Source organism: Thalia democratica, chromosome 4 (assembly GCF_965202585.1).
Source record: "Thalia democratica chromosome 4, ktThaDemo2.hap1.1, whole genome shotgun sequence".
Taxonomy (NCBI): Eukaryota; Metazoa; Chordata; class Thaliacea; order Salpida; family Salpidae; genus Thalia; species Thalia democratica.
Genome location: NC_139168.1, coordinates 32,097,705 through 32,169,793, shown reverse-complemented (window position 1 = coordinate 32,169,793; position 72,089 = coordinate 32,097,705). Strand labels below are relative to the sequence as shown.

Genomic DNA, 72,089 nt, shown 5'->3' with positions numbered 1-72,089 from the left:
TTGTAATAAATTTATGTTTTTAAGTTCAAAAGTGTTTTTATTATAAGTTTGATTCTAAATTTAGGACATAAAAACTGTATATGTTTTAATTTCGATTTTATAATCTAGTTGAAAAAACGCTAACAAAGTTATTTAGATATATCTTACATATGTATTTAAATTTCAAAAGAAAATTGTAACTGCTTAAAAAACACATACTACGTCCTATAAAGCATACTAAAAACAGTCTGAGTAATTTTATTATTAACTCGCTGAAACATTGCAATTTTAGTTTTCGTTAAAGGTATACAGCTAATGTACAATCAGACAGAAAGCTAACTGAGTAACTAAACTTTTCATGAACGTAAGAAAATGTCTTTAACATTATGTTTTTATTGTAAAGATACTTCAACGTACAACGAAAGAATGCGGAACATACATCTTGATTTAACCTTATAAAGCAAAAATTTAAACTATAAATAAACTGACCACTGTAAAAGTTTTCTCCTGTAGATTCTTAAAAGTTTTTACTGCCAAACTTACTAAAAAGCAGTGAGAAAGAAAAGCTAGAAATATTAATGTTGGCAAGCGACCAAAACAAAACCTAATTAAGATTTTGGATTCTGAACTAGCAAGAGAAAATAGTTTTCTTACACAAACATTCTGCTTACAAAATTACATTTGCAAAACAAACTTAAACTTTTAAAATGTAAAAAAAAAGTTAAAGCATTTTTAATAAACGCAAATAAAAAAACACAGTTTCAAATTTGGTAAGTGCTTAAAATTCTCTAAATATTTCTGTTGCTAATTCAAGGCCGATCAAAAAGATCTCTAATTAGTGACAATTACTTTTCCACATCAAGCAGAATAGTTGGCGTAGTGCATTGTCACACTTGGAAAAGTAAGCTTAAGTAGCTTGTCGGAAACTATCGAGTGAAATGCGTTTTGTCCTGTTAAGTTCGTCTCAGAAAACCTTAGAGAAAGGAATACTTCGAGCGTTTTGTTAGCGCCGACTAGTGCATACATTTAATTTGCTTGTAAATATTTGATTTTGTTTGTTGTTAAAAAAAATCGTAGTGTATCTTTAACACTTGTTTAAGTAATTTATGTAGATTGATATAAACTTAACAAGACCACTACTGCAGATTATTTTAAAACTATTGTTTAATTTTTCTAAAAAGAAAAACCGCTTAAGCAGGTTTCAAATACCAGCTACTTTAATTAATTAAATTTTGTCATGTGTGTTTTTTTTTCAAATGATTTTTTTCCCATAATTTTTATTGTCTTATGAAAACTTTGTACAGCTACAAGCTTTTGGTTTAAAAATATAGATAGTTTCGAAACAACTTTAGCTCGTAAATACTCGTAAGACTTTACTAAAAACTTTAGAAATATCTAAGATAACAACTTTTGTATCAATAAAAACTTTTGATCAAAAGTGATTTCCAAAGATATGTTTAAAAAAAAAAAAGAACATTTTAACGATTAAGAAAATATATTTTTCAATCAATCGGATCTAGTCATTAAAGAAAAAGCATAGTATTTTTAATAAAATTTTTACTAATTTTTGTGCAGCTTTTATTTAAAGCAAAAAAATATAATAAATCTAAAATACGTAGTCGGGTTTTATTTAATAAACCTTCCCATGTTTTTAAGGTACACTCTTGTAAATCTCAACTTATTTTTAGTTGAAATTTTATAAAAAAAATTCAATCAAAAACTTTTAAAATTAATAATTCGGTAACCAAATTATAAAAAAATTAAGAAAAAGCTATAAGCTTATATGTAAACGCAACTACATAAGTTTTATTTGAATATGTTTACCGGTCTAAAATTTCTAAATTGTTGTAAAATTAATTTCAGAACTATAGTTAAAATAACAGTTAACAACAATTATAAGGTTTAACATTAACACATAAGTTAAATTTTATTAAAAATGTTGTTTATTAATTATTTAAAATGCCTATTTTTTAGTAAATAAATAAGAAAAAGTTTGAAAAACAAGTCATCAATTTACAACGTAGTTCGAGTGTAACTAAAGGTTTAATGTTTAAAAATAAGTTACAAATACAATAAGCTATTGACAATATAAACAAGCATTTTTAAATACATAATAAATTTTGTTTTATTAATTTTTCTTAAACTTATAGGAGTTCTGATACTATAAATTACTAAAGGCTGTTACAAATGATTTAAAAAACTCTATTTTCACATAAAAAACCTTAGAAAGTTTATTCAGATATGTTACAGACGATTAAGTTAGAATTTTTCGTTTCTTAGGTAATAAATCTAGATCTTTTAAAATTTGTACATATGTTTTGAACTTTTTAATTTTATATACTGTTTTTATTTAAATAAAAGTATATTCACATAATAAATTGAACACTTTAACTTATAAAAACTGTTAGATATAAACAACAATAACTAATATAAAAACCCCGCTATCAGCCGGGATCGGCTATGCGTAAATGTGCATAGAGAATAAAAATTAATTAGAATAATAGATTTAGAAAACACAGTGATGCAATGAATAGAACAGATAATAAATATAACTACAAATAGATAAAAATAAATAGAATTCATTCTGCTTCTCGTTTCTTCATCTTCTTCGGTTTCTTAAAGTATTCTTTTTCCCTTTCTTTCTTGTTCACAGTAGATTTCTATTTGGCGCGGTCATTTGCAAGCAAATCTAACTCATCAGTTCTTATATTCAAGCTTTTTAAATCGCGCTTGCATACGTCCTTAAACCGTATTTTTGGACGACATCGGTTGCGTTTACCAACGACCAACTCGCCATACAACAGAGATTTCGGGATTCGCCAAACAGGATTGGACTTATCACCGCTCACTGTCGGAAACCGTGTTGTGCTTCGCAAAAACCCTGCGAAATTGTAGTGAACCTCTCCAAGCACAAAGCAAGGGTTTAAACATTGAGATTCCAGCTGTTGCCCACGCAGCAAGATCTCACTCTTCACAATGAGAAGGGCTCAGTGGAACAGCAAAACTGATACAGCCAAGATTCATCATTGTCGCAGGAGCTGCCGGAATGACACTGGATACAGAGTCAGACCGCCTACGCGGCTCCTACTACGGCTTGTTGATCAGAGTTTTGTATGTACTAGAAGGATTGAATTACAGATCTACAGAGTTCCCTCTACACTAGTGTTTAAGAATTAACCTTGTATTATTTTACCTCAGAGTTTACTCCCGAAGCATTAGCTTAACCAAAAACATCCACAAGGCAGTGGAGTTAAGCAAAGGTTTTACAGAGCTGGTGCCAAATCAACTCCAAACCCAAGGTGAAGATTGATGTAAATACTACTTTTAAAAACAGGTAAACCAACTAAAGTTTTAAATTGTTTTATACATTTTGCAAGTACATTTTTTTACTGCTATCTAAATAAAATATTTCATCTTTGATTTTGTTCAATTAAGTTGCATCATATAGTATCCTTGTCTGTTTGTAAGTAGCATACATTTATTTTAATTTCTTTATTTATGCAATAAAAAGTTAATTTTTAAGTTATGATATTACATTAAAAAAACATTTAGTTTACTAAGCACAGTTGTATAGTTGATATTTAACGGTGAGGTAATTGATGAACCAATTCTAACAAAAAAGCCACAACATCTAGTAATAATAATACAAAAGTAGTAACTTAAGTAATAGTTTTTTTAACTTCGTACATTTATTTTAGAGCACAATATTTTATCATTCTAACATCGATTTTTCTTGTCATTATATTATTTTTCAATTCAAATGTTCGCCTTTAAAATAATATTATAAACAAACATTTTTTCAGATAAACAATAACATTTGCTACAAGACAACGAATGTTGAAGAGTAATCTGTTTTATTCTTTTAACAATTTATATTCTGTATCCATACCTAGTTACTTTCAAAAAAATAAATATAATATTTTTTACTACTTATAAGGCGTTAAACTAAGTTCATTAAATAAGGAATGTTTTTGTTTCTGTAATATATATTTTAAAACTATAGAATTAGTGTTTGTGTAGTGAATAAAAACGAACAGTATTTGTTTAGGCGTCGATGAATTCGGTACTAGTATATATTTTCCTTGCTTGAATAGCAAATTATAAAATTCTTCTTTAAATTAGATTAAAGCGAATTAAATAATTGCAAGCAAACCTAGTGTTTAAAAAAAGAATAATTTAGCTATACCTTACAATTAAATGTTAGGTTTTTCAACCAGTGATACTTTTAGCTTTAGATCAAAACAAATAAAAATTTGTTTTATACTATGTTAGTAATTTCAGAAATTAATAGCTTGTTTTAGAAAATTTTTCTGTAACTAAGACTGATTGGAATTAAAACGTTAACCTAACTTGTGTTCATGGTAAAATAGTTAAACAAACTTTTTTTAGAATTTAGGTAATGCATCTTAATTCAACTATATCGGAAAAACTTAACTGTTTATAAACTTTATTTTGAGATGTTAACACCTATGTTATCAATTTTTAATTAGATTGTCAAAAAAATCAATATATAAACCAATAGCTGATTTTATACTATCTAAAAAGTTTTCAATTATTAGCCCGAAAATATCGTTAAACCATGCAAAAACTTCGTAAGCCGAGGACTAGAAAAATCTCACAACTTTAAAGGGGCCCCACAACAAAAGTCAAACCCCAATTCGTTGGAAATTATTGTGAAAAGCAGGCAAAAGAACGTTATTTAGAATTAAAAAAGGTTCCAAGTTAGCATTAAATAATTTGAAAATAATTGGTTTTAAAGTTTGGTTAAAAAAAAAATTACAAAAAAAGCCTTTGAAACAAAGTTCACGCTCGTATCCCGAGGTTAACTAAGTATATTTATGACGAAGCTAAAACAAATAGGTATTCAAATTAAGTGTAGTTCAAACGAGACGTTATTAGATTTTTAGAATGCTCTTTTTACTTAGTGCAATCATCTATCTCTTATATACTTTTTATCAAAAAAAAACGTTGTGTTTAAAGTGCAAAAACTACTTTTAAACATAACTTTAAAAAACTATATTACTAACTAAGTATTAATGGAGTATTTTTTTTTGTTTATAGTTATTTATGAATTTATTTTTTCAAGAATTTATTTTAATTTTATTTTAATTTAATTGTTTTAATGCTATTTTCCATGACTGTCGCATATCTTTGTAGATTTATTTAAGCACTGACGAGGTCTTTGACCGAAACTTAGTTTTTAAAATAAATTCGTGAAAAAAAAAATCATTATTTCTCCTCCAGTAAATGAGATCTCTCTGTTTGTTTTCTTAAAACCAAAACATATAACATTATAGTTATTCATTTAAATATAACTAAGCAAAAAATCAAAAAGAAAACAGTCAAAAGTACTAATAAAAATGAGGTATATAAATTAAAAACAAAGAAAAGTGAAGTTGACATCTAAAGTCTCATGCTTAAAGATATATTTAAAATGATTAAAAACCCTTAACAGAACTTACACATTAAAAGAAAAAATAAATAAATTTGCATAATTACATTTTGATGAATTTCAACATTTTTTTTTTTGGGATTTTATGTCTTTTCAAAAAAATATTGATTATAGCATATTAAAATTAGTAATTTTGTAAAAATTCCGATCATGATTTCTGAGTTCGCACTTTTGGGTTTTGTTCAAAGTGCGAACTCAAGAGGAAGGTGACTGTATTTCACATTAAGATGTAATTTTTAAACACAACAAAGTATAAAAAGATTCCCAGCCATTACTTATTAAAATTATCAACTTCAAGATTTAAAGAAGCTGAATTTGAATCATATCATCGATAACAGCTTTATCAGCATTAAAGCTTATAAGTTAAGGGGTGGAAAATACCCATGTAAATAGTTGGATTGCTTTTAAGATACTCAGATGGATTTTTATTAAGTTTTTTTTTGAGAATTTTTTACGCTTAGCAAAAAATCATCAATTTAAACGAACCTATCTTTAATCGATGATGGGTTGTTTGTTGAAAACAAAAAATAAACTTAATAATGAACAAGAAGTTTTTTTGTGAGATTATAAAAAAAATTGTTGATTTTTAAAGAACTGTTATAAGGGTGTTAGTTGTACAACAAGAATTTTAATTTAAACTTTTATTATAAAAACTGTAGTGATCAACCGGATGTACAAAATAGGATCCGGATCGTTTTTAAAATTTATCTTAGAACCGATGACCCCTACCTACAAACTTTGTACTTTAAACTTAAAACTAACATTAAGTAATTAAATACACAAAGCTTTTATTTTCACAAAAATTAAATAGGTAAATTTAAATTACTAATAGTTTTGTACAGAAATATTTTCTATTGAAATTTGTAAACTAATTAGTATTTACTCTTATTTTATATAGATTTTTACAAAAAACCTATAAACATAAAAATATGGTTTTTAAGAGTAGAAACAAACACAATTAAATATTTTAAAAGCAGTATACAAATATAAGTCTGAAAAAAATGTTATACAAATTACATGAAACAAAAACACTCATTTACAAAAAAAAAACCAAAAAACTTTTCTTATAACTTAGATAAATATAAACTTAAATACTTTGTAATATTTTAGTACGGTGATAAATGGAAGTTTTCAAGTCTTGTAGCGTTTCTTTTACATGTTAAATATGATAAATGTAAATTTTTTTATAGTTTGCAAATTCGTGCCAAAAAAAAAAACTTTTAGTCAGAGAAAAGCATCTTTTTCGGTCATTGGGCTTAATTTATCAGAAACAATTAAAAATAAAAACAAATTTACTAATAAAATCATATTTCATGGGTTAAACTTGTTACTGACCCTAAAACACCTGGTGTACGTTTCAAACCTCGAACAATTTATTTTATGCTCTCGATATGGATTTTAAAATACTTAGTGCAAATTTCAAAAATCTTACGTGCTTGCGTTTAAAATTTAAAAAACAGCTTTGAACTTTTTATGTTTTTTATTCTACAGGTCGTGCGTCACCAATCCCTTCTTTAAGTAGAACATCTTTAAATAATTTAGATTAAATCAAAAAGATACTAATATTTGTTAAAATTTATTTATTCAAAATATTTTACGGTTTTGAAAAGTATTGGTAACTGATTTTTTTAAGTTTTTTTTTTGTAAAAACCTTAATAAATAACTAGATTTTTTTTTCTTTTCTGTGAATCTTTAAGTAACGCTTAGTTCTATATATTAAGCATTCTTTTATTTGAGTTGTTATAGTTTTTAAAAATTTTTTGTTATGTGTTTGTAACGTTTGCTTTAATGTCAAACATAAAGTTTCATTGCTTTATCAAAATTACATAAACGTTAGCTCTTTCTAAGTTGAATAATGTTCATCATTATGTTTAGACTTTTATCAAGCATTTAAATTCAGTTTATAGTTTAAATAGAACAGTAATTATTTTTAAAGTATTAATTTTTTATCTGCTATATCTTTGGTTAAGCTATAAAGTGCGTTGCTTAAAAACGAATAAACAATTTTTTTTAATATTATAAACCAGAAAAAAGTGAATGTAAATATAACATATAAAGCTAAAATACCAAAGATCAGTATTTTCTTATCTAAACAAGTAAAATACATGCTTGTAAAGAGCAAGCAAAACATAAGTCTCTAGCTTTTTAATTAGAACTTTTGTAAACTTTATGGCAACTAAAAACGATTTTTAAATGCTTGTTAACCTACATAATCACAAGCTGTAAAAATACTATTATTAGCTAATTGTTTTTGCTTGGTGATTAATCTTTTTTTTTCAGCGTTTATGCAAAATGGCAACGGGTCAAATATGCACGAAGACATTTTTGCACGAAGGGTCTAATGTGCACGAAAGGATATTTTTGCTCGAAGACACTTTTGCACGGAGGACCGTTTTTGCACTAGAGTAACAAAAAATAAGAACATATAAAAAACAACAAAAAAGAAACAAAAAGTTACCGAACCAAGGTAAGGGTTATGAGTAACAGTGATAGTAAAAACAATATGATGATATATATATAAACTATAAATAAGAAATACATGAACTAAAAAAAAATACTCAACGAGGGTAAGGGTTAGGGGTAACAGTGATAGAAAAAAAACCTAATAAAGACTATCAATTAAAATAATAAAATTAATTGAAATTAATTATAAAAAAACAAAAACAAATACCGACCAAGGGTAAACGTTAGCGGTAAAAAAAATAGTAAAAATAAATAATTTGAAATCTTTTCAACCAAAGCAAAAGTGTCTTCGTACTTTTTTGATCCTTCGTGCATTTTAGACTTCTTCCCCACTAAGATACGGATTTTTTTAAATAAGATCTCAGCCGAATCCGGATCTAAACAAAAACGACAAGATTTTGTAGATCACTACGGTAGATAAAGCATGTAATTCGTTTTTCATAATTGGGATTATATCAAAATACTTTGAATCAAATACTGAGAGTATTTCAACTAGGCGGGTGTCACTTTTGCACGAGGGAACACTTTTGCACAGCGTCACTTTTGCACGAGCGTCACTTTTGCACGGCGTCTTTTTTACACGAGCGTCACCTTTGTACGAGTGGAAAATTTTGTACGGGGACTCTTTTGAACGGCGTGTTTTTTGCACGGAGCGTCAATTTTGCACGAAGACACTTTTGGACGTGTTGAAAAAAAAAAAATGTTTGACTTTAACTTTGATTTCCTTTTTTTGTTACACATATTACCCCTAATCCTTACCCTCAATCGGTAAACTTGTTGTTCTATTTTTGGTTTTTTATGATGTTTTTTTTAATTTTCCTATTTTATTTGATTAATAATCTTATTAAGTGAAAATATATATATACTTCTATCCCCTAACCTTTACTCTCAGTCGGTAACTTTTTATTTACTTATTATTTTCCGGTTTTTTTTATCACTGTTAGCACTAAACTTTACCCTCGGTCGGTAACTTTTTTTTAAATGTTATTATTATATATATTTTTTTCACTCTCGAGACACAATGACTTTTCGTGCAAAAGTGACGCTTGTGCAAAAGTGACCCGTTCCCATTTCAACTAGTTAACTTGGTTTTATATTTTCCATTTTAACCTTAACATAAGTACTTTACTTGAATTAGATTATTATTATTGTTTGCATTAATTTCAAAAAACTTTATTTTTTAGCATTTCTTTTTATAATATTGATTAGGATTTTTAGTACAATTAAGAAAAAAAATTAGCTTTCTACACACTATTAGTATCTTAATTCATAAATTTAGTATTATTATAAAACATATAAAAGTTGTAGAAATTAGTTGACCATTGATAATCTAGTAGTTACATAAACAATTTTTTAATCAGTAGTGGAAAGGCGGGTCAGTTTTGCGCATAGGATCATTTTTGCACGAGGGGTCACTTTTGAAAGAATCAATTTTGACCGTAGAGACAATTTAGCATGAGTGACAACTTTGCACCAAATTTCAAAAACACTGACCAAGGTTAACGAGTAAGAGTGATAGTATAATGATAAATATATATAGAAATTAAATGAAGAAACAAAAGAAATATTAGTAAGAAAACATAAACTGACAAAGGGTAAGGGTACCAGCAATATTAAAAAAAAAACGAATTAATAAATGAGAAAAATAAACCAAAAAAAAATTCAACCCGTGAAAAAGTGTCTTCTTACAAAAGTGACCCCTGCGTGAAAAATTTTTCTTTTGTTTTTTTTCGACAATTATCCCAGTAGTGGAGAGTTAAATAACTTGTTTATTTTAGAGATTTAACTTTAGTCAAGACAGACGTAGACTTGTTTTTGGCAACCCTTTTAAATATATGCTAACTAATTCAAACACACTCCCGTTTTCCCTTACGCACATATCTCAGATGGCTAAGTTCATTTCGAGGTTAGCAGCCTAACAGTTGGCCGTTGAACCCAGTTTAAACCTTGCAACATAAGTATTAAGCCCCGAAGGCAACCAGGAACAGCCGGCTGTTTATATTAGTTTAGGTAAACTTTCAAATCTTTTTAAAGAGCATAATTTTTGCTCTGATCATAAGTAATATATCAAAAATTTTACAATAGATTGTGGACATTAAAAGCGTTTATATTTATATATATATATAGGCGTCGGCTAACGTTAACTAAATTCAACCGTTAAATTTGCTTACAAATGCCCAGTACATTAAATCTTAAAACGATATACAGTTATTTAAATTAACGTATTTTGTTGACTTATGCGATCGTAGCTACTCTAAAAACAAAGTCTAGCTCATTAAAAAAAGGTTAAATAATATTAGCATTATTTTACTGATTAAAAACTTGAAAAACATACCGTCTATACGGTTTTTTGTGTTGAATCAAAAACGTTTTTGTTTAAATTTGTTTTATTAGAGGCCAGCATCTTAGAACTATAAACTACTTATATTTTATTGTTTTGCTTCAATAGTAATACTTAGTAATTTCTATATTAAAAAGTTTATTGTTTACACATGCTACACAAAAAATTAACTAGAATTTATTAACGACCAAAGGCAAACCGTTTTAAAAACCAGGAGGAAATTCAAGTTCACAATTGAACATCTCAAATGCGCAGTTGCCCAGATCATAAGCCCAGCGGATGAGATCACCACGGTGAGGCAGGTCTTCGCAAAGAAGCGTTTCGAAGAAGCTCACCAAATTGAACATCTCGCTCAGCCTCGTGCACACGCGCTCTTCGAAATCAGTCACGTCATTCTTTCCGTTTTCAACCATGAGCGCGATTTCGGACAAGGATTTGCACAGGCCCTGCAGTAAAGTACTCATTGCTCCAGAAGTGGTTGCAAAGTTTTCGGCCAGCTTTCTTTTTTCTTCCGAATTAACAGAAAAGGGGAGGTTAATGAAAAGATTCGTCAACAAAAGGCTACTGCTTTCATAAAAAACATCCATTTTTCCCGACGTTGCCACTTCTGCCGCGAGCTTGAGTTTAGTGAGGTGAGATGAAATTGCGATGTAGAAGAAATCAAATACTTTCGGATTACAACTTTTGTAATTGACCGTGCTAAAGTCTAAAGACAAGAAATCGAATTTTGTCTTGAAAAGAAGAAAACGATCGGAAAATTCGCGGCAAAAGCGAGCAAAGTTGTGGAGCTTTTTGCAATCATGAATGCCTTCGAAATCTATCTCAAAACTAACCATAGAAGGCCCTTCACTATTTTCGGAGTTCTCTGAATCTTTTTCTCCTAAACTCTTTGATTCTTCACAACTCTCAGCATCTACTGAATTTTTTTGTTCTCCTGAACTTTCAGGATTTTCTAAACTTTCAGATTTTTCAGATTGTACTGAACATTCTGAACCTAATCTTTCTTCGGTGCAGTAAAACGTTCCTAGTGGTACATCAGGAAAATTTTTTCGAAGATCTAAACCTTTCATCGGAAATCTTAACTTCTTGAGACTGCAAACACTGCTCTTGTTTGGTGCGACGATGTTTTCAGCATTTTCCTGTTCTATTAAACGTTCAGATTTTTGTGAAATTTCCAACTCGCTTGAGCTTTCTGACTCTTCTGAATATTCCGAACCGAATGCCAATTTGTTATATACGTGAAACACTGCTTTCCTCAGTTTGTGTAAACTTTTAGAGTACTGGCTAAAACCAGAGCTAGTTTTTTCCACCAATTTTTTCACATCTGCGGCTGTGTTGCAAGATGTAGCTTCTTCTTTGAAAGCTTCCGGACTTATTGAGAGTTTATCGTCGCTGTAAAACGTTGATAATAGTTCATCCGCAAATTCTTTTTCTAGATCCAACCTGTTCAACGCAAAGTTTAACTCCTTGATACTTGAGTCTTCCAGCTCATTTGAGCTTTCTGATTTTTCCGAACACTTTGAACCAAATGCTCCTTTATTGTTTAGTAAGAACATTACAAATTAGAGCTGCAAAAACCCAAAACTGTTAAATCTTAGTATAATACCTGATAACTCTCTTAGTTGTTGGAGATAACAACTTTGGCTTAAAGTAATTTTGGTAACTTTGAGAAAATTCAGAATCATTGAACAGCAATTAATTGAGTTTAAGTTTGTTTTTTCAATTATTTTAAATGAAGCCAGACTTAAACTGTTTGTAAAAACATTTATCAGCTCGAGTATTATAAAAGTGTAAACTTTTTTAAGTGGTTTAAAGGTTTAATAAATATATATTATGAGTTTTGATACACTGATTTATATACAGGCTTTGGAATTTTTAAGATTAAAACCAATGATTTAAAAAATTTTTTTTTTGAAATTTCGAAACTTTTACAATTTATTATCATTCAAATACCAGGCCTTTCTTTGAGAGAAAAAAAGCTAGCCTGAAAAGCTAAAAACTAGTCTAAGTTACATTAACCTAGCCTGAGTTAATAGAAAAACAAAACATAATATGTTTAGTAAAAGCGAAAAAATTCTAGTAATCTTGCAAAACTACTTATAAATACCAAAATAATATAAAAAAAAAACCTAATCAAAACACAGTCTTTAGATATAAACTACTTTCATATAAAAAATATACCATGAAATTCATGAAACATATCAGTACTAGCCTGAGTTTTTTAAATCTTAAACAGGTTTAAACTAGCCAAATTTTATCAATATTTTCTGGTAAGCCTGGGTGTTTGACAACTCTGTCTAAACACAATTCTAACAGCAAAGGATAATAAGTTTTGTTAAGAATAAAATAAACATATACTTAGAAAGCAAGAAACTATAAGTAATTAAAGTAAGCTTTGAAAGACAAATAAGTATCTTTAATAAATAAAACAAGAAGTACGAAAATATTCTAATAGACATTAAAAGTGAGTAGCAAAACTTAATACTTAAAAGCGTCATGTCTAACTTCATTACCTTATTTGCCACTATTGCAATTAAAAAAAAGAGTACAATGTAGAAAGACGCTACAAACAACTAAATCATGATAAAAACAAAACGTTGGAAAGCATAAACCAGGGTTTCCCAAAGTGGACGATTTTAGTAAGTTGGGGGGAAAAATTAGTAAAGGAGCGAAATGGAGGAGGACTTTAAAATTTTGGGCGATATGGGCGTCAGAGTGGGCGAAAAAAAGGCCTTGGGTGTATTAAATTTAGTTTTTTGAGTAGTCTTGTTGAAGGAAGCAATAGCTTTCTTAAATTCTTCAAAGGGAGCAATTTAAAAAAAAGTTTGGGAAACTCTGCTATAAACAAATATGTCAACTTAAATCGTCTTCAACAAAATAAATGAGTATTTTAGTAGTTACAAAACTGAATCAAACAAAATTTTTTCATAGTAGAATTTTTATTTTCAAAAACTAACAAAATGCATTAAAGAAATGTATGAAGATGTCATTATAGATCATGATAATGTAGATTTTGAGAACTTATAGGTTTAGTTTCAATGAAAAACACAACAACAGGCGAAGTGATTCTGAAAAACTGATGCAATGCACCAACTTAGAAGGTGCATTTCCAAAAAATATATTTTTAGCAGCCATCAATGCTGCTTCTGCTGTTTTTGCTAGAACATTAAGATGTTGTAACTTTGTGTAAAAACCATATTTTAAATATTGAACAGCAGTATCAATTTTTATATCTTAATTACTTTTGATTTATGTGTTATAAAAAACAATATACAAACTTTTTAAATTAAAAAGTATAAATCTTGTTTGATATTTTATTAAGCTTATTCATATTTAGAACTCTAGTTGTTTTGATGGTAGGCTTTATTTGAAGTACTACTTTATATAATGCAGTTTTTCACCAACACGCTTAAGAGATTTTTTTTCAAGGTTGTAAAAGATTTTTGAAATATTTTTTCCAGGTTTACTAACAACTTTCTTCCAAGATTTTTTAAGTCCAAGTTTTAGTATGAACTTATTTTTAAGGTCTTAGATCAGGGTTTCCCAAACTCATTTACTAAATCGCCCCCTTTTCAGAAATTTGAAAAATAATCGCCCCCCACGATTTTACAAAGTAGTTTTTCTCTTGAGTACAAACTTTTGAGCCAAAAAAGTTGTGTTTGAAATGTAATTTAGTCTGGTATTTCTTATGCAAGAGTTTTTGTGGCTGTTTTCAAAGTAGTTTACAGGGCTTGAGAAAATAAGTTACAGTTGTTTTCTTATACGCCCAGTAAAGTGTATTAAAATACTTGATTATTAAAAAGCCTTGTGTAATCTGTAATCAATCCTGTTTAAATATGAATTGTCTTGAAACTAATGAAACTTTTAGGGTAGTGGTGGACAACTTTTGTAACCAGCAATTAATATTTACTAAAAAAACCTTTTCTAGTTTCAACTCGTTAAAAAAATGTAGTTGCGGGCTGCATAATTTAATAAAATAACATTTAAGAAAATCAAACAACTCGATCAAAATTGTAATAAAATAATTTAGTATTATTGTGATCTAGGAAATACTATTGTGAACTGAAAACCAAACTGAAAATGTATTTTAAAATATTAAGTTTCAAAAAAATATTTTCTTTTATTTTGCACAAGTAGTTTTCAAGTTATTTAGCGGGTCGAAATTTGAATGTATCTTAACCGTACGTTACCGATCTGAAATCTTAACTGAAACTTGACATTTTAATAATCTCTCATATAACGAATTTCGGACATTTAGAAATTAATACTAAATAACTTAATTAAGCCGTTAGTTATTAGCCAATAATAATTTACTAGAAGTAGTGAAAAACTAAAAGCTAGTGTTGAACTAATAAAATAAACAACACATTCTAATTGTTAATATATTAAAAATTAAGATAAAACAAAAAACAGTTGTATTAATAGTTTAAAATTCCTTAGTATACAGATTTTTTAACAATAATAAATCAAGTTAGAAAATAATATTGAGTTTAAGAATCTTTCAAATGAAAAGTTTGAAGTCATTTAAATAGACACTTCAAATCTATACTCTTTTAAAACCAAAAAAAATTAAATAAAAACTTTAATGGTTATCAACATTTTTTTATTTATACAGATTAAACAAGTAATAACAAAAGTATGTCAAATAAATTTCTTTTAAACAAATACTTTTATTACTACGCTATAAAAACTTTTAGTGTAATATAAAACGACAAATATAAACTACAAAATTAACCAGGTCAAAATAAAACTATTGACAGATTTAAAACATAAACCATTTAATAAATACAGTAGACTTCCGCTCGAAATCGCACTTTGAACAAAATAAAAAAGTGCAAAATCAAAAATTATTACCTTTTTTTTTACAAAATGGTAAATTTAAATATGTTATATGCAATAACGTTATGAATAAACATAAAATCAACTAAAATATAAAACGAACATTCATTAAAAAAAAAATCTATATAAGATATTAAATATTATGTATTTTTTGTTTTATTAATACTAAGTTAGTAATAGACTTTATTTAAGTTAAATTTTAGAAAATATAAATTTGCAGTCTTTTTGGGTAAAAAGTGCGAAATCAAGAGGAAGTCTACCGAAATTAATATTAATTAGGCATTATTCAAACATGTTGTAGAATAAATAACTTAATAAATTTTTTATTAAAAAAAGACTTTTGAAACACATTACAAACCAGGTTAAATAAGAAATATTTTAAAAGATCAAATAAAATAAAATAAAAACTTCAATAAAATAATGTCTGCTACTGAAGTCTAATATAATGTTAAGGATGAGGTTCATGACTGCTTGCAATTTTTTTTTAATCTGATTCTTAATCAGTAAAATAAAGCCTCCTTTACAAATATCTAGATTAGATCTTTTGCTCAAGATGTTGATACTGAACTGAAAGTTTTTTCAACAACATAGCTAGAAGGAAAAACTATAAACAACAATCTAAATTTCCTCTCAAATGATTGGATACTTTTGCCTTTTTTTTGTTGAGTCAAAAAGCTTTCATATCGTTCTTTGGAAAAATTTACTTTAAGTTCAAGGTTATTTTGTAAGTCAGAGAAGGTTTCCTGTAAGTCGTTTACTTCAAAAAGATCTGCCTCGAGAAGATCCATATTTTTATCTATATGATAGCTTTTTTAACAAAAGGGTTGATCATGCCAATTCGATCATCAGACCACAAGTTTCGGTAGACTGAGACCATTGTACAAGTTTTTCGGTTGTGACTGACTGATGAGTCCTAATAAGGACGAAACCGGTCTCAGTCTACAGAAACTTGTGGTCTGATGATCGAATTGGCATGATCAACCCTTTTGTTAAATTTTAGCTTGTCTCACGGCAAACAAAAGTCCGAACTTCTGTTCTGCAGACTTTCGCCGATGTTTTTTGTTGATAGCTTTTTTGTGTCAAATCAAAATTTTACTATATAATATGTTGAAATAGTTAAAAATTCCAGACTTTCTAGGTTTTTTTTTTGCCTAAATTGTCAAATTCCAGGTTTTCCAGGTTTCTGGGTAAATTGGTAACCCTGTATAGTTTTATTTCTTAGTCTAACTTAGTGACTTTTCAAAAAACAATTGAAAATGTCATGAGGTGATAGTTGATAGTTGATAATAGATAACATAGATTTTTACAAACCATTTATGATCCGAAATAACATATATGTCAGGTTATAAAGTGGTGAGAGGGATTCTGATCGTCTATGATCTATGTAATTGTCAAATAAAAAAACATATAAATGAAAATATGTAATTTACTTGAAAGTAGGAGTCATAAGTACTTGATTTTTTTCTCTATATTTTACATAAAAAAAAATTTTTCATTTAAGTGTTATCGCAGGGTCAAATATTTTTAGCAAGCTAAAATTAGTAACATAGCAAGACAAAAAGTAAAAATTTTCTGACAGCCAAAAATTTTTAAATCGCCCCCTTTTCGCCCCCTTACTAGTTATCGCCCACCCTTTCGCCCCCTTACTAATTATCGCCCCCCGACTTACTAAAATCGCCCCCAGGGGGGCGATATCGCCCACTTTGGGAAACCCTGTCTTAGATGGTATAAAAAAATTGATAATAAACTTTAATGCCACTTAAAATATGTTTTATACTAAAAATCTGTAAATAATTAAATATAATTTTTTGTATGTGATAATTTTTTTATATCCAGTTTAAATTTTGTTACTTTACATATAAGAACTGCTTGAAATTCTTTTTACCTAAATTGTCAAATTCCAGATATTATCTTTTCTTTTTGAAACCTGGTTTTTATCTCTTACCTAAATCTAGCTTTAAAGCATAGTCTAACCCAGGGGTCGGCAGGCAGTTGGTGCTCGCGGGCCAAATTTAAAGTTTACAAAACCTTCGCGGGCCGCAGTTTTAGTTTTAGTGATATAAAAAAAACATTATTATCAAAATATAATTTTTCAAGACTTTTAGCTACAATTAAAATACCTATTTAAATTATACATATTCAATGGAATAAAATTTTCATGAACTAATATACTCAAGACTTGATAACTATGTACTATTTTTAAAAGTTAACAAGGTTAACTTAATGTACTTTTTATTTTACTTACAACCTAACTCTCTATAAAAAACAAGCTTTAAAACCATCTATAAGTCTTTTTTATATAATTTTCATATTGTCAACTACTTTTGCATTAAAAATAAATTAACTGTTGAAAATGGTTTTTGTGTTTTAAATAATTTTCACTTTCAAAAAAATTCAGTAACTAGTTAACTAAATAAATTTAATACCTATATGTTATGTAGAAAAATATAAGAATTTTTTTACATAATTAATGCTTGAATACTTTAATAAAATACCTTATTAATAATCAATTAGTCTTTTACATGGTTCCCTGTTTTAAAGCAAAAATGTCTGAATTACATAAAACCAGCCTGAGTTTATTAAAAGTTAAAAAATCCAAAAACTTGCTTTGAAAAAACAAAAGATTTACTACTTAAAAAGTTTTAAAGTATCATCATAAAAAAGTACAAATATTTAATACGAAAAGTAAAAGTTTTAATTAGTAAACTTCACTACATCCATAAAAACTATTCTGAGAATTCAAAGATTTATTCAAAGTGTTTGAAAAAAAAATTACACACACACCTAAGTTTTCTAAAATGTCTTAAAAAGGTTTAACCAAGTGAGAGTTTTTCAATTAGTTTGTTTGTTTGGCAGCCCTGTTTTAAATAAAACTCACGAAATATAGAAGATAATTGTAGCAATTATTTATTGCTTTATCTGCAATAAAAATATTGCTTATAAAAAAGAGTATTTTAGATATATAAGACGATTTCTAAAAATCACAAAACGTTTATTAGAAGCTGTTGCGAGAAACGAAAAAAAAAAAACAAATCGCTTAAGTCACTTTTAACAAAGCACACTATTATTTTCAGTAACTACAAACTTATCAGAAAAATTTGTCAAGGTAAGATATAAAGAAGCAAAAGTATATACTTCAAAGTGGACACCGTTTAGATTTAAAAACTTTTTTGAAGAACTTGTGTTGGTGGTAGAAAAAGTTTTGTGTTAATTTCTTCAGTAACAACAAAATGTCTTTTTTAGGCAATTTCTGATACTTCAAAGTCAAACAAATCAAATTAGGGCTTTAATCGATCTATTAAGATGAAAGCAACAATAAATGCTGCTCATCTGAAAATATTTATTTGAGGTATTTTTACTAACTTAAGTATTATTTAAAAATGTGAATTAAAATGAGCATCTCTGTACATACGTGTGCGTAGAAATAAGTTTAAAACACACAGAAAACTTATAAAAAAGTTATACCAAGCAAAAAATATCTGTGCTATTTTTAACTTTTAGAAAGAATGTAAACAGTTTTAGGGCTGACAAAGGATTCTAAAAAACTTTTTCCAAGTTTTCTTAATTTATTCCATGTTTTTAAAAGTGCAAGTTTTTAAGTCTATTTTTAGTATAAAATTAAGCTTGAAGTAAAAAAAACTGTCTTAAATAGTATAGCAAGTTAAAAAGATACTGTTAGGCGACTTTAAATGTCTTTTTTAATAAATAAAATTTTTGAGAACAAAAACCGTATTACATGATAGATCTTTTTTGTAAAGTCAAATTTCATTACTTTACATGTAAAAATTGTTTAAAACTTAAAGTTTTTTACAAAAATTCTAAAGTTTCAGATGTTTTAGCCTAAACTGTCAAATTTCAAGTTTTTTCAAAATTCAAGGAGTTTTGGCAACAATGATTGTTCACATTTATATGTAAACAATAATAAAAATTATATCTCCAATTACAGCAGCTGCGAGACTTAAAATTTAACATATATTATAATTAAAACCAAAGCTGTGAAATGAACAAAACATACTATATAAGTTTACTTTGCCTCTCTTCAAAGTAAAAAATCCTGCCTGACTGATCAAAAAACTATCGTTACAATTTAGAATAAAAAAACAGTTAAAGTCAAAAACTGAAAAATGGCTAAACTTGCCTGATATTCGAAATGTTTATAAACTAGCCTAACTTAGTCTGAGTGTGTGACAATGTTAAGTTGTTTATTTGCTTAAATTTAAACAATTTTGATTAGAAACTCACAGACTCAACAAAATTATCATTCCTAAATCTAGTTTGTATTAAACAGGTATTTCCAAAAAAAATCACCTGTATTTATAAGTGTGCATTGAAATGCAAAGAAATTAACTTAAATTTCCAAAAAGTTTAGTTTGTAAAATTAAAATTTATACTGAACAGAAACTAATTTAGTTATGTCATATTAACTGTTTTAAATGTGTCTTTATACGCTTAAATATTGTATGTAAAAACAATTATATTCGCAAATTATGCTTAAATTGAACTTAATCTAACTTAAATAATGTTTTAAAAGTGGTCTAAGAATGAAAATTTCTGTATATTGGTATGCATAGGATTTAAATTAAAGTGCACAGAAAACTTATACAAATTTCAAAATATGTTAAATTCTAAACAAAACAAACCATAATATGTTACTTATAATGATTTTGTATACGCTTAAATATAGTGATAAAATATCTTAGGTGTAAGTTACATACTAAACAAAATGTATAAACTGTAAAGAAATGACATTTTGTTAATTATTGTGCATTAAATTTGTACACAAGGGAAAACATTAGCATTTTGTTCATTTACTTAAAAGGTGTTATATAAACAACTTTTAATTACTTTTAAGACTAATTTTTTCAGTAAGATTTGTAAGAAGTTAGTTATTATAAAACTGAGAAAATAACACAGCTCGAATGCTAATTTGTATTTTTTACACTTTTAACCTAAAGCAGTGAAGCCTTTTAATAGTTTCAAAATGTTATACAAGGACTTCAAATGAAACTAACAAAATTCAAATAAACTACAACATTTTTACTATGGAAAACTAAACTTAGAATATGTTTTTGCTCAGCGAGCCACATTTACATGCTCGCGGGCCGCAGAAATTTCATTCGCGGGCCGCATTCCATTCAAAAAAAAATCGTGCTCGCGGGCCGCAGATTGACCCTTCAAGGGCCGCAATTGGCCCGCAGGCCGCAGTTTGCCGACCCCTGGTCTAACCCTTACTCTTGCTGATTTACTAAAACTTACTCAGGAAAAATATTATAAGCAAAAAACTGAATGTGTATGAAGCAGATCTAAAATTTTGTCCTATAAACTCAACCAATCCGTTTTTATTATAAATGCATAATCTTAAGTACTAATAGTTTTTCATATATTGAAGAAAAACTTATCAAAAACAGTCATATGTTTAATTAAAAATGTCTGAAATTACAAATAAGTAAATATTAAAAAAAAATTGCTTAGTTCTATAAAGAAAAGTAAAGTTTTCTGCTTTTATAAAACTCCGGCAACCCTGAAGATTACAAAACTAGACAAGGTTGCCAAATATTTTTAGAAAATTTTCTCCAGGTTTTTAAAGTTACTTCCAGGTTTTTATTAGTTCACATTTTTGGGTTTATATTTAGTTTAAAGTTAAGTTTAACGTAAAAAAAATGAGTTAAATAGTATAAAAACATTGAAAAGATATTTTAAAGCTACTTCAAATGTATTTTTTATTTTGATTATGACAAAATAGTTTTATCTATGTGGTAGATTTTTTGTGTCAGTTTCAAATATTTTTACTTAACATGTAACATTTTTTTGAAATTCCAGATTTTTTAGTGATTTTTGTTCAAAAGTGAGGATTTCTTTCAAAATATCTCAAATTCCTAATTTTTCCAGATTTTCTTAGCCTAAATTTTCAAATTCAAGGTTTTTCCAGGATTTTCGGAACCCTGTGTAAATACAGTGTTAAAGTTAAATGACTCAAATGTTGAAACAAGTCAAGTAGCTTTTTTCATAAGAGCTATGACCAAAAAAAATGTTGCAGATGGAAAAAAATCTTAGAAGAATTTAGATATAATGACCAAAAGCTTGGAATCATACAAGAAAAGAAAAAACTAGCAGAATAAAAAAAAATCAGTAATATTGGAAGTTGTGTTAATATGGTTTTTATTAATAAAAATTTCACAATGTTTGATAAAGAACTTCACTATCATACAAGGAAGTTCAAAATACTTCTAAATGGAAAATTTAGTTCAAAAACAATTTACTTTGGTCCGTGGTGGAAATATCTATTTTAGGGAAAATAAGAACAGTAAGGTCCTTGCAGCTTTCAAGATTTAGAAAATATAATTGGAAAAGAAGTAGATATTAATAGAAATTTAAGAAAAAAGTGAAGAATAATAACAAGCGTAAAACTAAAATAAAAAAGCTTATTTTTCTGTTGATACTTCATGTTTATTTTATGTTGTTTATAAATAGTTTTATGTTACTTTAATGTTAAACCCTTGCAAAGGATGCAAAAACAAAATTGACCAATAAAATTGACTTTATGTTTGAACCAGGGTTGCCCTTTATTTTTTCAAAAATTTTTCCGGGTTTTTCAAATTTCTTCCTGGTTTTTAAAAGTGCACATTTTTTGGTCTATTTTTAGTTTAAAGTTAAGTTTAAGGTAAGAAACTGTGTTAAATAGTATAAAAAGATTGAAAACATACTGCAAAGTTACTTAAAGTGTGTTTTGTAATAAAAAAAAATTTGGTAATTACAAACATTTTATATCTACAGGAACCTCTCGCTTATTTACGCACATTGTGTCCCCAGAAAAAATGCGTAATGCTATGAGAGATCGTAAAGATACGAGAGGTACCAAACATACTTACTATAATGGGTGTTTTTTGGCATTGCTTCTAGCTAAAAGCAGACTGAGGAGATTTTAACAACTTGTTTACTTCATTTATAAATATGAAAACAAAAGATAAAACTATAAATATATTAAAAAAGAAGATTTAGATTTATATAAATATATAAATTATATAAAACATCAAATGAATATTAGGGATAAGTTTACTAAAAAAAACAATTGAGATTTGTGCTAAGGGTAAGCTCTATATCACTATATTTTATATTATGTTATTAAGTATTAATGCTACTTTTTGCTAGGAAGTTTCATTAGATTTCTTTTTTAGATGCTTATTCATATATAGATCAAGAGTGCTGTACTATTTATTTGTGTTTTAAACTCTCATTATTTAACACAGTAATATTTTTTTCAGTATTTTAATTTGATAACTCATTGTTAACAAAACTTCTGATATACTGAGATATAACTAAATGTTTATCAATTAGTTGAGGAACATAAGTTTAAAAGTCTAAAGATATAGAGAGGTGAGTTAACATTTAAAAACATATTTTAAATTAAAATATACAATGAACCTCATTTGTCCAATATTATAAAAAATAAAATTCATAGGTTTTGAATTTTTTAGAATTCTAAAATGCGTAACTAAACGAGAGTGCGTAAAGATGTGAGAGGTTACTGTATGTGATAAATTTTTTGAGTCAAACCGAAATTTTACTACTGAACATGTTAAAATTCTTAAATATTCCAGGTTTTTTGTTCAAAATTCCTGGGTTTGCCAGTTTTTTTTTCAAAATTTTCTCAATTCCAGGTTATTTTTGCCTAAAATGTCAAATTCCAGGTTTTTCAAAGATTCCAGGTAAAGTGGCAACCCTGTTGAATTTATTGTTAGGAAAATAAGTTTTGTAATACTTTATTTTAAAAGTAGAAGTCTTTAAGTACAGAAAAGTACAACAAATATTATTATTTTTAATTACTTTTAAAGTTTAAGAGAATCCGGGATTCCGGTTTTTTTAAGGCCTAAAAATCAACTAGTCTGAGTGAGTATAAAATAGCTGGAGTCAGCCTGAGTTTATTAAAATAAGTAAAAAAAAACAGGCTTTGGTACAAATATCTTATGTAATAATGAACACAAAATTAATGTAATAACAATTTATTTATAATTTACACTACTAAAAACCATAAATGTGTGAAACATTGACATTTTAGCTTATTACTGTGCACAAATTTTCAAAACCATTATATAAGCATATTAATAAGAAAAGTCTCATCAATAACTTACTCAAACCAAAACACAGAATTACTTAAAAAGCTTTACTTTACTAACTAATAAAATGGCGCTAAATCTTCAGCTGAGGAAATGCCAATTTGTATTTTTTCATGTTTTTAAGCCTAAGCATTGAAATTTTTTAATGATTTTTAAATCATATCAGGGACTTATATTGAAATAATTCAAATTACAGAACTTTAAATGTATAAAACGGGACACATTTGCATTTGTTCAGACCACATACTATTAAAATAAAAACATGCTAGCGGGCCACAGTTTGCCAATACGTGATTTGTACCATAATTTTTTCCAGATCTATTACATACTTTGTACCAGAGTTTTCAAACTGCTAATGTTGTTATCGTAGTTAAGCAATATAGTGTTATAAATTTTGATTTTTTTAATTAAAAGTTTATGCTTGATTAAATAAAGAAATATGTTTTAATAAATATGCATTGAAGTCTTTTTCTATAAATCAATTTGATGTAAAAAGAATGTTAATCGAGCAGGGATGTCACAAATTGCAGCTATTATATCATTTGTAGATTTAGCAATTGTAATCGCTTTGATTTTCTTAAATTATACTATATTTATTTCATCTAAAACAAACGGTAAAAAATAGTAAGTTTAGAACCGCTAGACTAAAAATAGTTGTACTTAAAAAGCTGTCTTGAAAAAAAACTCACATAAGTCTTATTCGAATATGCAAATGACTACCACGAACATGTTTACTAAAAATAAAAAATACAATCTAAATAAATTTAATGAAATTATAACTTTTTAAGTAAACATTTATAGAACAATAATTTTATTTTAAACGAGCTCTTCATATCACTATTTTATACTTCAATTTTAAATACTATAAACAAAAACCAAATTTTTTTATCTTTAAGATGTTAAGTATTTAAAACATATAACTACAAATCAGTACACCCCTTAAATTTTAATACACAGGTAACGAAGTTTGTTAAAATTTTGGATATAGTGACTGTATTTTCGTTTGAAATTTTTTTAATGTTGCTTTATAAACGATTGTATATACTATATATAATTAAGTATATCACTTTGTACTTTCAACTAGATTATGTTTAAAAACAATAAAATTTAAGTGCTTAATTATTTAATTACCCAATTACAACTTTAAATAGTCTAACATACCTAATATCTAATAGCTGTTATTTGCAACATGTTTTTTATAGAACGACAAAAAAAGACGCTCAAAATATTTGGTCCTGGAACCTGGTGCACCTAGAACTTTTTGGTTATCGAGTCGCACAACACGGTCACCTTTTAACGTCTTGTCCAGGACAACAACTCTTATTAAATATTATATATATCGTTGTAGTCTTTTTAATTTATTTTTCAATGTCATGCTATTTGTACTCTTAGTTGTATGTAGTAGTAAATGGTTTCTAAAACCAAACTTACTAAAAACTGCCTAGTTAATTGTAATAGGGAACAGTTTAATTGATAGGCACCGATAAGAATAATGTAAGGTTAAATCAAACTTTTATTTGTTAATTGTTGTTATATTTAGACAATTTAAAGATTGATTTTGCTCTTTTATAGTACATCGATTTTTATTCGAACACATCATTGATAAACCTTTTTATTCATTTTGTTGATAAGTCCAAAGGTCATCATGCATTTGGTGGTAGCTGGGAAAATTTCCAAAATAAAAAAAATTCCGGGTCGTAGTTGTAGTTACTACGTGAGATTTAATTTTCGTTACAAACCGCTAAGTATATTTAAATTTTAACAACCTCTGATTAGCGGGCCGCATTTAACCCGTGGGCCGCAGTTTACTGAATTCTGGTCTATTTTAATAACTTCTAATGCATACGACATAAACAAATTATCTTTTTCAAGAAAAATTAATTAAGGTGCAAAACTTGTCTATGTACACAATAATAAAAACAACTACAAAAAAAAAATTATTGATTACGACAGTAGTAACATAGTAATGTATAAGAAACGCTATTTTTTGCTATTTATTTGGACCTTTTCTTCTTCAAACGTACAAAACTTTTAATTCAGTTTTAAAACAATAAAAGCTCTTTATTTCTAGCTACATAAGAAGTTTAAACGTTTTCAAATATAACGTTATCTTGTGGTTTCTGTACACGGCATTTATTTGATACTATTAAGAACTAAAAAAAACTTAAAATATGTTGTATTATGTAACTATTATGTTTGTTATTTAAAAATATGTTGTATTATGTAGTTGTTATGCTTGTTTTCTGGTTGTTTAAATTAAAAATACATTAAAGTTTCATCAATTCCTTCTACTTTAAATTTTGAATATATGACATAAAACAAAATTTTCAAATTACGTATGAGACATAATACAAGTCAGAGGCGCGTCTCGGCTTTATTAAGTGAGAGAGCACTTTTAATTTGTTAACGAATAGAGTATTTTCAGTAATACCTTTAAATGAAACACATTTTTTGAACTTTATAAGTATCTAATCAATTAGTTTGTTATAAAATAAGTAAAAATTTGTAAAACTTATATTAAGGTATCAATACTTTTTGTCATCTATTTATATTTCAGTTTTTATTTTCTAAAGAATTGTTTTATAAACACTGTTCACTTAATGAGGTCTTCAGTATATGAAAAAAAAATATTTCCAAGTTTTTTAGTTTAGAAGATAATGCTAGTAGACATTAAATATTGACTGAAACTTATAAATAAAACAAAAAATTTTTAAGTTTTAAAAATAAAAAAGTTAAAGTTGTTGAAAATTTTTACAAAATTTTGTTTTTGCTAAATGTTATACAATGCAGGGTCGTGTCAAGACTTTTTTAAAGGGGGTTCACAATTTTTTTTTGTTCTTAATTTGCCGATTAAGTACGCATTTCTTAGGTATGCACTGCTAGGTAAGTACGATATATTTAGCCAAAAAACTCTGTGTTTAAAATTCTTTTTTTTGCTTAGAAAAAAAAAAACATATAAATAGTAAGAGAAAGTATTAAATTTTTTATTTAATATACCGTATTAAATTTAGAAAATTTAAAACTAAAAGAACCAGAAAAAAGTTATGAACTTGCAAATTTTATATTAAAATTCAAGTCTGTTATTTAAAACAAAAATATTACAGACATAACTTACTTACTCTATAAAAAATTAACTTTTTTATCAGGAAATAATATTATAAAATAATTAAAATTAGAATAAACTGTTATAAAGAGAATTTCAATTTTGAATTAAATGTTAGTATAGATGGAGTTTTTACAAATTTTTCTTTTAAATTTTAAACTCTTTACAATTATATATTTATTCATAATAAAATATTAAAAAAATTTAATCTATGAAAATTTAAACTTCACTAAAAAAATGTTTAAACTTATACACAAAATTAAAATATCTTTATATTTTATTTAAATGTTTGCCTGACGGTGCAGGGATTTAATGATAGTTTTGAAATATCTTTGAGTTGAAAATTTCAAAAAATCAAGAATCAATTTAGTGGCAACAGATATACAAAAAAAAAAACAACTTAATTAAAAATATTAAAATGCCATTAAATGATAAAAGAATAGATTGCTAGGTGGTGTAGTTGTCTAAAGATGATTTTTAAACTCTTTGAATTGAACTTTTCTAGGTTTAAACCCAGTTGGTTGACACATAAACAAATAATATAAATGTTTAAGTACAAACACAACATTATTATATAACAACATAACACAAAAGCTTCACACAACATTATTATATACAATAAACTAAGTAATATAAAATTTTAGTGATCATATTGGACACTTTTTAATTAAAATTGTACTTACTAGTTCAAAAAATATACTTAATCAACAGTTATTTAGACTAATTAACAATTTATAATAGGAACTAAGAGCATCTTAGTAAAAAGATTCCTGGAAAAAATGCTACTTTAAAACTTTTACCTATTATGACGTCACCATTAAAATTTAATTAACATCTATTTCAGCTGGGCAAAAACGAGCATTTTTTTTTACAGCAACTTTTTATTTCTTCCAGTGTTATAAATTCAACATTCATTATTCAAAGTTTATCAAATTACCAAAACAAAGTCAATAAACAACGTTTTTAGTGATATTCTAGGAATCTTTTTTTCTTTTTTTTTCAGGGGGTTCACAGGAAACAGGAAACCAGTCAAAAACACGCTCCTGGTACAATGTATACTAAGAGGAAATGTATAACTAACAATGTTGTACAACTAAACATTAATAGTTGCTACATTTTTCATATAAACACATACTGCTGTGCATTTACTTGTACAAAATTTGTTTTCACGTTTATTTAGAACTTTATTGTACTTTTAATTATAATTTTGTTTATCAATCATTGTTTTCGTATTTTATTTAATTTAGCGGTGTTGGTTTTTCCAAAATTTTTGTAGTTTATACGGTTATTTATTTTTTCCTTAATTTGAAAACGTTTACCTTGACACCAAAAGATAAAGTTCCGGCTTCAGTACCAGAAGGATTTAAGTATGGTTTTAGAGAATTATTGTGCTTTAAGCGGTCAAATGAAAGTGATAATTTAAAAGATAAAGAAACTTCAATTAAGAATACTCAAAATAATAATGATAGAAAAGAAAAACTAAACAAAGACCTTTCTTATTTTAATTATTTAATGCAAGAGTATTTTATTTCAACTGTATTCACGATGTCCGTCTCAATACTTCTTGCGATTTTTTACATCTCAAACTTTAACACTTTCATCAGCACGTTGACTACGGAAAATCAAAAGAAAGAAGGCCTAGTGGATTTTTACGTGCTTGTTTTTGGTCTATTGCAATGTATCGGGATTATTGCCTGTCCTACCGGTGGTTGGCTGTCAGAAGTTTACAAGAACAAGCTCATCAAAAGGGGCGTCGATGAACAAACAGCGGAGGTGAAGTCTTCATTGATCGCTCTTTTTCTCGGGTCATCTTGCATCATAGCAATGCAAGCTTGCACGCTGATCGACTCCTTACAGCTGCAAATGTTCGCCATGATCGCGCAGGTGCTGGGAAAAGTGTTCGTCATGGGCGGCGTGAACCACTTTGTCAGCTTGTACTTTCCCGTCCAGTTGTTCGGCAAACTGTACGGCACGATGGCGGCGGTGGCAGCAGCGGCGCTTCTGCTGCAACGGCCGCTCGTCGTTTTGCTGAACAAAGTTTTGGCGGGAAAGTTCTTCTACTTGAACGTGGGGCTGACAGCGCTCTCGCTTCTTTCCCTCCTCCTTCCACTCGTCATTTGCTGGAAGCTTCGGGGAGGAAGGAAGTTTTCAGTTTAGTTTATATTTTTTGGTTCAACTGATATCGTTTTGATTCATACTTAAACGCTTATATAAGTTTTGCAAGTTTTAAAATTTCACATCTTTTTTGACGTTTTTTTGTTGTTTTTAATTTTACGGTTGTAAATTTAAAATGTTTACTCTTTAATCATTTTAAGCTGCTGAATAATTATAGAATTCATAAAAAAAAATTCAATTAAAATTTTATTAGCATATTGGTTGATTCATAGTTTAATTATTTTGAAAAAAACAATTTTTGAAACAGAGTTATTAAATTAAGTAATTTGTCTTTATTTATCTGTAAAACTTTAAAAAATAAACTTTTATACAAGTTTAATATCAGATACTAAAAAAGAAACTATGAGAAAACGACAAACTTCAAAATCTATAAATATACTCAATTACACAACTGTTTTTGGAAAATTTGTTTTTATTTTAATCGATTTTTTTTCAGTTACAAATATGATTTACTGTTCTACTTTTACACAACTGTATATATGTATTTTGTAGCTAGTGTATATAACAAAGTTCAGCTTTTATATTTTATAAAAGTAACTACACTTAAATTTTAAAAAAGAATCTATTATAAGAGGACATTAATTTTTTATTTATTTATAATATATATATAATTCATACAATATTGTAAAAAAATTGAAAGAAATTCGCTTGTTAAGATAAACGGAGGTAAGGTTTCTAATCATTGTATTGATAGATAATAATAAGTTTGCTAAGGTAGTCGTAAATTATGTAGTAATGTTTTTTTAATTTAAACTAGAAAGTACAAGTTTTCATAAATACTTTAAGTTATTGTGTGTAAGTCATCAAATAATAATTAAAAGAAAATATAAAAACAAGCTTATTGAAACATCTAAATTTTTAACAGATAAGATAACGTTTTTGAACAAAAAAATGTATAAGTAGTCATTTTTGCTCATTTTTTATGTTTAACTTATGTTTAGTTTTATTAACACTTTAAATTTGTATGGCTTCGTTTAAAAGTTTTTGATTATTTTTTGTTCGTTAAGTTATTAATGATAATAATCTGGTCTATCAAAAATGATAGTGTTATTTATATTTTAAATACATTTTAATAACCAAAAAGACTTAAAATAAGAACTATTTTAGTTTAGTTTATATTTGATGTTAGTTTTTGATTTATTAACTGAAAGCTTCATCTAAAACAGGGGTCGGCAGTCTTTTCTAGTATACGGGCCAATTTTCTTAAGAAAAATTGTTTGCAGGCCGCAATTATTTAAAAAAATTCTAGTAATCAGCAGAAAAAATATTATCTTATATCGAAAATATGATAAAATAAGCAACAGTAGAGCACTAGTAAAGAGTATTTATTGAATTAAAAGCCTAACTGTAGTTTTTTTTTACAAAATCTTTAATTTTTTTTGTTTTAAAAATGTATATATTTGGCCAAAAAGGAGCTCGCGGGCCGCAAAATTTGAATTTGAGAGCCGCATTTGGCCCGCGGGCCGCAGTTTGTCGCTCCCTGATCTAAAACAACAACTATTAATATTTTTGTTAAGAAAGTATTAATTCTGAATTTTTAATGTATTACTTGGTTAAATTTTTATTAGATATAAACAACAAAGATACAAAAAAAGATGTTCGTAACTAAAGAAAATAAAACAAACTTTTTTTATGATCTAGTCATACTTAAATTATAAAACTGAAAACAAAAATATTTATCGAAACTTAATTGAAACTAGACAAAATTAAAACAAAATTAATATTTGTTTAAAATAAAATATGACTAAAACCACAAGTCATTAGTTATATTTAAAAAAAAAACGTGATTTTAATTTTTTTTTTGAAAAACCGAACTAAAAACTAACAAGACTTTATAAAACCATACCGTTGCTAAAACTACTTTTGAAAGTTAAAACACTAAAAAAACAAAAAGTTAAAATTTGCAAAAGTGAAATTCATGCAAAACTGTTTTCTGTTAAGCAGTGACGACACGAGCAAAAGTGACGCTCTATAAAATAATTCATCTGTTTTAAGTGACAATTTCGCGTTGAAAAGACGCATTAAAGTTTCGATCTATCTACGCTTTAGACGATAATATCGAACAAAAAGTTTAAGCAAGTATGATCAGTACTCACGTTGTGGTCTTTCAACTGTTTGAAGTTTGTTACTAAGGGAAGTTAACACGCTGAATATAAACTATAAGGACTGTTTAACAAATGATCATTACTGATACAAAAATGGAAACAAGTTGTTGTTATTTTATTTTTGTAATACTTATTCTTATTTTTTCTGATAAGTTACCTTATAGCCTATTACAAGTTACTTCGATGAAAACTTCAAAGTTTATTCACTGTAGTTAAGCAGTAAATTTGACCAAAAACAATTTAATATATTTTGTAAAATTATTAATTGAGTTTTTTATATTAGCATGTAAGGCCATTAACTTAAGTTGAAATTATATTTAAGCTATAATATAATATATCTAAGCTTAAATATCAGGGACATTAGTTCTGATTACAGAAAACCTAAAAAAAAACACATGGATGGTCTACAACTGACAATTTAAAAAAAAAACAAAAAAAATATTTTGACAACACCGAATGCTCAAACTAGGTAAAAGATTTCTTTCTGAAACTAGAGTTTTAGAAGAATATATTCATTTATATTTTCTTTGAAAATATGTGAAAAATATGTTTTAATTCAAATAACTTATTGAATTTTATTTTAAAAACAGTATATTTTTTCTTATACAATTTTTTGGTACATTAGACCGACCGATTATAAAATATTTCAAGCCTTGGCATTAGTAAATATTCCTGTTATTTTTTCTCAAGTATAAAATATATGCTTTCTAGTAAGTTTTGACAATTAAAAGTTCGCAAATTAACTTTTAAAGTTTCCTCAAGATGTTTTTTCAATGTTAGACAGTAAATTATAATACTTAATTAAATTGGTTATGAAAAGAGAACTCTTAAACGTAGGATTATCGTTTACAACCGATGTAAATTGAAAAAAGTACATGCAACTTTGGCTTATTCTTTGTAGCTCAGTTTTTAAATTTCTATGTTTTTTAATGTTTGATATACCGTGAATTTCTCTATATTCATATGTAGTAACCTGCCACCTAGGTACGCAATTCGAACACAGCGCAAAAGTGCGTACCATACCGGATGTGCGTACTTAATGAATTTTGGTCTCTAATTACCTACATTAAGTCTAATATCAATAATGTTAAAAGCATTTAAAGTTTACAAACGACTTTTACAGTAAAATCCCTTTGTTTAGTTTAAGCTTCTAAGATTCAAATTATGACATTATGACTCCCCTATAGCCACTTTACTAGTAAAGGCCTCTCTTTAGTCCCTTCGCAGATTATTGCCCCTTAAATTTCTGAAATAGCCAAAAGGGAGTCATATGGTCCACTTTGGGAAACCCTGCTTTTAAAATTACAATAATCATGTATATGCATATTTATTTATTTGACTATATAAAAAACATTAGGTTTATACGACCGTTTAGTATATGAGAAGTATAACCTCATAAAGTCTAATACTAATACAACCTTTCCAAACTTTTCAAAATAAACAAATTTTTAAACTAACGAGATCAGCGTACTTTTTCAAACTTAATTTACTGTACTAAAAATTACTACGTAAAAATAATTATAAATTTTCAAACTCTTAATTTCTGTTAAACACTGTTAATAAATTTTAGCTTTACTGATGGCTACATGAGGTTATATATATCATATATGAAACGGTCGTACAAAGCTTTTGTTTTTTGTATAGTCAAATAAGTATTTAGCTCCAACTTAATTTGTCAAACACTATCGACGAGAACTTTAAAATTTTTTTTTAAATAAAATATATATATTTAGGAATCCATATTATCATAGTTAAAAATAGTTAATCTTTTTTTTCTCCATAAATAGAACTATAACACAGGGTTTGACAGTTGTTTTAATTAGTTTAGTTGTTTGTTTTACACATGAAAACTACCACAACAAACTATGAAACTAAAACGTTAAAGTTTGAAAAAAGCTAAAAAATAAAAAAGTATGTTTTTAAAGTTGTAAAAAAATAATAACAATCATTGTTGGTCAAATAAAATTTTTGTAAAGATTTAAAATTCATGATTAATAATTTAAATTAGTATCTCTAATTCGGTTGTTAATGTTTTTTTTCATACCTTCTTTAGTAAGTTTATTCAATAGTTCAGAGACATTTTTTTATCGTATAATTTAAGATGATTTAAACTTTTTACTAATTTTTATAGGATTTTTTCATAATTTTATAACCATTTTTGTAAAATGAAGAAAGCTTTTTTTTAAATACTTCAAACATTTACAATTTTATTCATCAGATGAAAAGTTTCATAAGTGTTTATTAACAAGCTTCACATATTTCAAACATAATTTGTTTCAAGTTTTATTCATAGTAGCCTAAAGTTTTTTACTAATTTTCATTAGATTTTTTTGTTTAAATACAAAGTGTAATCTTAAACTAGGCCTTAATGTCTCTTTTAATATTTGTTTTTATTTTCAGAAATTAATATAGCTGAATATTTTATTAATTTTAATGACTAACTGACTTAAAAATATTTTCGCTAGTAAATTAATTCGCGAACTTATAAATTGGCATAATATTAAAAATACTATGTTTGTGAAAAGCTAATTATACAAGTTATCTTTAAGCATTATTTTAACAGCAGAATATAATTTATTCAAAAACTTTTCGTCAAAACGTAGTCATTTGATTTACAAACATAATTAGTTGTTGCAAGTTTTTAATAATCAAACTTTTTTGAAATAACTAACAAATATCTTTTTGAAAAAAAAAACGGAACATTTTTAATACATTTTACACATAAATTCATGTACATAGTACAAAGGTAATAAAAAATATAGGAAAATAATAAACGTTATTGACTTTTAACTTAAAATAAAATTTTACTCTTGTTCGCAAATTTTAAAACTTATTTATCTATTTTGCAATTATTAAAATGTTTACATCAAACTTTAATTAACAAAACAATTCCTTACTTTTACAAGTAACATAGCTATAAATGTAAGCTTAAGATCATATTAACCTCGACTTTATTTAGAAACTAAAAAAATAATTAACAGTGTATTTTTACATTCAATGCCTCGAAATTTTAATCTTAATAAAAATATTGCTATCGATAAAACTTACTAAGAACCAAAATAATTCTAAATAAAAACTTTTAGAATTTTAAAAAACTTTAAAATAAAACAAAAGTTAAATTGAGAATAAAATAACAAGCTACAAAATACCTACATTAAAATTAAGTATTTAAATCTAACAATCTCGTTTAAAACTGGTTTTTGTCAACCTTTATTTTTAGCATTGACCGTGGTAGACCGTTTTTAATATAAGGTCTAAAAGCTAGACATGATTTTTAGAACAAACAATTCTTGTTAATCTAAGCCAGCAGTCGACAGCCACTTATATTGAACAGGCAAGATTTAGTGAAAAAAGATCTTTGCAGGCCTCATTAAACAAAATAAATATTTCGCGTGTCAAATTATTATTAAAAACCTTTACTTAAAAAAATACATTAAATGCAAGTATGTATTAAATTATTTTTTATTCAACGAGCTTTCAAAAAGTGTGATCTAAGGACCTAAGGTACGGAAAAACCTTTCGGTTATCGAGTCATACATACTACTTGAAACTAAAATTTCAAATCGCATGTTAGCTCACAATCTAAGAAAACATCAGCGAATTAAAACAGAGCCTAGCCCTGTACCATCGTATGCCGTGAGACATTCTCATGGTTTGATGATTGAAGTTGCATGATCAAACCTTTATGTTAACTCACCAGCGAAAAAGAACATTTTTGTAAATACCTTCAATGAAGCAACTCAAGCTACATTTTACTTTATTTTTATATTTGCTACAAAAAAATCTAAGACCAAATATTTTTGCTTATCGGTTACATTTAGCCCGCAGGCTTAGGTTGCTAATCCTTGTTTTAGGCAGTTAAATTTTTTTTTTTAATTCTTATTAAAAAAAGGCTGATTTATTAACAAATCAAATCAGTGAAAAAAGAAAAGTAAGTCTGGTTAAGAAGAAATTAAGAGTAAATTATGAAATTTTGCGTTGAGCTATACCAACAAAAAGTAGATTTTAGTTTAATTTTTTACTTTAACAATATTAAACAGAAAAATTAAAAGTTTAGAAAATAAATACAAACCAGTTTGATACGTTAACAAGTACTTTTGAAGAATTCGAGTACCAACTATCTTGAAGTAAAACAGCCAAGTTGGTAGAAGTAATATCATAAAACAAAAGTTTGGTTTTTAAGATCCATGATAATTGTTTATTACATCTTGTGAATGGGGGTTTTTAAATGTTGATTACAATGATATTAGTGATCATTTTGTCTAACTGCAAGTAAACTATTAACAACTTATGTATATATTTCCTTTTATGTAAAGTAAGAAATATCCTGACATTGTTGCAATACATATAACGCTTTGAACTTGAAAAGGTGTTGTTATCAATTTTTTATATAGTTAATGAAATTTAAAAACATTTTCAAGAAGCGGTAATCGTATGGTTTGATTGTTGGTGTTTCTTTAGCATTTTCATTTTTTTACAATTTAACTTTAAGCTACCGTTAAAGAGTTATAACTTTTTTAAATTAGAAAAAAAATTTTTTTTAAAGCTTTACTGAATGCTAGTAAGAAGAAAGTCAACAGAATTTCTTAAGATGAAGTGGTAGAATTTTTTATATTGTATAAACTGGTGATTCCTAAACTTATAAATCTCTGCACATAAAATCACTAAAGGAAAAAAATGTTCAAGTTAGCATTTTTATTTTCCCAAAATTATTATATTGTTGAATAAAGTTTTTGGTATATGTTTTATTTGTAAAATAAAGCAAAAACTCTTGAAAACAAAACAGAAAATGTAGATATTTAAAAATAGTTGTTACTTGTTTAAAATCTGGTCAAAGATAATTTAGTTTTTTATTATTATTACACAGACGCTAAGTTTGGAAACGTAATCTTTAAGACTTAATTATTACGCAGTGGGCTGAAAAGGGGGTTCAAGCAGCCATTTACTAACAAAAAAAATTCTGAACAGATAATCAAACTAATAGTTAACATAGTAAGATAGAAATTGATTTCTTTGTTTCAAAATTGGTTTTGTTATTTTTCTGCTTCAAGTATTAAACAAGTTATGTAAGTATAAATCCAAACAGCTTTTGCCTTGCACAAAGTGAAAACTACTAAAACTCTTCATAGTTATTGTCAAAAACTTGTTTGCAGAAAGTTACAGAAAATACCTGAAATACTTATGTATAGAAACTTGTTTTAAACATTCTTCTTAAAATTGACATAATGTTTATCGAAAAATATGACAACTGGTTTAAAGTCAAAAATTTAAAGACATTTTTTTACTTTAAAAAATGATAAATTTTTCAAAAAAAAAAAAAAAAAAGAGAAAGGCATCAAAATATTGCTTGTAAAAACCAAAAATAACATTTATATGCTTATTAATAAATGATTTTTATAATAGTATACAAAATATTTTTCATATTTGCTGAAACATTAAAAAAATAGATACTTCTGAGATAGGTAATTTATATATCTATTTTTAAAAATACCCTATCATACCTAAATACAACAATAAATTTTCTGAATTAATAGCAGTTTCTAAAATGAGAAATAATATACCTTAACTTTAAAACATTCAAAGAATTTTGACTTTTTTAATTAACACTAAACCAAAAAAAAAACCTTAAAAAAGTATTTGTATAAAAGTTTTTAAGGTCTTTTTAGCAGTTGCTGTAGACCTAAATTTTAAGCTTTTTCACTTATTTTTAATCTTCAAACTAGCAAAAGCTTACATAACTTTTAATATACTTGGAGCAGAATAGAACCTTTAGAACTTTTTAAAGAAGAAGCCTATTTCTAAACAATAAAACTAAGCTCTTAGATTATTTTTCAATCTCTAAAATGGTCAGTGACGGCTTGCCAGCCCAATGTGTATTATCAGTTCTCTTCGTAAGAACTTTAGTTTTTTTTTTTTATAACCGGCCCAACTTAACACATTTGTTAAATTATTAGTAATGTAAAAACTTTATTTATATTTTAATTAAAAATATTTTTTAATTGTTCTTCGGTAAAACTGACATACAAAAATAGTTATGAGAAATGGTAACTATTTTTGGAATCGAATTTGAAGTAGTAACAAAATACACAACTTTTTCATTCATATGTTGCCTAAATAAGTATTTTGTGATATACATATATATATATATATATAGATACAAAATTGAGCACTACTTATAAATATATTTATTAAAACTTTATTTAAGCACATAGATTTCTAATCGAATCAAACTTGTTAATAGAAGAACTATGTTAAAACTTTTAATTAAAAGTACTAAAATTCAAAATTTCCTAATGTTTTTTTATGTATAAAGTTATCATAAAACTATTAAAAGGTTACTAAAGTTAGGCAGGCTACTTAAAAATAAAACAATACATTCACATTTAGCATTTAAAACTTTTTGTAAATATTCTAATTTTAATTTATATGTAAACTTTCGTAAGTAACCTTAAATCAAAATTTATGCTCTAAGCCAAAATAAATTATATTAGAAATTAGTTGATTTTTTTTAAATTGATTATTTTAAACAACACTATATACACATTAAACCATGGTAAAAAACAGGTTAATTTTATATAAAATTAACTAGTACAATATTAATTATTCTTCATTTCCATCAAAATTTGTCCTAAAGTTTGTTGACACTCGAGCATTACTGGACTTTTTTTCTTATTTCCTAAGATTGGGCTTAAGCGCTTCAAAGCCTAGAGTATTGTGCAGTTAATAATTTATGCTAACAAAAATTGTGCTAGTTGCTAACAATCATGCAATAAGATTTAACAGAACTAAAAAACAAGTGAAAACGTTTTATCTGATTTTTTTTTTAAGTTTAGAAAGAAAAGGTGGAACTTTTATAACAATAGATACTTTGAATTTGTATTAGTTTAAAATTATGTTTTTTGGATTTTAACTGTAATCGATTAATTAACTTGTTAAGATTCAAAAACTAACAAAATTTGAAACAATTCAAATAAGTTAAACTAAATCAAACCTCTTTTAGGTGGTAGCAGGCTTTATGGTTGTTGAGTTTGTAAGACATAATTTTCCCCATGTTAGCATGAGTCAGCCCTATCAAGTAAGAAAGTGCACCGTACTTACTGTGTAGTTACCATACTAATTAGCTTAAATATTTACGGAAGTTGTTCATAAACTAAAAAAAAAGTGCAATCTTGATCATTAAAAAAAAACTTATACTCGTGTCTAGCTGTATTACTAACTATAATATACGTTTTCACTTTAACAAGTATTTTCCACATTAAATACCAACAAGAAGACTAACTGAAGGTAAGGCAAGACTTCCGCATAGTATTGGTAGGCGAGATCGAAGTTTCGCAGTTCGACTAGCTTGTCTGCAAGAGTTTCCATTTTCTGTTAATTAAACATAGATAAAGAGCAGCTAAATCTAAGTGAAAAAAAATATTGCTAAAAAGTTGAATCTTGTTAAAAAACTATTTACTAAAATGAAGTTATACAACTAGATACAAAATAGTTGAAACATGTTTTAAACTTTTGTTGTATGGCTTTCAAAATATTTTTGTTATTGTTTTAGCTAAAATTTAGGAGAAAGCAATAAAAAATACACAACAACCATAACTCTATCAAACGCTACTGTAGTGCTCTTTGACAAGCCAATTTTTTATTGAGTTACTTGTATTTATAACTCAAAAATATAAACATTAAAACATCACTGTGTTTTTCGACTATTTAATTCTAATTTCAAGAAAAAAAAAATTAACTATCAAAATACCCTGTTTTTTGAAAAAGGCTATTTCTCATCAAAGTTATAACTTTTAAGGTTGACTGTATAACCTGTATACTCGCACAAAACTTTAGCTAATAACTTAACTTAGTCAAAACTTATACAGCTACTCTGTAAAATTATAACTTGCATGTGTAAACCTGTAATGCTACAACCATCAAATGCTGTAGGTTGAACTAACGTAAACGCTGTTTTAAAATCGTTTATGTACAACATGCATTTCTATCTTGGCTGCACATATCAATTATCAAAATTTTACCATTAAATTACTTTTTTTTCCGATGTTAAGTTTAAACTAAATTATGGCAGCCATGATAAAAAAAAGTATAATATAAAAATTACAATCTTTTTTTAAATACTTTATACTTAAAGTTACAAACTATTTATTTTAAAAATAAAAGTAATTACAAAAAAGTTTACAAACAAAATATTCAAGGACTCCTTTTAATGTTAATTTAGTTCTAGCTTTTGAGTATTTGGTGTTTAATCTGAAAGCATTCATTTAATAAATATATTTAAAATATAGTTTTAGAACAACTTTTTTTGACTTTGGATATAAATAATAAAGTAGCACTTACTTTGATTCTCAGAATGTTCCCTTCACCCAGATGCATTTTCAACAAAGCAGCAACTTTCAAAGGTTCATTTTGATCTGATATTTTTGCAATAAACTGTTGCATTTCCTTGTATTCGCTTTTTGTCATAACACTATTTTCTTTCAGAGAAAGCATTTCTTTTTCCTGTTAGAAGTAAACTTAGTTTCTTTTTAATACATCATTATTACTAGTATAACTTTTAGTAAAATTTTTAAATATAGGAAAGTGTACATACACGACAAATGAATTTACTTTATTCAAGTATTATTACTAGTTTAAAAGATAAAAAAAAACATAATATTTTTCAGTGAGATTAGTTGCCTGTTTTGCAAGCTTCATTATTGACCAAAAAGTGCAATAAAAACATCATGTAAGGTAATTGAAATTTTTAACTAAAAAGTAACAATAGACTTAAAAAAAAAAAAACATATCATTCAGTGTAAAAAAACACAAAAAAAAGATGCATTTAGATATTCAGCTAACACAGAAGAGAGTTAGTAGTCAGATAGATATAGTTTTTTTTTTCTTTAGAGATTATTAAACAGAGTTTAATGCAGATTAAGCCTACAAACAGATTGGTTTAGCTGTTATATCTGTACTGTTTTTGAACTGTCCAGTTGGGACCATTTGTTCGCACTCAATATAATTATTAAACAACTTCTTGTACTGTATTAAGAATAAGGTTTTTTATACTTTATTGTCTACTTTAGGCTTTTTCTTAACTTAAAATAATTTCTCTTAAAAATAATTGACAAACTGCACTTTTTTTATATAAGGTTTACTTCATTTTAGATAGGTTTTAACCATTATAAAGTTATACTAGTTTTTTGTGTTTTGTTTTACTCGCCCAATTTAATTCTTTAAAACAAATCTACTTCTGTATTTCACTTACTTATATACAAAACTAAGTTTGAGGCCATAGGAAGTTCAGCATTAAAAAAACATTAGCTCCTATATTAAAACTTTCAGTAAAAACGGTCAGTTCTTGTTGAGTTTTAATTTTTTTTATTTAACTTTTGAGATATTGTAAATTTTGTAAAGAGTTTTTAAGACAAAAGTATGGACCGCAAATTTTTCAGTGTCCTTTTTTTTGAAAATTTAAAAATTAACTAAAAATCTATCTTCTCCTTCACTTTTTGAGTTAAAGACTTTAAACTTCAAAGAAACATTTCTTTTTTAGTTTGAAATACTTTCAACTTCGGGATTTTTAAAATATTAAAATATAACATTTAGAAAAAAATAAAATTTGTAAATTTCTAAAAAATTAAAATTATGTATTGCATCGACTTAGTTATTAGTAATAGACTGTAAAAATTTTAAGAAGATTGGTTAAAAAAATAAAGAGAAGATCGATTTTTTGTGAAACAGTCTTTTTTTTTGCCTTCTTGCTTTGATCCTACCACTAGGTAGTTATTAAGTTCACAGACTTTGAACGCTTACATCTCAAAAGTTACTTTGTTTTTAAGCGGTTAAAAATTTATATTAGCACAGATAAAACCCTACGAAATAAGATCAATTTGTAAAAGTCAAGGTGATCCCCCCATGGTCTTAATATTGTATTTTGTTCATCCAAAATTCTAGTAAGGTTATAGATTATGGACAAAACCAATATCTTCCCCAGCTTTAGTATAAAAGCCCCTAAGGAGCCAAAACATCTGATGGCTGAAAGTGACAAAGAGGAAAATACTCAAAAGTTGCAACATAAGTTTATTTATAAAAATAATACTCTTTGTTTTAATACAGTTTAAGTATACTTTTCTGAAGTGTTTCGGCTGTAATTAAACTTGTTATACATTTTTAAAACAAGTAGTGAGAAATTAAAAAAAACTTAAATGCAATTGAAAATAAAACAGAATCTATGTTAACGTTTAAACTAGTTTAGTGAAATATGTATTCGAAGTAAATTAAAAATATAAGTTATCAACTAAACTTTAATGTAATTAACACTATCTAGTCTATATACAGGGTTGTAAAAGGTTTTTTGAAATATTTTTCCAGGTTTTCTAAATTTCTTCTAGGTTTTTTTAAAGAACAACTTTTTTGGTCCATATTTAGTATAAAATTAAAACTTATGTAAAAAACTGTCTTTTAATTGGTGTAACTACATTGAAAAGATACTGTAAATATACTTTAAATGTGCTTGTTAAGAAACATATTTCGAAAATATTTTTTTTTAATATGATACATTTTTCGTATCTTATAAAAATTTAATTATTTAACAAGTTTAAAATTACAGGTTTTTTAGCGATTTTTATTCGAAATTTCAGGTTTTTTTCCTAAATTGTTAAATTACAGTTTTTTCAAAGAATACAGGTTTTTTGGCCACCCTGTAAGTATTAAGTTTATAAGTTTTATTAAATTTTTACATATTTTTGTAAAATGGTTCTATTAACTATTTTGTTGACTTTTATTCAACTAAAAGAATATAAAAATGTTTATTCAACGTTAGTTAAATTTTAAAATCTTTTAAAGTAAAAAATATTTTAAAGTAAAAAATCTTTAACAATATTTTTTTTTAATTAAACAGTTGTTTTTAGATGTCACAACGGAGTTCAAATATTTCAACAAAAACTGAAACTTTACTTAATCCTTAAAAAATATTTGCGTTGTATTAAAACTATAAACCTACTAATAAATTTAGAACTAGAAAAACCAACGTGTTTTGAAGCTTTACAAACTTGACACGTGCACAAAAAACCGTAAGTGTCCAAATAGCCTTGCCTCTCGTATTTACAATCAGGTAAGTTGCAGTATGAAATGGTTAGCTGCAAAATTTTATTTTCAATTTTTTAAAAACGCAAAACCTTTACAGTTTACTGAGATCTTCATTAAATAACTGTTTCTAGAAAAAAATAATCAATTTTTTTTTGTTGTAGATAAAACTTTATACTTTAAACAAACTTCTTCATCTGGTGAAATATCACGGAGTGCAACAATCTTGAGCTTTTTGCCGTCGAAAATCTGCACGCAGTTCGGATCGCAATCGTGATTGAACAAGCTGCCACTGTAAATTTGTTGATATGTAAGTTTTTACGAGGTAAAACATCAGTTTAAGCTGCTGTTTTTTTTTTCAAAAGTGCTAAGCAATGGAAGCAAGCTTCATAAATAAGCAGTAAAATACAAACTTTAATCAAGATAAACTGGAGCAGTTATCTTTAAATGTTTTAAACATTTTTTTTAACAGTTCAGCCAAAAGATTTTTGAAATACTTCTCAAAGTTTTCTAAATTTATTTAAGATTAAAAAACAAAGTTTTTTGGATCTTTTTTAGTATAAAATTATATTAAAGTTAAATAAACTATCTTAAATAGTCTAACAACATTAAAGTATACAGTAAAACTACCTTAAATGTGTTAATAAACAACTAAAATTTATTTTTACAAATTAAAAAAGTGTATATGGAAGACTGTTCCTATCTTAACGAAATTTTATTACTTTACATGTAAAAATAGTTCAAAATTCCAGGTTATTTTTGTTTAAAATTTCAAGTTCTTCCAAGTTTTTTATCAAAAATTTTGAACTCTAAATTTTTTAAGTTTTTTTTTTTGCAAAAATTGTCAAACTCATAATACTTCCAGGTTTAAAGGTTTTTTGGCAACCCTGTTTCAGATTAAAAATGAAACAAACTTTAAATATAACCCAAATCCGATCTGTTCTGTAAAATCTTCGTTTGTTATAGTAAAGCTATTGCATTTTATCTGAAAAATATAAGATTAAAAAACATAACAAATTTCAATGATATATTTTTACTTAAAAAGCTTACTTTTGAAATAAGATGAATAATAGATTCAGCAGATTTAAATTTGTCAGGCAACTCAAGATTAGATATTTTGCATAAATGTTGTAGCTTAAAAAAAACTTGCAAATAACATTTTTTTTCATCTTCAACAGTTTTTGTCGTGTAATCTGTACAAGTGAAAACATAAAATTACCTTCGAAAACTAACATCATTAATTTTTAGACTGATACTTTAGAGTCAAACCACTAGACAAAAATATACTTTTTTTAATAAATGCAACAAAGAAGTTTGTTAAGTACTACAGTTTTTTTAACCGTTAGTTGACCTAAAATGTAATATTTACAAACTAATAAATATAAAAATAAAACTTAAAATACTTAAACAACTATCTAGTAAAATAATTTTCTTAACTGTAAACAAAATATAAATAAAATAAACTAGTAACATAAAAAATATTTTTTATTTTTGCATAGATATTAATCTTTTCCAATCGTTTTACAATCAATGAAAAAACTATAAAAAAGTTTACAAACTTTAATACTTCTTAAACATGTTATTTTTTGAACTTATTATTTTAAAAAATTAGCTTACTTTTTTAAAACTCTATAAAACATACCATCATAAAATTCTAAAAACGTTTAAAATTTAAAAAACTAATGTTTAAAAAATGTGTTAATGCAGAGTTAAGAATATGCTTGTTTATTTTTGTATTTTTATAACAGAAATAAGTTTTATAAAAGTTATAATAACCTAAAAATAAGATGTAATAAATAATTAACTATATAGAAAAACCTAATACTAGAACAAATAAGTTCTTTTACATAAGTTTTAAATCAAGTTAGTTTGTTAGTTTATTTGTTTATTTTATAACCATAACTCTTAGATTTGAGCAACAGCTTCAAAATAAAATGTAATAACTAAGTAGAGCTAGTCAGATAGAAGAATACTATACATAAAATAAAAATTGAAACTCAAAAACAACAAAATATCAAAGGCTAAAAAACTAAATTTAGTTTAAATTATAAAAAAAGCCGTAGTTTTCTTTTGTTAAAGAGTCTGAGCTAGCCAGAGCTTATATCAACCCTGCAGTTTGAGTTTTATTTAACTTCTCTAAAAAAATTAAACTAATAGAAATCTAAAGTTTTTAACTATACTTTAGTTTTGAAAAAATAAAATTCAATTAACTTTAAAACTGTTGTTTTTTTAAGTTTGTGATTTAAATGTAAGGACAACAACTTTTTTCATAGTCAATTTTAAAAATTATTAAAAACTTATTTCGTTTTTTTGTAATTAAAGACCCCAAATTTTAAGAAACGTTCCTTAAATAGTTAAAATAGTTGAACGTTTAAAATTTTTGAGTTTAATAATTTTAGACAAAAAAAAACAAAAAGAGATTAGTTCTTTAATTTATTTGGTATTAAAAAATTCCTTTGATAAGCTGATATAAATATTAGTTATGAAAACCTGTAATATAGAATTCAATAAAATGTGTTTTTAAAACAAAATACAATTCAATTTTCAGTAAAATAGTCTTTTAAAATTTTTTTGTTTAGCACCCTCCACAACGAAAACCAATAAACTCATCAATTTTAATTGCTTAAATCTCAAAAGTTGCTTCGAATTTTATTTAGCAGGTCAAAGTGGCAATGAACTTAAAAACTCTATTATAAATATAATCTAACTGAAAAATGAAGACAATCTAGTTGTGTTCAAAAGTTTAAAACTAGCCTCAACTACACTAAGAGAGTTTAGGGCTTTTAAACAAATTGAATTTAAGTAAAATATTTCATTTTTTCATAACAGAATATTAAAAATTTACATAATATTAGATTTACATTAGCATTAAAACTAGTGATGTACCGGACTCACTATCCGGGTCCGGCCGGATATTGCCATTTTTGTCTGATATCCGGTTCCGGCCGGATTCTAATTTGAAAAAAAAGGCCGGACCCGGATCTAGTTAGTAAAAAAGAGCATACTGAAAAGTATTTTTCAAAATCAAACCCTGTGGAAATTAATAAGAGTCATTTTCGTCAGTTAAAACTAAACACCTACCGTGATTGGCTCATTTTGTACACGCGACTAATTTACATTTGTTTACATTTAAACTATGAAATAAACATTCCAGAAGTGCAACTTTTTACATATGATGTAAAATTGAAAACTTTGAAATGAATACTTGCATTATTCATTGTTTAAAGTTGAGCTCAGAGAATATTTAGAGTTAATACGGTTGAATGTACGAGCCAATGAGAATCATTTGACGAAATGTTTCAAACTAAATACTAATGCAACAAATCATCAGAACATGACAGGCAGTTTATATACAAGCAGTTAGTTAGTTTGGTGTGCAGCTTGAAGCAACAAAATATCTTGAACTTTTTTGTGAATGCTTATTGTAAGTAGTGTTTTGTTTTAAAAGTGAATATTTCAACTGGTGTTTAATTGTTTAAATATATAAGCCAGGTTTGTAGTTTAATAGTTTATTAAAAATTTTACAGTTTCTTCTTTACTAAAAGTTTTATTTAATTTTTAGTTTATTGTTTTAAGTCTTTTGATATAGATTTAAATAGCTTCCAGTTTTTAAAGTGTTACCAAAGTAATTAATAATTTTGTATATACTAGTATTTCTTGTTGTGTTTTATATAAAAGATTCATCACTCAAAACAGTCGTGTATGATTATAGAAAGTAGTCTCAGTTAGAATTTAGTATTTGTTAGATATTAATTAAATAAGGTAGGATTTAATTATGATGGGTAGTACTAATAAGTTAAGTGTACCACAATCAGTCCACAACTTTACTACCAAATTGTCAACCTTTGCTAGCTGTTCTACTGATTATTAGATTAAAGTAATTTTTTCAGTTTTTAAAAACCTCATTCTGACTCAGGCTTGTTTATACTCACTCTAGATAGTTTAAATGACGTAAACAGTGGCAACCCTGCTAGTTTGAAAATTTTTGGGAATTTTAGAAAATCTTAGACTGCCTCAGGCTAGTTTAGTTTTTTATAAAAACTCAGTCTAGTTTTCTTTTAGATTTAGAATGGGTTTGAGCTGATCCAGTTTTCAATATTTTGTAATTTTCTAGTGTATTTTGTTCAAGAACTTTCAGATTTTTAATTGTAAATAACACCTAAATGTGTAAACCTTGTGGCTAGCTGTTCTACTTATTATTAGATTAAAGTTCTTTTTTTTTCAGTTTTTAAAAACCTCATTCTGACTCAGGCTAGTTTATACTAGTGATGTACCGAACTCACTATCGGGGTCCGGTCGGATATTGCCATTTTTGTCTGATATCCGGATCCGGCCAGACTCTAATTTGAAAAAAAAGTCCAGATCCGGTTCCGGCCGGATTCTAATTTGGAAAAAAAGTCCGGATCCGGTTCCGGCCGGATTCTAATTTGAAAATAAAGTCCGGATCCGGGTCCGGCCGGATCTCTGTTAGGATCCGGCCCCGGATCTAGTTAGTAAAAAAGAGCATACTGAAAAGTATTTTTTCAAAAACAAACCCTGTGAAAATTAATAAGAGTCATTTTCGTCAGTTAAAAGTAAACACCTACCGTAATTGGCTCATTTTGTACACGTGACTAATTTACATTTGTTTACATTTAAACTATGAAATAAACATTCCAGAAGTGCAACTTTTTACATATGATGTAAAATTGAAAACTTTGAAATGAATACTTGCATTATTCATTGTTTAAAGTTGAGCTCAGAGAATATTTAGAGTTAATACGGTTGAATGTACGAGCCAATGAGAATCATTTGACGAAATGTTTCAAACTAAATACTAATGCAACAAATCATCAGAACATGACAGGCAGTTTATATACAAGCAGTTAGTTAGTTTGGTGTGCAGCTTGAAGCAACAAAATATCTTGAACTTTTTTGTGAATGCTTATTGTAAGTAGTGTTTTGTTTTAAAAGTGAATATTTCAACTGGTGTTTAATTGTTTAAATATATAAGCCAGGTTTGTAGTTTAATAGTTTATTAAAAATTTTACAGTTTCTTCTTTACTAAAAGTTTTATTTAATTTTTAGTTTATTGTTTTAAGTCTTTTGATATAGATTTAAATAGCTTCCAGTTTTTAAAGTGTTACCAAAGTAATTAATAATTTTGTATATACTAGTATTTCTTGTTGTGTTTTATATAAAAGATTCATCACTCAAAACAGTCGTGTATGATTATAGAAAGTAGTCTCAGTTAGAATTTAGTATTTGTTAGATATTAATTAAATAAGGTAGGATTTAATTATGATGGGTAGTACTAATAAGTTAAGTGTACCACAATCAGTCCACAACTTTACTACCAAATTGTCAACCTTTGCTAGCTGTTCTACTGATTATTAGATTAAAGTAATTTTTTCAGTTTTTAAAAACCTCATTCTGACTCAGGCTTGTTTATACTCACTCTAGATAGTTTAAATGACGTAAACAGTGGCAACCCTGCTAGTTTGAAAATTTTTGGGAATTTTAGAAAATCTTAGACTGCCTCAGGCTAGTTTAGTTTTTTATAAAAACTCAGTCTAGTTTTCTTTTAGATTTAGAATGGGTTTGAGCTGATCCAGTTTTCAATATTTTGTAATTTTCTAGTGTATTTTGTTCAAGAACTTTCAGATTTTTAATTGTAAATAACACCTAAATGTGTAAACCTTGTGGCTAGCTGTTCTACTTATTATTAGATTAAAGTTCTTTTTTTTTCAGTTTTTAAAAACCTCATTCTGACTCAGGCTAGTTTATACTAGTGATGTACCGAACTCACTATCGGGGTCCGGTCGGATATTGCCATTTTTGTCTGATATCCGGATCCGGCCAGACTCTAATTTGAAAAAAAAGTCCAGATCCGGTTCCGGCCGGATTCTAATTTGGAAAAAAAGTCCGGATCCGGTTCCGGCCGGATTCTAATTTGAAAATAAAGTCCGGATCCGGGTCCGGCCGGATCTCTGTTAGGATCCGGCCCCGGATCTAGTTAGTAAAAAAGAGCATACTGAAAAGTATTTTTTCAAAAACAAACCCTGTGAAAATTAATAAGAGTCATTTTCGTCAGTTAAAAGTAAACACCTACCGTAATTGGCTCATTTTGTACACGTGACTAATTTACATTTGTTTACATTTAAACTATGAAATAAACATTCCAGAAGTGCAACTTTTTACATATGATGTAAAATTGAAAACTTTGAAATGAATACTTGCATTATTCATTGTTTAAAGTTGAGCTCAGAGAATATTTAGAGTTAATACGGTTGAATGTACGAGCCAATGAGAATCATTTGACGAAATGTTTCAAACTAAATACTAATGCAACAAATCATCAGAACATGACAGGCAGTTTATATACAAGCAGTTAGTTAGTTTGGTGTGCAGCTTGAAGCAACAAAATATCTTGAACTTTTTTGTGAATGCTTATTGTAAGTAGTGTTTTGTTTTAAAAGTGAATATTTCAACTGGTGTTTAATTGTTTAAATATATAAGCCAGGTTTGTAGTTTAATAGTTTATTAAAAATTTTACAGTTTCTTCTTTACTAAAAGTTTTATTTAATTTTTAGTTTATTGTTTTAAGTCTTTTGATATAGATTTAAATAGCTTCCAGTTTTTAAAGTGTTACCAAAGTAATTAATAATTTTGTATATACTAGTATTTCTTGTTGTGTTTTATATAAAAGATTCATCACTCAAAACAGTCGTGTATGATTATAGAAAGTAGTCTCAGTTAGAATTTAGTATTTGTTAGATATTAATTAAATAAGGTAGGATTTAATTATGATGGGTAGTACTAATAAGTTAAGTGTACCACAATCAGTCCACAACTTTACTACCAAATTGTCAACCTTTGCTAGCTGTTCTACTGATTATTAGATTAAAGTAATTTTTTCAGTTTTTAAAAACCTCATTCTGACTCGATCTTGTTTATACTCACTCTAGCTAGTTTTATTAACTTAAACAGTGGCAACCCTGCTAGTTTGAAAATTTTTGGGAATTTTAGAAAATCTTAGACTGCCTCAGGCTAGTTTAGTTTTTTATAAAAACTCAGTCTAGTTTTCTTTTAGATTTAGAATGGGTTTGAGCTGATCCAGTTTTCAATATTTTGTAATTTTCTAGTGTATTTTGTTCAAGAACTTTCAGATTTTTAATTGTAAATAACACCTAAATGTGTAAACCTTGTGGCTAGCTGTTCTACTTATTATTAGATTAAAGTTCTTTTTTTTTCAGTTTTTAAAAACCTCATTCTGACTCAGGCTAGTTTATACTAGTGATGTACCGAACTCACTATCGGGGTCCGGTCGGATATTGCCATTTTTGACTAATATTTCTAATTTGAAAAAAAAGTCCGGATCCAGGTCTGGCCGGACCCGAAATTGTGGGTCCGGTACATCACTAATTAAAACACATAGCTAAGACAAAACCTAGTAAATGAGCTTTGATTTATAAAAAATTTTAGACATTCAAACATGAAACTTATTTTAATTTTTTTTTTAAGTAACCATATAAGATTATGCCTACTTGAGAATAAATCTTCAAAGCTCCTCGTTGGCTTTTCATTTTTTTCACTGCCTATCTAAATAGTAATTTTAATTAGATTTTTAATATTTTAAAGTGTACTAATAATAAATAAGAGCAATTAGAGTTTATATTTAAAAAAATAACTTTTTTAAAACAAAAAGTTAGAAAAAATTAACAAAAAAACTTTAACTGACCATGTTAATAACAACACGGAGTAGATGAAAATGTAAGTCAGCTAAACCAGGGGCAGTTTTCAGACTTTTCCAAATTTTACACTCATACTTGTGAAATTTCCAATCTTTCTTCTATTAATTTTTAATTAAGTTTATTAGTTTTTACTATATTTAAAAATCTTAAAACCTTTTCAGGTGGGTAGGCCAAATATTTACTAGAAAAATTCTGTAAAGGATCAGGCTTTATAAATCTAAATGTTGGCCAGAATTTTGATACATTGTAGTTTAAAACTTAGATCTTTAAAAGTAAATTTCTAATTAAATGATAGTTTAATAACACTGAAAACTAATTAAAAAACAAATTACTAAGTATTTGTTAAGTTTTTTTTTTTGCAAAAGTTGTTTTATAGTTAAAACTTCTTCACAGGCAAGAGATTTCTTTTGACACACTGATTACGGCCTTAATACTGCTATCCCCTATTTGAAAAGATAGTAAAAACCAATTATAGTTATTACAATAAAAAAATATTTTTTGTAAAAAACTGTGACAAATGGCTGTTTTGTTATTTTTAGTTTATTTTTTTTCAATAATAAACATATTTCAGATATTTCACAGATTAGTAAGTAATGTTTACATTGTTGACATGGAGTTGCATTGAGAACTGAATTATTTCAGTTTGCTTGCAGTTTATTAAATTATTGTAATTGAATTATATTTTTATAATGTTGATTCTTAGTATTTAAAACAGCGACCTTCTTTCACATTGTTATTAATTTAAGTTAAACTTGTAATAAAATATAGTTATTAATGAACCAGGTGTTCTAAATTCTCACTTAAACTATATAGTAGTAAGTTTACAAGTTTAAGTTTTTGTGTCAAAACTTTATTCCGACTAACGGCGTTTCACTGCTCTCAAATAAATTTAAGAACAAATCTACGGAGTCTATAAAATATTAACACTTATTAGAAAAAAAGCATGTATAATTATGTATAGTGTTTATGTGAGTAGTAACTATAAACGAACTTTATTGTTTAAAAACAAAGTTTGGAATAAAAACACAAAAATATAAAGTTGTCTACAAAAAATACAAATTTAATAAAAGCACACTAAGCTCAAAAAAGCTCTAAGAATAGGCAAGTTTTTAAAAATGAAAATTAAATTAAGTTGTGCAAAAATGTTACGTCATAATAAATTTAACAAATTAATTAATAATGGAGTGGAGTATTGTTTCAAAGATCAAACATGCATCCAACGGAGAAAGTAGAATTTGCCCAACTTGCAATACAGAAAGAGCAGTAATTGCAGCAGAAGATAAAGACCTACTTCTGAATAAGCAGCAAGATTTATCGAATATTTGTCCCCACAACCGACAATTCTACTTTAAATAACTCTGTCTACTTATGTACTAATTTATTTTACAACACTCACATTTACAATCACAAACACTTACAAATTTAATACTTCATGTTTTAAAGCTGCATAAATTATAAATTAATTTGTTAAATTTATTATGACGTAACATTTCTGCACAACTTAATTTAATTTTTATTTTTAAAAACTTGCCTATTCTTAGAGCTTTTTTAAGGTTAGTGTGCTTTTATTAAATTGTATTTATTGTAGAAAACTTTATACTTTTATGTTTTTATTCCAAACTTTGTTTTTAAACAATAAAGTTCGTTTATAGTTACTACTCACATAAACACTATACATAATTATATATGCTTTTTTTCTAATGTGTTTTAATATTTTATAGACTCCGTAGATTTGTTCTTAAATTTATTTGAGAGCAGTGAAACGCCGTTAGTTGGAATAAAGTTTTGACACCAAAACATCTGTGGTATGGTATATATTCTGATAAGCTTAGCTTTTCAGGATCTCCAGGATTTAATGCCTTTTAATGTTACACCTTATGTATATATATATATATTTATATATAATTTTTCAAGTAAGTAAACTATTGTTAGGCACATCAGGGTTACCGCTCTTTTAGTCAAAAAATTCCAAAGTGACCTTAAACTTTCCTAAAACATCCGGAGTATCTTTCAATTTAAAAACAAATTTAAAAATTAAGAAGTCAATAAAAATCAAGTTCTTAAACAAAGTTGGTATGAAATGACAAAATATTGAAACTAAATTAAGTAGATTTTTTTCATAATTTTTTAGAAAAAATTTGGCTTAAGATTTTTATAAACCTAAAAACTACTTTGAGTTTTTTATAAAAAAAAACTCTCCTAAGTCATTCTGAGTTTAAAAAACAAACTCAAAATATCATGAGTTATCCTGAGTACCCTTAAGTGTGGTAACCCTTAATTACATAAAAAAAATAACTCCTTTTGTGTTTACACTGAAAGCATTCAAAGTATTTTTAAAACTTCGTTTTTTAAGTTTAATTTATTTTTATAAACACGACCTATTAAAATTATTTATAAAACTTCAAAAATTAAATATAAACTAATCTAATCATAGAAAAAATTACAACTAACCTGACACTCTCGACTGCAGTAGTAAACATGCTTGCAGAGTGAGCAAGCCCTGAGATTTGCACAACTGTAAATAAAACATTTGATTAAAATAAGGAAAAAAACATGAACATTTAGTTTTAGCAGGATTAAATTATATTAGTTTAGTTAAAACATGGTCGGCAGACATTTTCTTACAGTAACCTCTTGCTTAATTACGCACATTGTGTCCACAGAAAAAATAAAGATACGAGAGATCGTAAAGATACGAGATGTACCAAATATACTTACTATAATAGCTGGTTTTTTTATATTGCTTCTACTTGAAAGCACACTGGGGACTTTCCCACTTTTAACAATTTGTTTATTTTAGTTATAAATATAAAAACAAAAGATAAAACTATACATATACTAAAAATAAAAAAGATTTAAATTTATATAAAATGATAATACTTGTATAAAAATTTTACTTTTTTTAATAATAATTAGATTAAATCTTTATCTATATTTATATGTGACTTATTTGATACTTAACATTTATATTATATTCTACTTAGCAAATTAAATTTATATTTAAGCATTTGTTTGCAATTAAGAAATGGTGTTGTGTCTATATTAAAACTTGTATCTATAGCCTTTTACAAAAATATGCATTTGGTATTGTAATGGAATTTTTCTTTTGAACAAAAATATATAATTATAAGGAAAATGTTTAATAAAAATTGTTTATGTTACTACAACCTTTTTAATTTGACTTTTGCCTACATAAACTATAAAGGTCAAAGCCATGGATTACAATAGGCTACTTATATTATGGAAGGCACAAACTAAAAATGCAAAAATATTAATTTCATTAAAAATCATCCCTTGTGTTTTTCAAAATATTTACTTCATATTTTTGAAAAGTTTTCCAAATATTATTTAGAAAATTCCCATTGTAAAAATTTTAAAGTAAGAAAAACTAAATAGTTGATTGGTATAACTAAATGTTTATCATTTAGTCAAGGAACATAAGTTTACAGATATAGAGAGGTAAGTTAGCATCTAAAACATATTTTAAATTAAAAATATACAATAAAGATAATTTGTGCAATACTAAAAAAAAATTTAAGTTCAATTTCTTTGATTTTTTTAGAGTTCTAAAATGCGTAGGTAAACCAGAGTGCGTAATGTCACAGGTTAAAGATGCGAAAAGTTACTGTAATTAATGAATTCATAATCAAGTCATAATGTTTTTAAGTGTAATATGTGTACTAATGTTATTGTTACAAATTTAAACAGCTGAAGCTTACAGCAATAAGCTATATGGAACAGGTATACTGTTTATTGTGAACGCTATTTTTTGTAATTAATTATTAAAGCTATTTTAGTGGGCTCAGTGGAAATTGACTTATTCAAATTAATTTTATAATATATGTATAGTAACAAAATATAGTAATAATATTAAGCAAACTGCAAGAAAGTTTTCATGGTGCAAAAGTATGTGAACTAGTAGGGTTACTTATACTGTATGAAATTGAAGAGGAAAATATCTTTGAGCAGAAAAAGTTTGGAGTTTATAGAGACGATGGCTTAGTGATTGTAAAAAGTAAGTCAGGTCCAATTATTAAGCGGCTTCCAAAAAAGAATCAAAAATAAGTTCAGCAGAATTGACTTAAAGATAAATATTGATTCCAATCTTGTAAGAACTGATTTTTTGGATGTAGATCTAAACTTTTGAAATGACACTTATGCACTATATAGAAAACCAAACATTCAAGCAACATATATGTCAAATGTCCAATCAAACCACCCTCAATATGTTGTCTACCAAAATCTATCAACAAAAGGTTTACAACAATATCTAAGGATGAAAACTGTTATAATAGAGCGAAGGAGGACTAACTAGGAAGCGCTAATTAAAGTATATCACAAACACTAGTTGAAATATAATGCTGGTAGCGGTAATAACACAAATAGGAAAAACATTCTGTACTTTATGCCACCTCTTTGTTTGTTGATAGAGAGAAAGTTCTATAAACGGTTCCTGGAAATTGCCAAAACTTTGGTACAACGCACCCGTACCATAAATTTTCTATAGAAAATTGTTAAAATTTTCTACTCAAGTATGCTAAATGTGAAGAGCCAGATAATGTCTCATAATTGCAAAATTTTAAAAGATAAGGCAGTGGAACGAATTGCAATGCAATTGCAGAGATAAATGCATGGTGGATGGCAATTGTTTAATAACAAATGTCATATATAACGCAACAATAATAACATCAAAGACGTAAGCAGTTTGTAGGATCATCAGGTTTTAAGTTTAAAAGTAGGTACACACGGAATAAATTTTCTTTTTACAACAGTAAATACAGACTAAAAATAACGGTTTCTAAATACGTTTAGGATTTGAAAGATAGAAATGAAAATACAGCATTAACTAGGAAATTGTAGCACAAACAAAAAAAATCAATTTAAACCATGGCTGAACTCTCTGCAATATAAGATAACACAAGATCTAAAATTAAACTCAAATCTAGCTTTAAAAAAACAAAATAAACTTTTTAGTAAGTGTAAAAATGTTCTAGCTTTTATTTCAAATAATTTTGAACGCTTATGCAAACAACTTAATGTGTCTTATTCTTTTAATGATTCATTTAGTGACATAACAATACTTAAAGTTTTTTTAGATTAATTTCATGTACATATGATTTGTGTTTTGTGACACTATTGTAATAAACTAACTGAATAGGTGTTCTGTCTAACAGTGAAACATTTGTATTAGTAAAAGGTAGTGTTGTATTAGTATATAGAGTATATATATTATTGAATTTAAATACTCCAATTAAAGTAAACATTGTATTATATAGTTTCAGATTATGTAACTTCATTTATCAGTCTAGGTAAGGTTCCAAATATAGGTAGATTCAGGATTTTGATTTTATAATATATTAAAATCAGTTATTTTAAGTTCATTTTCATGTCATGTATATTTTTTATGAGACCATACAGTAGTTCAACACTTCCCATTGATCTTTGAAAAAGTTTTAAAATCTATTTAAATAATTTCAGATAGATCTTATATAGTTATTTGCCTCAACTAAAAAAGAATGCTCAATATACTGGAATGTAAAAAGCTTATTTAAATTAGTGATGTACCGGACTCGCTATCCGGGTCCGGGTCCGGCCGGATATTGCCATTTTTGTCTGATATCCGGATCCGGCCAGACTCTAATTTGAAAAAAAAGTCCAGATCCGGTTCCGGCCGGATTCTAATTTGGAAAAAAAGTCCGGATCCGGTTCCGGCCGGATTCTAATTTGAAAATAAAGTCCGGATCCGGGTCCGGCCGGATCTCTGTTAGGATCCGGCCCCGGATCTAGTTAGTAAAAAAGAGCATACTGAAAAGTATTTTTTCAAAAACAAACCCTGTGAAAATTAATAAGAGTCATTTTCGTCAGTTAAAAGTAAACACCTACCGTAATTGGCTCATTTTGTACACGTGACTAATTTACATTTGTTTACATTTAAACTATGAAATAAACATTCCAGAAGTGCAACTTTTTACATATGATGTAAAATTGAAAACTTTGAAATGAATACTTGCATTATTCATTGTTTAAAGTTGAGCTCAGAGAATATTTAGAGTTAATACGGTTGAATGTACGAGCCAATGAGAATCATTTGACGAAATGTTTCAAACTAAATACTAATGCAACAAATCATCAGAACATGACAGGCAGTTTATATACAAGCAGTTAGTTAGTTTGGTGTGCAGCTTGAAGCAACAAAATATCTTGAACTTTTTTGTGAATGCTTATTGTAAGTAGTGTTTTGTTTTAAAAGTGAATATTTCAACTGGTGTTTAATTGTTTAAATATATAAGCCAGGTTTGTAGTTTAATAGTTTATTAAAAATTTTACAGTTTCTTCTTTACTAAAAGTTTTATTTAATTTTTAGTTTATTGTTTTAAGTCTTTTGATATAGATTTAAATAGCTTCCAGTTTTTAAAGTGTTACCAAAGTAATTAATAATTTTGTATATACTAGTATTTCTTGTTGTGTTTTATATAAAAGATTCATCACTCAAAACAGTCGTGTATGATTATAGAAAGTAGTCTCAGTTAGAATTTAGTATTTGTTAGATATTAATTAAATAAGGTAGGATTTAATTATGATGGGTAGTACTAATAAGTTAAGTGTACCACAATCAGTCCACAACTTTACTACCAAATTGTCAACCTTTGCTAGCTGTTCTACTGATTATTAGATTAAAGTAATTTTTTCAGTTTTTAAAAACCTCATTCTGACTCGATCTTGTTTATACTCACTCTAGCTAGTTTTATTAACTTAAACAGTGGCAACCCTGCTAGTTTGAAAATTTTTGGGAATTTTAGAAAATCTTGGACTGCCTCAGGCTAGTTAAGTTTTTTATAAAAACTCAGGCTAGTTTTCTTTTAAATTTTGAATGAGTTTGAGTTGATCCAGTTTTCAATATTTGATAATTTTCTAGTGTATTTTGTTTAAGAACTTGATTTCAGATTTTTAATTGTAAATAACACCTAAATTTCTAAACCTTGTGGCTAGCTGTTCTACTTATTATTAGATTAAACTTCTTTTTTTTCAGTTTTTAAAAACCTCATTCTGACTCAGGCTAGTTTATACTAGTGATGTACCGGACTCACTATCCGGGTCCGGCCGGATATTGCTATTTTTGTCTGATATCCGGATCCGGCCGGATTCTAATTTGAAAAAAAGTCCGGATCCGGTTCCGGCCGGATTCTAATTTGAAAAAAAAGTCCGGGTCCGGTTCCGGCCGGATTCTAACTTGAAAAAAAAGTCCGGATCCGGGTCCGGTACATCACTAATTTAAATAGAGTTGTGCAAATTAAATATTTTATTCACACTGGTTTTGGTGGCAAAAAATTGCAACCTCTACAGCAGGGGTCGGCAAACTGCGGCCCGCGGGCCAATTGCGGCCCGCGAAGGGTAAATCTGCGGCCCGCGAGCATGTTATTTTTTTGAATGGAATGCGGCCCGCAAAAGAAAATTTTGTGGCCCGCGAGCATGTAAATGTGGCCCGCTGAGCAAAATTATATTTCTAGTTAAATTTTTACAGAAATTCGACTTAATTTGATTAGTTTGATTTTAAGTCTCTCTATAACATTTTAAAATAATTTCAAGAAATTACTGCTTTAGTTTAAAAATGTAAAAAAGACAGATTAGCGTTCTAACAGGATATGTTTCTCAGTTTCATAATTACTTCTTTTTTATAACAGTAAATAATTATCTGAAAAAAGAGTGTCAAGAGTGCTTTGATTCAATAAGTTAGTTATATAATACCTATTTATTAAATAAACTAAATGCAAATATATTTTGTACAAAAATAATGCACAGTAATTAACTAAACTGTCATTTCTTTATAGCTTAGATATTCGTTTTCAATATTTTTTACACCTCAGTTTCTTTTGTAATTTTTTTATTTTTAAATGTTATATTTTAGTGTGAAAATATTTAAAAAAACATAGTAATAAGAAATAAAGTTCATTTGATTTTTGTTTTGATACATTTTGATTTTTTATAAGTTTTCTATGCACACCAATAAACCTGCTCATATTTTGCTATAAATGCTCATATTTTAAACCACTTTTTATTTAATACTTTAGTTAGTTTAAGTTTAGTTAATGCATTTTTTCTAATATTGTTATTTATACATGTCATATCTAAATTTGTACAGACACATTTAAAACAATATATATGACATAAGTTAATATAGTTTTTGTTAGGTATACATTCCATTTTTCAAACATTTTTTTTTCAAGCTAAGTTAATTTTTATGTCTTGCATATCAATACACACAATTGCTGTTTTTTGGAGCTACCTATTTAATATAAACTAGATATAGGGATGGTAAATTTATAAAGTTTGTACATTGTTAATCAAAATAGTTGAAATTCAAGCAAATAAACAACTAAACATTGCCACACACTCAGACTATCACTATTTGAAGACTTCAAATCTCAGACCAATTAAGCCATATTTTAAGTTTTTGGCTAGAATTTCTTTTTGTATACAAAAATATCAGGAATGTTTTTGTTGACTCAGGCTGGCTTTTTTGCTTGAAAGAGTGGCAAATTAAACTTATGATGTATGTTTTACTCAATCCACAGTGTTGTTTGAGTTTTAATATATGTTAAATTTTAAGTCTTGCAGCTGATATAATTCAAATTTATATTATTGTGTACATTAAAGAATGAACAATCAGTGTTGCCAAAAAAGTTGAATCCCAGAAAAGCTTTGAATTTGAGAATTTACGGTTAAAAATTCTAGAAAAAAAACTTGAATTTAAGAATTTCAAACAATTTTTACATTTAAAGTAATAAAATTTCGATTTGACTCAAAAAATATTACCAAATAAATGTTTTTTATTAAAAAATATATTATAGTAGCCTATAAGTATTTTTTAATATTGATAAATGTTTTAAGACATTTTTTTAAAATTTAATTAAACTTTATACTAAAAATAAAAGAAAGAATTGTACTTCTAAAAACTCCGTATTGGTACATTGCACCTTTACTTGAAAAATTTCACCGGTTGTTGTGTTTTGCGTTGGAACTAAACCAAGCAATTCTACTAAAATGTCAAAGTTAGTAAAAACATCTCTAATAAAAATTCTCAGATGAGCAATAGTTTTTCTATCAATGCTCTCATGTTAACAGTTTGATTAAAGTCGTAATTTGATTTATGGGACTTTATAACCTTAATGCATTTCCTAAACACGACTTCATGTTGTCACTGAAGAAATAAACAAAAGTTTTTCATTACCGCCAACATAAATTCTTTATAAAAGTTTTCAATTATAAACGATATCTCATTTTAGGTAATAAATTTTGCTACTTTATTACTTGTCTTAACAATTTTTTCTGATTATTCTGTAGTTACTGAAGATAATAATGTGCTTTGTCGGAAATGACTTTGGTGATTTTTTTTATTGTTTCTCGCAATAACTCCTAAATAACGCTTTTTTTATTCTTGTAGCTCGTCTTCTATTTTACAATTAATATTTTTAAATGCAACATTCTTATTGCAAATAAAGAATTGCTATCATGCTTAATAAAAAAAAATTCTACTTTGTTAATGACTCAATAAAATTTTATACTATTGTAAAACTTGTTTAAGAAACTTAATTGTCCATTCCAGCTGAGTTATATATTTTTGGCATGTAATTTATTTACTGTTAATAATCTTTGTTATTTCTTTATGTAGTGAACTTTATATTAACTGGGTTGCTACACAAACAGGCTATTTTAATAGCTTTAAAACTCAGGTGTGTGTGAAGCTTTTATCACTTTAAAGAAATCTTCCAATTCTCAGAATAGTTTTTATGACTGATGTGTAGTTTACGAATTGCATTTTTTCTTGTTTTCTTACACTTTGTGTCCTTTTTGATAATGATGATATTTTAACAAGGTATTTAAGCTTGATTAACAACTATTTACTAGCTTTTTAAAATTTTAACAAATTTAAGCTGGTTTGATACATCTCAGACATTTTTGCTTTTTTAGTGGCAGCCATGTAAAAGTCTAATTACTAATAAAATATTTTATTAAAGTATTTGAGAATTAATTATGTTAAATCATTTGTTTTAGCTTTCTGGAATACAAACAGGTATTAATTTTATCATGTTAACTAATTACTAAATTTCTTAATGAGTGTAAATTATTTAACTCGCAAAAACTTTTTTCGAAGTAAATATTCTTAGAAATATGAAAAAATGTTGATGATATAACAAATGTATAAAAGTAACCTATAAATTGTCTTTCAAGTTAGGTTTTTATAGAGAGTTAGGTTGTAAGTAAAATTAAAAAAGTATTAAGTTTAACTTATTAAACGCTTATGAAAGTACATATTTTATTAACAATATTAGTACATTTTATTAAAGTATATTAGTCAATTTAAATCATAATCTAATGAATATTAATTTGAATAGGCATTCTATGTATAGCTAAAAGTCATTTTAATTAATAATATGAATAAAAGTAAAACTTTTCTCTAGTGTGACTAAAACTAAAACCATAAGATTATTCAAATGTCACTAAAACTAAAACTGCGGCCCGCAAAGACTTTGAAAACTTGAAATTTGGCCCGCGACCACCAACTGCCTGCCGACCCCTGCTCTACAGTTTAATATTTTATTTTCCTTGAAGAGGTCGCAACTTTTTGCCCATCGAAACGGTCGTGAATAAAATATTTAGTTTGCACAACTCTATTTAAATAGATGTTAAAAAAAAATTTTAATGCTATAGGGGACGTACAACAAACCAGGAAGTGGAAATTTAAAAGTATTCATTTCTGGTTTTATTTTTTTTATTAAAAAATCAAAAGTGCTACTTTTTACGAATTTATACTTTAAAGACATTTAAAAATTTCATCAGTATTCATTTGTGTGCAAGGTCATTTAAAGGGATCATTTTAAATAAAGTTTGTATAAAAATCAGATTTCAAACTAACTATGAAAAAAAATAATCTAAACAATAGCTAACAAAACTTTTAGATTACTTTCTACTTTGTTTTAAAAAAAATTCAAATTTCTACTAAAATCAAGTATAATAAATCATTAGTTTTTAAGAAACAATTTGTAAAAATTAAATATTATATATTAGTTGTACTGCTTTAAGTAGAAACAAAAGGAATGTTCTTTGAATATTTAAAATCCCTACCTAAAAAATTAAAAATAAAAATAGAGTATTAGTAAACTTGAAAAAAATAAAAAAATTACAATTTATAAAGTTTTGTCTTTACCTTTGTATATAAATAATATTTTATTTGAAGTCGACTTCACTGGCTTGCCACTCTCTTAATTAAAAAATATTTTAAGTCCTAAGTCATCCTGAGTTTTTTAAATCCTAAAAAACATTAAACTTTTAAAATATATTAATAATCAAGTTCTTCAAAATCGGTTACAGATAAAAAAAATATTAAAACTATATCAACTAAATATAATTGAAAACCTAAAAAACCTGTCGTGAGATTATAAAAAAAACTACACTCAGTCAGCTTGAGTCTGAAAGCAAAATTCAAGAGATCATGAGTTAACCAGAGCTGTCCTGAGTCATCTTGCGATTTTCAAAAACTTCAAAATATCCTGAGTGTCCTGAGTATCCAGAGTTGTAGCAACCCTGCTATATCTTAAACTTTTTTTTTTGTAAAAATAGAATTATAATCCACACTTAATCTTTCATATTTAGACCTATATAAGTTTTTGTAATATAAATGCATCGTTATTTTAAAGAAAATAGTAATTTATAAATACAAATTTTTCTTTATTAGAATAACTACTGAGATACTAATTAACTTCCTTTTAGGAAAGATATATGTAAAATATAACAACTTAGAAAAATATGTGGTTCCAAAAAAATTTACACTTCATTAAACAAGTTTGAAAAATTAAAACACTGCTTTTTTTATTAGATAAATCCTCTTTACTAGTCTTAATTTTTAGTTTATTTCTCGATATTACAAACCTCTGAACAACTGCCAGGGCAGCAACATGGTTTTTTCAAGCATAATCACTATATTCCAGGACAGAATAATTGTCATTTGATTTCAAACTATATTGTTAAAAAAAAATGGGTTCAAAGCCAGGGTGTAAATCACTTATTTTTATATAGTCTTATTTTACACATAAAAACCTAAGCTAACAATTATTTAATGTTTTCTCAATTTAAACAATTAAAAGTAACTTTTGAGATATAAGCTATCAAAGGTTGCAAGTACAAAAGGTTATTTGTGGGAGGCACAAACTGAAAAGGTAAAAATAGACTATGTCACTAAAAATCTATATCTTCCTTAAGTTTATGATATATTGCTTATTAAATTATCAAGTCTAATTCTAAACAACTTGTAGAAAACATTTTTTTGTTCCTTTAAGTTTTTTAATATAAAAAATTAAAATAGTAATTTTCTCTTAATTTTGGTCATAAATTCTTTTTAATTATTTTTGTCAAGTTTCCATTTTCTACAAGTTGTTAGTATGTATATAAAAAAATTCACTTACTAAAATTTTGAAGTAAATTTTAAAAAATAGTAGGTAGAGATAGATTTTTAGTGAGTTTCTCAAAACTCTTAGAAAACTGACTTTTTTTTTTGAACCATCAATTTTAATGATTTTTTGTTTACAAAACTGGTTATATCTCAAAAGTTAAATCTTTTAATCTGATAAAAGTATCTTATAGTATATACACTAAGCTTTTAAAAAAAAACCTATATTATTTTTTGTAAAAAAAAATTGGACCCACATTGACTTAATTCTTTACAAATGTTAACAACCAAAGATTTTTTATGTGGTAATCTTTATTGAAAAGCATATTTATATTTTCAAACAAGAACAATTTTCACTAAACTACATGTAAGAGAAAACCACAAATTTAATTTATGATACTAGTTGAAAAACAAAACTTTTTATCTTTAAATTATCTATAGTGTTTGAAACTGGCTGTATTTTTCAAATTAAAACCAAAAAAAAAAAAAAAGATTTGTTTGTGAAAAATTTAAAGTCAAAAAAAACTTGACAAACATAAAGTGTTTAATTGCAAAATGTGTAAAATATTGTATAAAACTACTGTGTTCTAAAATGGTAAGTACAATTAAACCACGGAAGAAGAAGGATATCTTCTCAACAAGTTTTTACATTCTTTTACTGAGAACTCAGTGAATACTTCACACTGACACAGTAGCCATATGTAACTTAATTTGCAAAAAAACACTGTTTTTTAATTTAAAAAAAAAGTTGCAAAAGTTTTTATTGAAATTACTCCTTGTGATTTGAAAAATATTCTTTTTTTAATAAACAAAAACTGAACTTAACCAGTATTAGCAGTCTATGAATTATTAACTTAATAATTTATAGAAAAACAAATAATATTTTAAAAACAAACCTTCTATTTACCAAACAGTTGGAGCAGTAATAATCATGATTTCCCTTTTTAACAATACAAGCATATGAGTCTTCCTCAAGTACAACTGTTCCTGTTTTCAACAACTTTGTAGCTTTTACACCAGCGCCTTTTGTACTTGTATCAAATTTTTGACAATGATACATAGTTGTGTCTTTTTGTAAAAGTTTAAATATTTTACAATATCTGTAAGAATTTTTTATGTCTGTGCTAATGATCTTTTTTTTTGCAATAATTATATTTTGAATTTCAAGTATTTATTTACAGTTTGGAAAAAACAGTCAATTCCCTAGAATGATGTTGCACCAATATCAAATTGATAATATATTAAATCCAATGTCATTTTTTGGCTAAAAATTTGTATTTTATAAATACATACTTAAAATTAAACTTATTCATCATTAACTAATAAAACTTTTATTTGACAATATAAAGCAATTATATCAATACAATAATATATATTGATTATGATATAGTAAAATAAAGTCAATTAATATTTTAGTTTATTATAAATAAACTTAATTATAACTATGTACTTATATAGGTTGTTTAAAACAAAGTATCTATTTAGATTAAACTTATTAGGCTTAGAACATTTATTTCTAGCATTTAAGGTTAAAAAGACATTGAATATTTTATACTTTCAATTTGATATTGGTGCAACATCGTCCTTGGGAATTACCAAAAAAACTGATTATAATTTATTTATCTTCTTATTTAAACTTGAGCACATAGTTTTCAAATTTTGCAATCCATATTTTGGCTTTTTTTTATGTTAATAAAAGTTACCATGACTAACTTTCTATTTTTTGATTAATTTTTAGTTAGTATTGATTCAATCATTTAAATTTAATGACCAATAATTTGTCTCATATAGTTTTTTGTAGGGTTTTAAAAAATTTGTTTTTTGAATTTATTCTTTTAACAATTTAAATTTTGACTGTTAAGTTATTATAAGCTAATTAGAAATTATATGTAAGTGTAGTATACGACTTGATAACCGAGAGGTTTATGATCCAGAGTCTTACGCCACAATATTTTGAGCATTTTAATTTAATTTTATATGGATTTTTTTCAATTAACTTGTTAATTTTGATGTTTCAAACTTTTAAACCTACCAATTTTTAATGAACAAGTTGAACAAAATTTAATTTAGTTATCGAAAATGGGTATCTCCCTACCTTACTTAAAATTATAATTGCGTGAAAAAAATATTCCAGTTCAACAAAACTAAATTGATTAAAACAGGGGTAAAAAATCTGCATGCAAATTGCAGCCAATGTCTGATGAAAAAGTAGACCACAAGCATTTATTTAGTTCAAATAGGATACTGCCCATTAAAGGTACCAACTGAAACCCTCGAGCACGTTAATGTGGACAGGAAAAATTAATTTGAAACTTACATTAAATAGTTTAAAGCTCGAAGTGAAGAGCAAAAACTGTTCTTAGATAGAATTAATGAAAAATAAAATCTTAAACTAAATATTTTTGAGTTCAAATGAAAAATCAAATTACAACTAGGGTCCGCATTTTTTTTAACTCGACCAGCAAACACTAATAAGAACTACATAAAGTATATTTGTCTTTTTTATTTAATCGTACTGTAAAGTTATCGTGGAGCTATACCCTTATAGTCAATCTGGCAATTTTACCACGTATACAGAAAAATTTCTTTAAGTTTGTATACTAGTTTTTTATACTATTACATCAAAGTTTACATATTAGAACAAAATTAAAAAGCAAACTAAAACGTAAGTAAAAGTGCTTTTAAGAAAAAATAAAACGCTTAATAAAGCTATGGTTGTTATTTTTTCGCTTAACTAGTTATAAGTTTTTTTTTTATCATAGATTAATAAGTAATGGACTAACTAACGCAGTTTTTAAGTAGCATAAAATTAAGCACACCTTTTAGTTGCATTACTTTATAAACACTTACAAAGCACAAAAACATTAATTTTTATTTGACTTTAAACCATAACTTACTGGTTATATCCATTAATGTAATGCTAAATAAAATAAGTAAATTAAAATGTAAATGCACACTTAAAGACTGGAGTTATATATTTTAAGAATTTTACAGTTTATAAACTTTTTATATCAAACAACAGATAGTTTTTTTTTTAGACAAAACTTTTTTTGAGCATCATTATTATTATTTTCTTTATATCTAATAAATTTTAACTTTGCATACTCCTTAATTACAATAATAGTTAATTAATACTATATTTAATTTTTGAGTTCAATTTAGATTTATTTTTTAAACTTGATATTATTTATTTAATTATTGTAGATGTTTTTTTTTTTAATTGATTTTTCAGTTTAATCAGTACAAAACTCAGTTTATAGATAAAGTTTAATACTTATTGCTAAAAAACAATATTACTCAGTTAGTTTTTGTTTAAATAAAAAATATTTGAAGATGTTTGAAATACATACATTCATTTCAACCACATATCAATACTAATCATTTAAACACTACACGTTTACACTGGTAACTAGCTGCAAAAAACTGTTTGAGGACCGAGTTTAGCCAATTCCTTATCTGTATTATTAGCAGACTTATCTATTTTGCACTTGATTTATCGTTTAAGCTTTGGAAAATATTAAAAAGTACACCATACTTCTTAAGTACGCACTTTTTTTATGGCTTCTAGACTACATTACTAAATTTTTGAAAATAGTTAATCTAAAGATGTATTTAAAAAAATGCTTAATTTATTTTTCAAATAAAACGGACAAATATCTCTTAAGGTTATTGTATTGTTATAATTTTCTCTTAATTTCAAACTTGACTGTTTGAAGGTTGAATAAGTTTTCGAAACTGTGACAATTTAAAAAGTAAAATTTAACTATTTGATATTTAATTATTTTAAATACTAGTTTAGTTTTTTAATATATATATATATATATATATATATATATATATAAGATGTAACGTTAAAAGGCGTTAAATCCTGGAGATCCTGATAAGCTAAGCTTATCGGAATAAATACCACAGATGTTTTTGTGCTAAAACTTTATTTCAACTAATAAAAGTAATATTTAACTAATAAAGTTTCAACTAATAAAGTTTTAGCACAAGAACATCTGTGGTATATATATATATATACATATATATATGTACAAAAATTTATAAATTTTGTTACGTTTCTGATTATTTTTTCTAATATTTTAAATCTAAAAGTTTTTATGATAGAAAAAAAGGCTGACTGTCAACAATCAACATAAGAGAAAAATTACATTTTATTGTAACATAAATAAAACAAGATAAACTTCTAAAATTACAAACAAGTATCAAAACTGTTACATAATTGTTAATTTTTAAGTTAGTTTCCAATATTTATATTTAGAATTATTTTGTTATTGATATGTATGATATCATTAACGCAGCTGTCATTAAAAAATGTGTTTAATATATTTTTCACAAAATTAGAAAGTATACAAGCTAATTAATTAAAATGTTTACAAAAAAAACTACTAAAACAATAACTTCAAAATATATTTTAAAAATACTAAGCTATAAACAAATTATGATCTGAGAGTACTTCTTAAATTAAAACAATCTGCTATCTGTAAACGGCAAAACTTTTCTAACAGAGAAAAATTTAGTACGATAACAAAAGCAACAGTAATATTTAAAATCAAAGCTACTAAAGGTTATTTTAATATCTTTATTATATTTATTTATCTTTATTATATTTATTTTATATGTTTAAAAATTTATTAAAAACTTAATCATTGTAAAATTTAAAATAAAGTCTTATCTAGCTTATAATTACTTAATATATTTAAGCCAGTTGGAGTGATAAGACTTATAAAACCATTTTATACATCTAAAATAGGGCAATAGATTCGATAATCTATTTTTCAAATTTTGAAAACAACTTTTACTTTTTATAATTTATACTATAATTATGATAATTACTGCTTTAATAAAAATGTAAAGTGTTTTTAATTACTAACTATAGTCTGCAAGTCAAATATGAGTTAAAATCTTGTGATATATTATCAACATCGGCTTCAAATTCTACTGAAAAAAAAAAAAATACAAGTGAAAATTTTTTATCATAATTTAAAATTTCAGATAAAACAAGTAACGGTCTTAGGTGATCCAAAGTTTGATAGTACGTTTTAAAGTAAATTTTGTTAAAGATATGTAAATTTTTTGATTCGAATAAATATCTAAATTAGCTGCGATAAAATAACTTGATGGTAGATAAAAATAAATTTCTAGTTTTTTTTTTATTTAATTTTAAATATGCCTTGTTTAGTTCGTGCAGTATTTCAACTTGAAATATACTATAAACTAAAAGTTTTTATTCAAACTTAGATTGAATTATTTTGAGTTAAAGTTAAAAGTAAAAAAAAAATAGCTTTAATTACACTACATAGCTTTTAATTTTTTTTGTTTAAAGTCATCTATAATATACTTTTTTATAGTTTAATAACTTACTCAGTTAAAAATTATTTACATTTGTTCCCATAAAAACAAGAATTTAAGTAATTTAAGTAGTAATTAAATGAATCGCATATATTAAATTATATTTTGTTTGTGTTTGTTCTTTTAAGACTTGAGGGCTCACAGCAGGGGCGTGTTTCTAGTTTTTTTGTTTGAGTGGGCTAAAACAAACTTTACTTCGTAAATAATGTAATGTTTATGTTGGGCTTAATTATTCAAGGATAACACTATTCGATTTCTAATATAAGCAAATATTTATATTAAAAAACCAAAACTTTGTTTGATGTTGTATCTTAATGATACTAGATAATCTTCCACTGTAGCCTACAAAACTGCTGACTAGAAAAATGAAGCCCAAAAGGCATTAAAACTAAATAACAGAGTACTTACTAGAATAGCCTTAAATGATTTTTTTTTTCAAAATTAAAAACCTGCCGTTCAGGAAAAATATTTAAAAACATGCAATTTTTCTATGTTGTTCGTTTTTTTACATTACTAAAAAAGAGTATTTAAAGTTTGTTTGATAAGTTTAAATAGTAGTTTTATCCGATAGTTTTGTTTAAAAAAATATATTTTTAATTTTTACTTTTTCGTTATCCAGTATAACTTAAAAAATAAGGCATTTCCTTAACAAGCTGAAGATATATATGCACACATTTCATAAGACAGATACGATTTTTTAAAGTTTTCAAAATAGTCTCAGCTGAAGCAGAAAGTAAATATGTTTACAAAAAGCATTTAGGTAGCTTGAAATAAAAGTATATAAGTACTTGGTTTTTAAAATTTTTTGAATTTATTATCATAAAATTAGTTTAAGTGCTTGATCTGCTCACCTAAAAGTAGTTTTAGCAAATTTTCAAGTAGTCCTTTTAGGTCTTTTTTTAACTTATTATATTTAAAAAATGCGAAGTATTTTTGTAGAGAAAATATTGTTTACTAAAGTTTGTGTTCAATTGAAATTCTTTTTGTGTTTTTTTTTGCATATTTCGTCCAAAAGTGTTTAAAAAAAATTTTCAAACAGAGTTAAATTTAAATAACATACTTTTTATCGTGCTGTTCTGATTTTTTCCCCTTGGTTTATAATAAGCTAAATTTGATTTTTAAAAATGTTCAAACGAATAATTACAACGACTCCTAAACTATACTATATCATTATTGTTTATTGAATGACAAAAACACGCTCAAAAAGCTTGGTCAAAGGACCTGGTGTACAAAAATACCTTTTGGTTATAAGATTTACTTTTACAACAATAAGTTTAATTTTCATAATGTTTAAGAAGCAAACATACCATTTTTCAAATCTTATTTAAAACAAAAATATATTATAAATAGCTTTTTTTTAATTATAAGTTTAAAGTCTTTGTAAGCTATCTATGATTTGTTCTGTAAAGATCCTTAAGAAAGTAAACAATCTTATATCCCCAATACTAAGCAAATTAGTTAATCATGAATTTTATGAAGGTGTTTATTCAAGTAGCCTAAAACTTGCAAAAAAGATACCAATTTTTAAATCAGGATTAAAAACATTACCAGGAAATTATAAAACCATTTCACTTCTATCTAATTTAAATAAAATAATTGAAAAAATAGTCTATAACCGCTTGTACAGTTTTTTTTCTAAAAACAAAGTTCTAAATAATTCTCAGTTTGGCTTTCGACAGAATAGTTCTACCACTTTAACTTTGTCTGAATTTGGTGAAAGGGCTCTGTCCAATTTTGATAAAGGAAACGCAGTTTGTGCAGTCTTTTTGGATTTAAGTAAAGCATTTGATAGTATAGATAGAAACATTTTTTTAAAGAAAATTAGAATGTTATGGTGTGAGAGAAAATATGCATCTACTAATCAGTTCATATCTAGATGGAAGAAAACAGTTCGTTAGCTTTGGAGGATATGAGTCAACCTGTGAAAAAAGTGAAGTTGTTGCACCACAAAGCTCAGTAATAGGGCCGTTGTTATTCCTAATACACATAAATGACTTACAAAATAATACTAGTCCTAAAGTCCTCAACTTTGCAGATGATACAATTTTATACAAAACATTCACAAAAGACACATACCAAAATTAAAGTAAAAATTTTAACACGGAACTAAATAAAGGTACCAGATAGGCTTATGGGAAACAAACTTAAACTAAACCTTAATAAAACCAGAAGCATGATTCTACATCAATCAAAAAATAGTTTTTGGAAGAGTATAGATCTTTATGCTATAATAGGTAAAACAGTTATAACAAACTCTCATAGCTTTAAATATTTGGAAATAATTTTAGACAGAAATTTAAAATGGACAGTATTATATAAAACCAGACACTTCTTAAATGAAAAAGCATTCATTTAATCTTTAATTCTTTGCTTATGAGCAATGTTAGATATGGCTTGTTGTGCTGGGGAAGAGCAAAAGATAATTTATAAATGATATCAATGTTCTCATAAACAGAGCAATTAGGTGCATACATTATAAGAAATATGATGGTAGTGTAAGAGAATTAAAAACTCAGAAAAAAATCTTAGATGTTGAAAGTCTGTATCTATATGAAATAGATCTGTTTACAATAACTTGTTACAGACAACTTTAAAAATTATTATAAAAGTTTTAAAAATGTTAAGAATTATCATTCGAGGTCTTCAGAAACAAATTTTTTCCTACCTAGATTCAACAGCTAAATAGGTCATAAATCGCTATCCTACCAAGGAAGTAAGCTATAGATTAAGCTACCATTATGTTTAAAAAATATAAGTAGTTTTGGAAGGTTCCAGGATGATCTTAAAAGTTATGTTTTAAATAGTGATTTTCAAAGTCTTTAGTGATCATTCCTACTTGTCTATTTACTTTTGTTAAAGGAGTTAAAAGGAGTCAGTCAATATCCAATTTTTTTTTTGCTTTTTATATTTTTGCTTTTTTTCGAAAGTTGATTTGTTTAGTTACAATAACATTGGTTTAGTCTAGGTTTTAGCATTTTCTATCTAGTTATTTTTAAGATTATTATTTAAGATTACTTTTTCGAATTAAGTTTAGAATACTTACAAACTTTTTTTTTATCATGCAAATATAAATTTATTTTTATAAATGTTTATACTTTATTCGAAAATAAAGTATTTAATAAGTAAGCTGAGATAACTGTTTCAAGCAAACATAAGTTAAAAAATCTCTTTTTTTCAGAGGAAATCTAAGAAAAAAATCTTCTTTTATATGTTTGCAAATGTTGTTTGCTTTCTATTATTACAGTTTTAGACTTGGACAAAATTCAAAAAAAAAAGGTATATTTTAAAATTGAAAGAAATTTGTTGTTGTTAATATCATTATTGTTAAAATCATTATGATTTTTTTTTAAAGCATAAATTTTACAGTACTTATCTATATATTTTCATTTATAAAAATTAAGCTCAGTTATTGTAAAAACCACTTCTTTAAAATTCTTAAAAATTTTTAGAATAGTTTATTTAACTAATAAAATGTAAAATTATTTTTACTTACAAGTTAAATTATTAAACAAAATAAAAGTTAACTTTTTAGCACAAAATACTTATAAAAAATTTTCGATAAAATATTTTAGCGTATTACATTTACTTTCTTTAAAGAGGTTGTAAACTATAATTCAAGTATTCACACCTTTGTTATTAGTGTTGTTTATCTCCTCTTAAAAGTTAATTTAAAGTTATATATATATATATATATTTTAGCTCTTATGTTACTAAACAAGATTCATAGTACATTATTAAAGATAAAACTCAGTTAATTTTCGTTTAGTTTTATTTTCTTTCATTTTTCATTTCGTTTAATTGATTTTTTTATTACTAAAGATTTGAATATTTAAATGTTAAAAATCTATGTGTAATAGCTCGTAAGAAACTTTATAAGCATGTGGTGTACGACTCGATAACCGAAAAGTCCTTTGTACACCAGGTCCTTAGACCAAACTTTTTGAGCGCATTTTTTTATCGTAAATAAGCAATATATATGAAGTTTTCCAATAAAAGATCTGGACTAAACAAGTTTATCAAAATGTTTTATCAACAATTTCAAAAATACACTTTCAGTCTAAAAACAGGTAGAAATTCACACTTGAAACTGTTGAACTGTTCCAAACTATAATGTTTTTAATCTTAATGCCGGTGTATCTTAAATAAATTAAAGGTTGTGAAATTGAGAATAGAAAACTAAAAGGTAGTTTGTGAACACCATGGGTTTTTATGTAAACATTCATTTATACTAAAGCTATTGTTCTTATCTTATTTGTAATTGTTTCTATAGTTTACATAAGACTGTATTAATACATTGATAACCGAATCAGACTGAATAATATTAGTTTATTTAACACGATGATAGAAAAAAAAACTAATAATATTTCGGTCAAAGGACCTGGTTTATAGAAAGACTTTTCGGAGATCAAGCTACACTCTAATAGATTTTGTAGCTTATAACAAGTTTTGCTCTATTAAGTGTAGATCTTTGTAATATTATATAATATGTTTATAAAATACAAAAATAAATTTTTTAATTAAGGCAATTGGTCATCTAAATTGCGGTACAAGAATATAAAGTTTTGCAAGAGTAGGCTACATATCTATGTAAGTGTTACATAGGATATACATATCTGCGTTTACACATGATATTTCGGGTCGTGTTATGAAGTAAAGGTCACATTGCAACTGAAACTAAAACTGCGAACTGCAAAAACTTGTACATTTGATATTTTGCTAGAGACAACTTAATACCTGCTGACCCTTGATATAGAGTAATAAACAATTGTTTAAAAGTAGATTATTTTTTTAAGATTTTATTTAGCATAATTAGCAACAGGGTATGAGAACACAGTAGGTTTCGACTATTAAAAAATAATATTTTTTGTTTTTAAAACTTTATATTAAATCAGTGTTAAAAAAATTACAAAGTAAAAAA

General features: G+C 26.2%; 2 protein-coding genes across 2 annotated transcripts; one reads left to right on the top strand and one right to left on the bottom strand.

Moving 5' to 3' along the window:
- Positions 1-27,836: 27,836 nt before the first annotated feature.
- LOC145833257 (equilibrative nucleobase transporter 1-like) lies at positions 27,837-28,448 on the top strand. The gene has a single exon (XM_082940450.1). It carries the CDS (start codon positions 27,837-27,839, stop codon positions 28,446-28,448), a length of 612 nt encoding a protein of 203 aa, XP_082796576.1.
- Positions 28,449-37,145: 8,697 nt separating this feature from the next.
- Positions 37,146-62,903, bottom strand: LOC145834905 (histone-lysine N-methyltransferase SMYD3-like). Its single transcript, XM_082942433.1, has 12 exons — positions 62,713-62,903; positions 51,823-51,886; positions 49,359-49,469; positions 49,165-49,219; positions 42,689-42,831; positions 42,553-42,623; positions 41,828-41,930; positions 41,584-41,691; positions 38,909-39,070; positions 37,851-37,939; positions 37,563-37,668; positions 37,146-37,275 (listed from the first exon to the last, which is right to left on the bottom strand). The coding sequence occupies exons 1-12, from the start codon at positions 62,874-62,876 to the stop codon at positions 37,168-37,170; spliced, it is 1,284 nt and encodes a 427-aa protein (XP_082798559.1). The 5' UTR covers positions 62,877-62,903; the 3' UTR covers positions 37,146-37,167.
- Positions 62,904-72,089: the final 9,186 nt, after the last annotated feature.

Coding starts and splice junctions, on each gene's coding strand:
- LOC145833257 (XM_082940450.1), top strand. CDS start 27,837: ATGTCCGTCTCAATACTTCTTGCGATTTTTTACATCTCAAACTTTAAC.
- LOC145834905 (XM_082942433.1), bottom strand. CDS start 62,876: ATGTATCATTGTCAAAAATTTGATACAAGTACAAAAGGCGCTGGTGTA. Junction 42,624..42,688: donor TTATTCATCTTATTTCAAAA/GTAAGCTTTTTA, acceptor TATATTTTTCAG/ATAAAATGCAATAGCTTTAC. Junction 37,669..37,850: donor GAAGTCTTGCCTTACCTTCA/GTTAGTCTTCTT, acceptor GTAACTACACAG/TAAGTACGGTGCACTTTCTT.